The 67999-nt window shown below is 31.5% G+C and overlaps 7 protein-coding genes across 8 annotated transcripts; 5 read left to right on the top strand and 2 right to left on the bottom strand.

The window, feature by feature from the left end:
• The first annotated feature begins 7422 nt into the window (after positions 1–7422).
• On the top strand, positions 7423–11482 carry LOC11431306 (amino acid permease 6). Its single transcript, XM_003588402.4, has 7 exons — positions 7423–7819; positions 8150–8383; positions 8914–9007; positions 9743–9957; positions 10089–10234; positions 10365–10592; positions 10814–11482. Exons 1-7 carry the CDS (start codon positions 7744–7746, stop codon positions 11237–11239), a joined length of 1419 nt encoding a protein of 472 aa, XP_003588450.1. The 5' UTR covers positions 7423–7743; the 3' UTR covers positions 11240–11482.
• A 1221-nt stretch (positions 11483–12703) lies between these two features.
• Positions 12704–16995, top strand: LOC11429595 (RNA polymerase sigma factor sigC). The gene is made up of 7 exons (XM_003588401.4): positions 12704–12965; positions 13789–13952; positions 14194–14721; positions 14806–15036; positions 16018–16158; positions 16265–16447; positions 16572–16995. Exons 1-7 carry the CDS (start codon positions 12848–12850, stop codon positions 16854–16856), a joined length of 1650 nt encoding a protein of 549 aa, XP_003588449.1. The 5' UTR covers positions 12704–12847; the 3' UTR covers positions 16857–16995.
• Positions 16996–18121: 1126 nt separating this feature from the next.
• Positions 18122–21910, top strand: LOC11429594 (early nodulin-93). The gene is made up of 4 exons (XM_003588400.4): positions 18122–18463; positions 20039–20100; positions 20876–20951; positions 21497–21910. The coding sequence occupies exons 1-4, from the start codon at positions 18352–18354 to the stop codon at positions 21607–21609; spliced, it is 363 nt and encodes a 120-aa protein (XP_003588448.1). The 5' UTR covers positions 18122–18351; the 3' UTR covers positions 21610–21910.
• Positions 21911–33273: 11363 nt separating this feature from the next.
• Positions 33274–41916, top strand: LOC11434175 (tyrosine--tRNA ligase 2, cytoplasmic). The gene is given in 22 exon segments (XM_039831641.1): positions 33274–33457; positions 33545–33695; positions 34600–34889; positions 34987–35083; positions 35607–35712; positions 35790–35872; positions 36095–36240; positions 36413–36518; positions 37571–37630; positions 37743–37759; positions 38020–38112; positions 38198–38339; positions 38798–38888; positions 39165–39363; positions 39446–39479; positions 39482–39547; positions 40112–40217; positions 40304–40386; positions 40655–40800; positions 40953–41058; positions 41499–41558; positions 41665–41916. Coding segments are annotated over 22 exon segments (2262 nt in total). The 5' UTR covers positions 33274–33398; the 3' UTR covers positions 41686–41916.
• A 1743-nt stretch (positions 41917–43659) lies between these two features.
• Positions 43660–50137, bottom strand: LOC11432255 (endoribonuclease YBEY, chloroplastic). Of its 2 annotated transcripts, XM_013610226.3 has the most exons (13): positions 49651–50137; positions 49255–49367; positions 49116–49191; positions 48913–49008; positions 48190–48367; positions 47976–48044; positions 47791–47891; positions 47486–47578; positions 46278–46349; positions 45680–45799; positions 45546–45596; positions 44941–45129; positions 43660–44283 (listed from the first exon to the last, which is right to left on the bottom strand). In XM_013610226.3, exons 1-13 carry the CDS (start codon positions 49984–49986, stop codon positions 44116–44118), a joined length of 1662 nt encoding a protein of 553 aa, XP_013465680.1. In that variant the 5' UTR covers positions 49987–50137; the 3' UTR covers positions 43660–44115. The 2 variants fall into 2 exon arrangements, with proteins under 2 accessions (XP_013465680.1, XP_003588445.2); XM_003588397.4 differs by having other exon boundaries at positions 49116–49367; positions 49651–50136.
• Positions 50138–54730: 4593 nt separating this feature from the next.
• Positions 54731–59771, top strand: LOC11429772 (disease resistance protein RPV1). The gene is made up of 5 exons (XM_039831637.1): positions 54731–55306; positions 55552–56647; positions 56816–57891; positions 57994–58653; positions 59322–59771. The coding sequence occupies exons 1-3, from the start codon at positions 54804–54806 to the stop codon at positions 57140–57142; spliced, it is 1926 nt and encodes a 641-aa protein (XP_039687571.1). The 5' UTR covers positions 54731–54803; the 3' UTR covers positions 57143–57891; positions 57994–58653; positions 59322–59771.
• Positions 59772–64570: 4799 nt separating this feature from the next.
• LOC11433309 (amino acid permease 8) lies at positions 64571–67579 on the bottom strand. The gene is made up of 7 exons (XM_003588392.1): positions 67474–67579; positions 66718–66948; positions 66548–66641; positions 66076–66293; positions 65759–65892; positions 65086–65313; positions 64571–64981 (listed from the first exon to the last, which is right to left on the bottom strand). The coding sequence occupies exons 1-7, from the start codon at positions 67577–67579 to the stop codon at positions 64571–64573; spliced, it is 1422 nt and encodes a 473-aa protein (XP_003588440.1).
• Between the last annotated feature and the right edge of the window lie 420 nt (positions 67580–67999).

The following is a 67999-nucleotide window of genomic DNA, read 5'->3' as shown; positions in this document are numbered from 1 at the left end:
ATTAAATTAAATTTTATTCACTAAAATTTTATATTATATTTATTATCATTTAAGTGTTTCTACTTTATAAAGAAAATAACATTTACCTCAAAAACAAAAAAAATGTAGCATTAATAGAGTAATACTAATAACAGAAAATAAAGAAAATAACACTTACCTCAAAAAAATAAAAATAAAAAAGTAACACTAATAGAATAATAGTATCTTGTTCCGTAAAAAAAAAAAACGAAGGTATATATTTTTTCAACAAAAAAAAAAAGGCCAGCTGATATATATACAAAAATTGGAATAAAGGGATAGTAGTCTTTATTACGTAGCTTATTATAAAAATTATAATGGATAAAAATACAATTTAAATGAAATAATAAGGGTAAAATTGGAAGAAAAAGTGAGAAGCTATAAGCTATAAGCTCAAACGCTACTTGGAATAGCTTCTGAAAAATAGTTTATAAGCTCGTGAAATAAGCTATAAGCTCATGGTAAAAAAGTGTTACCAAACAGAACTTTTTTTGTCAAACAAGCTTATAAGCTATAAGCTAAAAGCTCTTTTTTTTTTTTTTCCCAAAGAGACCCTACATATTACATTTATATACTTTAGAAACTAATTAAATTAGAGAAGGTACGTACTTTAGAAAATAAATGGATGATTTATAGATAGTTATTTGAGTTATATAGAAAAGATATGAAAGGTATCTTAAGTTGATGGGTCACTATCTGAGCTGTCCCTATTTCCACCTACCATGCATGGAATTGAAAGGTTCGATAGATAGTCCAACTTCTTTATAAAAATTTGAAGACGTTGCCATCTTTGACGAATATATACTGTTACATGAGGCTACTCGAAGAAGGAGAGGACAAAAGAATTTAATTAAGAACCACAATATGGTTTTTTATATTGGTAATTAAATGCAAAGATGACAAGTTATAAGATATTCCATGCATGTGCTAAGATAAGGTAATTGTAGAAACTAGACAGAGTAGATAGTGATGGAAAAATGTATGTTGTCAACTTTGTATACTTTGGATACCATTGTTATTGATATATTTGCTCGTAATTTGTTTGGATTTCTTTTTTAAGATTTTGAATGGATAACTACATACGGTTAGAATAATATTATTGGCATACGTTAAGGAGTGTTTAAGAGTTAGTAAATTAAAAGTAGAAACTTTATCTTATACGATTCCTAACAAAAAATTAATACACAATTTCTAAAACAAAATTTCTATCTGTAATTCTTTAACGTGTGTTTTTAAAACACTTGTTAAGACTAGTAATTTCTATACTCACTTAGATTCATATTCCATGCATTAATAATGGTGTAACATAAGTTGATGAAATCAATTCATATATGTGCAATTGCGTATTTTTATTGCTGTAATGAATTCTAATCCCAATTAACGAGGTTAGAACAATTTAGTTAAGCCTGTTAATGGTTGTTTAGTTTTTTTTATTTTTAAATAATGGTTATTTAGTTGGTATTCTATTGTTGTTGAGAGTTTTATTAATAGTTACTCCCTCCGTTTCATAATACTTGTCCATTTTAGAGAATAATTTTGTTTCACAATACTTGTCACTTTCAAGTTTCAATGCAACATTAATTATTGTCTTGTCAATAATACCCTTGCATATTTATTGTAGAGAGAAAAAAAAATAAAATGAAATAATAAATGATTAAGGATATTATAGAAAACACACACATATTTTCATCAAAAATAACAAAATTTATTTGGTTTCTTGGTTAGTGCAATTTCTCCAAAATGAACATGTATTTTGAAACGGAGGGAGTAAATTTTTAAACAAACTAAAATGAAAGATATTAATTAGACCGTCAAGTTTTCTCCACCATAAGCAGGGCGGTTTCACCACCCGGCGATTTCGGGCGGTCGTCCGGGCTCGATCGATAATTTTTGTGCATTAGATCCAACCCAAAAGTCCATTAACACAGTTACAAAAAGAAAAATTTGGGCAATCTGAAAATTCTCATATGCAAATAGGTCTCGGAATTTTATTTAACACATTATTGACGGGTTCATCTCTCTTATTTTAACGGGTTAATTGTTCAAATTGACCCTGTAATATACATTATGTCTAAAAAATGACTCTGTAAAATACAAAACATATATTCTACCATTGTAACTTGTGAGTATACGCTTACGCGGATTTTTTTTCTTTCAATTTTGCATGTTCTGGTTAAAAAATCAAAATAAATGTAAACGACTTCGAAATGTTATGAAACTTTACGGATCATTTTTATGTATTTTTATAGATGTCTCTGCAAATAATGAGCTCAAAATTCGATTTATAGGTCGAGATTTCCGTTGTTTTGTTTTTTGAGCTTTTGACACTTTAAAAATTCATAATTAATTTTTCATTTTGTCAAAAATTTATATTTTATTTGTGTAAAGCCATATTTTAACGTTCTTAACTCGCCTCTAAAAAATCATGAAAAAATTCAATCTCTCGGTTGCTTTTTTGGACTTCGCATATATTACAAGGTTATAAATAATAAAAATCTCGAATTACAATACATGTTATTTAAAAAAATTCAAAAAAAAAATTATTTATAATTAATTGAAATTGAAATTTATTAATTGACAAAATGATAAACCTCTTTTATTTTTTTTTGAGGAAAAAAAATTCAAAAAAAAAATTATTTCGATTTATGACTGATTATATATTATGTCACATGTGAATTTGCGATACAATTTTTGCCCGGGCTCCATAAATTTCCTGGCTCCGCCACTGACCATAAGAAGTGTCCGAAAAAGACTTAGATAACATTAAACAATTACGACGCAACAACGGAAAACACACATGACCGGAAGAATTACATGTAAACAAACTATAAGAAACTGCTCTCAAACTGATAAGGGGATTTAACCACAAAAAATTGTAGTCGAAAACAAAAGAAACATATTTCACTTTCAATCACAAAAAGATCGAAGTTTAACTTTGTTAAATAAATGTTGTAGATTTTTCTCCTTAAGTTGAAAAATATGATGTTTCTTTTAGTTGCCACTAAAAAAACCATCTATCTGAGTCTTAAAAATTTATTTTAATACTTTGTTTGAAAGTTTCATATGGGAGAGTTTGAAAAAAGAAAAGAGAAAATAAAATTGTGAAAAAGAACGGTCAACGAGTGAGGTTTTTCTTCTTGAAAAAGAAAAATCTTACTCATAGACTATTCTTCTTTTATAATACTAATATTTCTAAAATAAAATAAAAAATGCATTAAAAAAAGATTTTCATAAACTCTTCAAATATAATATTCTCATTAAAATAAAAAATATATTAACCACAAACATTCAATTATTATTTCTACAAATATACTATCTCAAAAAATAAAGATTTTTCTGTCATTATCTCTACTCACCTCTCAACCTCTTCTTCCCTTATCCAAACTCCAAAACAGAGCTTAAAATTCTTTAACATTAATCACACTCACTTACTTTCAGATATGTAAAAATGGGCAGTTGAGATATACAGGTGAACTGATGTCTGACACATTTAAATAATTTGAAGAACATACAAACAAACAAATTTTATCCTTATTATTTATTTGAAGTCAAAATGTATACGGTATTCATTATTGTCGGAGGTGTGAACATATGCTATTATTGTTGCAACTTGCAAGATATACTATACTAAAGGAGAAAAAATTACACAACAAAATAAAAAATATATCATTTATGTTTTCTTACTCTATCTTTTTACATTACTCCTTTATTTCTAAAAATGTTGAATTACTGAAAACAAATTCCTTACCTGAAATGCTAAAATTGATGACCAATTTTTTTGGTTTAATTTTTTGTTAATATTCAACTATTTTTAGGTGTTTGAGTAAAGATTTTTACACGTAATATATTTCATGATAATTTTAACCTTTGTGTACAACTCTGCAAATATTTTTAAACACAACTCAATTTTGTGTCATTTAGTCAAATTTCATGCTCCACATTTCCTAAAAGAGTGTGTGCAACTTTATTAGTAAATGGAAAGAGAGATCCACCATATAAGGGAAAAGTGAAATATTAATAATGTGATAAAAATAGAAAAATTTAGATATGAAAAAAAGTTTGACAACTATTGCACTATGTTGCTTAAGTTGATATTAACCACATGCCATCACATCATAGCACACCTCAATTATTGAGAGAAAATTGAGTCCAAACAAATCATAGAGAGAAAGTGAGCAACAAAGGTCAACGTTTACGACTCTGTGCATGAAAATTTGAAGGTGTGACATATGCTAATGCTAATGATAGAATTAAAATAAGATAGTAACTTATAATTTAATTATAACAGAATTATTTTAGCTAGATTTTTGACCGTGCTCCGCTCAAGTTTATTGTAAAGGAATTGACATACGAATAATAAAATATAATATATAATAGGTAACAATGAAAAATAACACGTGATAATTCATAGTAGATAAAATAAAACACTTCATAAAATGTATGAAATCTGAAAATATTATAAAAGAAAATTCGGTAATCCTATCAATAATTCGGGTATATATAACCAAGTTTACATGGAAATTAGGGTAGCTGAAAAAAAAAGTATAAAATAGAAGACAATCATTAATATGCTCATAGTTTCTAGAACAAAAAAGTATAAAATAGAAGGCATCAAACGTGATCATTGATATGCTCATAGTTTATAGAACAAACGTGCATCATCAAATAAGTGTAGAAAATATTTTCTTCAAAAAAAAAAGGCAAGAGGATAGGAATGAAATTGGTGCGATGCATTTTTTTAGATGGAATTTGTTAGGTTAAATAATTGCAAACCTAATAAAGCAAATGAGCGGAAAAAAATTAGATTAAATTGCTGCAGACGTAACAAAATTAATAAATAAGGATCTCAAACTTTCTAATATTATTTTTTTCATCCCCTTTGACTTAGATCTCTTCTTATTCTTTTCTCACTCATTTTATATCATTATTTTTTTCTTCTCTTTTTTGGTTTAAAAAAAAGAAGAAAGAAGTAAAAAGAATGAAGAACTTTGAGAGGAGAGGACTTTGAGGGGCTTAATTTTCTTAATAATACAAAATCCTCTAATTTGGGAGAACTAAAAAATAGTATTGTTTAGGTAAATTTTCAAAATTTAATATATATTGTTATAATACTCACAAAATTAAAAGTGCATTAAGCATAAATATTCTTTTATCATTCACTAGAAAAATAATCTCAATTTTTTTTAAAGATTTTCTATTTTTTTCCCTTTAATCTCATTTTTCCATAGCCCTCCTCTCCATTCTTCTCCAAACTCCCAAACAAAGTCTTAAAGGAACCATCTTTCGCTACATGCATACTTTTCTATAGACAAGAGTTAGGAATTTATCTCCTAACCACATGTATAATGAATCCAATTATTTTGTCAAACGTACCACTAAGTTATTTAATTAACAATTATTTATATGTACTCATATATACCAGTACATTGCTAAAAGTCGTCTTGGATATTGAGAAATATGACATAAACATGTATTTATATGTGATGAATGCAACGAGCTAAACATCACGTACAAAATGTGAATCATCTTACCTCTTGGGTTAAGCCTCTCGCCGGCGTGACAAAGTGTAATGCTGATGCATCAATCTTTCATGATAATATACTTTGTTAGGGTATGAAATATGTTTTCGAAACTCTTTGGGGAAGTTCTTAATTGCTAAATCTGATTTCTTACTTCCTCCGCCTCTATTCTAGAAGTTGTACCCTTTGCCTTGTTAGAATCAATCAAAATGACAATTTTAAACGGAATACATGATGTCTTGTTTGAAACGGATAGTAATTAAAATCCTAGTTTATGTCCTTATTTCTTTTATTGTTCCTCGTAACGAGTTCAGTGACCTTGTATCACAATGTAGAGGTCTTTTGAATTGTAATTTCGGCATTGTAACGCGTATATTCGAAGACAAACTAATAGGGGTGCTAATAGTATAATTAGAACATACTTATCTCATCCTAACCCCATATTTGTCATGATGTACCATCTACTTTGTACTCTTTGATTATAAATGAAATGCATTAATCTTGCTTTGCTAAAAAAAAAGTGATAAATGCATTTTTCACCTTACATGCCAATTTTATATGATTAATTTATGCTCAACTCAAATTTTAATATGAAATTAAAGTTTATACATAATTTATTAAATTTCCTGCTATCAGGTCACCACTATCTAGCAACTCAGATTATGCTTACACACCTTAAGGTGAGAGAGTTTGCTAAGAAAAAAAATCTCATATTAGATGAGATTGAGTTGGTTTAGGCCGGATGCAATATTCATATTAATTACTTATTATATTATTTTAAAAAATTACTCATTCAATTAACAATCTTATTATTTAATTTGATCCATTTAATATAGAAAAAATACCCATTCAAGTAATGATTAAGAAAATGTAACAAAAAAAAAAGTAATAATTAAGAATACAAAATATATTACATCTCACTTTTTATTTTCAATTTTTAACCCTTTCTCTCTTTTCAATATTGTTTACCCTCATGGCTTAGATCTCTTCTTATTGTTTTCTCACTCAATTAATATCAATCTTATTTTTTTCTTCTCTTTGTCTTTTTTATGGCAAAGTTTTAATAATATCTAAAACTACAAAAAATTAATTTCGAGTTTGTCTAATGATAAAATAATAAAACTTAAAAATGAAGTTCAGGTTTACGCCCCGCTAATATAATCTACTAATGTGATTGGAGGAGATAAATGTTATTAGATTAACACTTAATCACTTATTCGAGTTTAAATTCAAGACCTCTAACTCTTTATCATTTAGTTCAAATCAATGAACTACCCAACATCATTTCTCTTAAATTCACTTTGTAAAAAGAAAGTACACAACTTTATGTAAGGGATGAATCTTTTAGGATATGATAGACACAAGTTAGGAAATGATCTCCTAATCACATGCATAGTGAATCTGATTCTCTGCCAAACGTGTCACATATTATTTTGTTTATTTGTCATGGTTTTTGTCCTTATGCTACTTGCACCTCTCCCCTAATTCTTAATGAGAGGAGAGGACCGCTGTCCATCACAAAATAAGGGAATCAAGTGAGGAAAGGCCATATTTGAATGTCTTAGTCAGAAAAGTATTTGTGGCACCTTGGTAAACCAATAGTCTCTACCCTACATAAAATATAATCTCTAAAATGAATGGTTTAAAACTAAAAATACAAAAAGTGTAGGGACACTTTGGTTCCATAACATAGACCAAAATGTGCCACTTTCGATGGTTCACATGCTTGTAAAAATATTCTACTTTATTTCAACTTTCAACCAAGTTCAATATTCTTTGAATTCTTTTTTTTTTTTTTATTCTTTTGAATTTTCAATATTATTCCTCTATAGTTCAATTTTTTTTCTTCTTCATAAAGTAACCCACTTGTATTGAAATAAATTCCTCACGTATGTTTGAATTACATGTGCCATACAACTAACCCTTGACTTCCCTTTCTCTCTAAATTATTCTCTATATAATAACCATTTTTCTTCATAGTTTTCCTATAATTCAAACATTTATGTTCCCTTCAACACTTCTACTATAGAGTTCAAAAAGCTCTATATAGGTAGATAACACCTTAAAGCAAAACACCAACTGAAAAATACACCAAACCACTTTCTTTTCTCCTCTTTTCCATTCTTTTTGCGTGGTTTGAAGGGCACACACTAACTATATCTCAAATAGAAACTGAGAAGGTAGTTGGTTTCACTAATAGAACATCATGCATATAGAAGCCCCAGAAAATTATGGCCCCGAAGACAAAAACTTCGACGACGATGGACGAGCCAAGAGAACTGGTATTCCATAAGTACCATGTTTATTACTACTGAGTTTGATGCGTAAATGATAACATGACATAGATAGATTCAAATACTATTATGAAACCATTTATTTTGAGTTCGCACTATAAAAATTATATTTGAGCTTTATCTCTAACTATAAATATGCATTTTTATATGCTGGTAATATTTTATTGTAAATTGATACTCTTTCAACTGGTTTTTTGACACTTTTTATGCTGATTTTTCCAGACTTTCAGTAATATATTCCATTTTAGCTTCTTCAAATTTTTTATTTTATTTTTATTGTACTAATTTTGCTATGGTTTTGATTTGATGAATTTGAAGGGACATGGTTAACTGCTAGTGCACATATTATAACGGCTGTGATTGGTTCTGGAGTTCTATCACTAGCATGGGCAATAGCACAAATGGGTTGGGTAGCTGGTCCTGCAGTTCTCTTTGCATTTTCTTTCATTACCTATTTCACTTCCACTCTTCTTGCTGATTGTTACCGTTCACCTGATCCTGTTCATGGCAAGAGAAACTACACTTACACTGAAGTTGTCAGAGCTAACCTAGGTACTAATTAAAAAACTTTACTATATAACCATTTTTATGTTGCATGTTAATGTTTAAGCGGTTTGAGGAAGTGTCTTACATGGTATACAGTGGATCGAAACTTGAAAATCGGTTAATGTTTTGAATAGAAAGTTTATGATATTACTCGTCCTCACAATTGATTAGTTGTGAGGACACAGTTGATTGTTATCGAAATTTTGAGCAATTTTTAAATATCAATCATAGACCAAATGTGATGAGACACTTAATCATACCCTAATCATTGTCTAATATTTATACTAGATGAATTCATAACAGCTTGTTTGATTACCAATGATTCTATAGACATCTTGTCTTTTAAAAAAATTGTAGAGACTTGAGACACTCTGTTGTTGAATCTTTTCATGTACCTGGTTTTATTAGTTAATTATTTCCAACACAAAAAATAATTATTTCTTACGTTCTTAACTAGTCTTAGAAATAATTCATTTTTTTTATTAAATTGATAAAAATAGCTCACCTTTAATTTTTCACATGATTTTCTTTGATAGGAGGCAGAAAATTTCAGCTATGTGGATTGGCTCAGTATATAAATCTTGTAGGTGTGACCATCGGCTACACAATAACTGCATCAATTAGTATGGTGTAAGTTTTCTCATCAACTTTTGACTAAGTATGTAGGGTAAATATATCTAAGGTTCTTGATGAAACACTTAATTATTTATAAATTGTAGATATTATATTTAAGTACAACAATATACTAAACGCATAGTAGTAAGTGTTCTGAATTCTCAAAAAAAAAAAAAAGTGAGAAAATAATTTATTTAATAAGAGGAAGAATATCAAGAGAATTTTATGTACCTTGTACTATCAATAGTTGAATAGGTAATGTTTTAGAGCATTTTTGGAATATTAGTTTGATAAAACCATAGTACACTATGATTTTGATGAAGCTATATAAAGTCTAACTTTTACAAAATAAAAATTGTAGTTTACCATAATTCTCGTCAATCCAAACATGCACTAAATAGACGTCAATAAATTCACCACTACTAAAAAATTGAATTATTGACAAAATTGAAAAATAGAAGAATTTGTTTTGAAAGGGACTTGTATCTAATGGGTTTTTCTATCATGTGCAAATTTGCACATGTTAAGAAGTTTAAAGTAGTAACTTTAACTTGGAACTTGTGTTTTTTATATTAAATATGTAGCTTTTAATCAATAATTGTTGGTTTTCAATCAAAAATTACTACTTTTAGTTACCTTAACATGTGCAATATTGCACATGTTAGACAAACCCGTATCTAATTTATATCCCCAATTAATTCAACTATTTTTAGAAGTGATGATCAATTTTTTGTTTTCATTATTTATCAGGGCTGTACAAAGATCAAACTGCTTTCACAAGCATGGACATCAAGACAAGTGCTATGTCTCAAATAACCCTTTCATGATCATTTTTGCTTGCATTCAAATTGTTCTTTGCCAGATACCCAATTTCCATGAGCTCTCTTGGCTCTCAATTGTTGCAGCAGTTATGTCTTTTGCTTACTCTTCCATTGGCCTTGGCCTTTCCGTAGCCAAAGTTGCAGGTAACAAATTGCATCACTTCAACTATATTTTTTTTTGGTACCATATAGTTAATTAATATCTTATATTAAAATGGTCATGGTCACATTATTAAATAATAATAATAATAATTCCTTTTTGTCAATGTTTGAAGGTGGGGGAAATCATGTGACAACATCCTTAACTGGTGTGCAAATTGGGGTAGATGTTACTGCAACAGAAAAGGTGTGGAGGATGTTCCAAGCTATTGGTGACATTGCATTTGCCTATGCATTTTCTAATGTGCTCATTGAGATCCAGGCAAGTAATTTATTTATTAATTAATATTTGGTTTAGATATACCATTTAAATCTTATAAATATGTCACTTTTTAATTTTAGTTTATATGAAAAATCATTTTTAATGAGGTCCTATATATGTACTATTGCAGGATACTTTGAAATCAAGCCCTCCAGAAAACAGAGTTATGAAGAGAGCAAGTTTAATTGGAATTTTGACAACAACATTATTTTATGTGCTATGTGGAACCTTAGGTTATGCTGCATTTGGAAATGATGCACCAGGAAATTTTCTCACAGGATTTGGCTTCTATGAGCCCTTTTGGCTAATAGACTTTGCCAATGTTTGCATTGCAGTTCACTTAATTGGTGCATACCAGGTAAATAAATTATAACTTAAAGACCTGAAATATTAATAATTTTAACCTAACTTTATTTAAATATTTATTAACAAAATAAATTGTTTAAAATAAAATCAAACTTCTTGTTCTAACTTATAAAATTTGTATCTGATTTACAAATTAGAACGTTGAGTTGTCTGATCTTGATCTGAACGTCTGACCTATATGAGTAAAGCTAATGTGTGATTTCCTATGGGCAGGTCTTTGTCCAACCCATATTTGGCTTTGTTGAGGGCCAAAGCAAACAAAAATGGCCAGACAGCAAATTTGTGAATGGAGAACATGCCATGAATATTCCACTATATGGAAGCTATAATGTGAATTACTTTAGAGTAATATGGAGGAGTTGTTATGTGATTATCACTGCTATCATTGCCATGTTATTCCCATTCTTCAATGATTTCTTGGGACTAATTGGTTCACTATCTTTCTATCCATTAACAGTTTACTTCCCTATAGAGATGTACATTAAGAAAACCAACATGCCAAAATATTCATTCACATGGACTTGGCTTAAGATATTAAGTTGGCTATGTTTGGTCATTTCTATTATCTCAGCTGCTGGATCAATTCAAGGACTTGCAACATCACTCAAGACATATAAACCCTTCAGAGGAGAACAATGATACTTTGTTAATTTTCTAGTGGAATGCTATTTTTTTTTCTTTGCCAATGTTTTTTCTTGTCTTAAATAAGTTACTTACTAGAAGTCCAATCCAAGTATATTGTACCATTATGATCAAGTGCTTATTGATAGTGGAAAAATTCAACACCTACAAGGAGTACAATATTAATGTAGTGAACAATAATCCCAAAAATGGTTGTAAATTAAACTATAACCTTTCTTATTCAGTAGAGGCTTCATTTAAGTTTGTATGTCCATCAAATTTTATTTCAGAAGTACCCTAAAAATTATAGTATTTTGTTAGTACTTTTTTTATTTAAACATCAAATATTTTGAAATATAATAGAGTACAAGGATACTCAAACCTATATAAGTAACCTAAAGAATATGAGCTAGATATTGATAAAGAAAAGATATAAGGAAACAAACAGCCCCAGAAAACTATTGCATTGCTACTATTTTGAAGGACAATCAAGAGATTAACAAATCATTCATATAAGAAACAATGACCCCCTTGACTGTGCCAGAAACCATTTCATGGTCAACACTATTATATTCTAAAAATGTCGATTCCCTAGTTTCATTCACCCTTAATGGAGGCCGAGTTAGAAGGGGGACTATTGAAGGCCATGATCCCCATGCTTTGATGTTGTTCAATATAATATAATTATATAATATAATATAATATAATATACTCTACTAAATACCAAGAAAAGAGAGAGAAAAAGATTAAAAAAAAAAACACTTACAAAGAAAATGTAGAATATACTATGAAGTATGAATGAATGAACCTTGGACGCGTTCATTCATTATACTCAAATGGTAAACTATATCAAAATTTATTTTTTTGGATCTTATCGAGTCATAAAACCTTAAATCTCATTTTTTTTTACTCTAATTATTCAAAACTTATAATAGGTTCTACGTCTCACCAAACATATTAATATTTTGTTTAATTTTGATTACACTCGTTCATCTTTTCACCTTTTTACTATAGAAATAACATCAACAAATGAATAAGAGAGTTGCTTCAATAGAGTACGGTGATTAAAATTTGTCAAACTCCAATGAAAACTTTTGCAAAAGACTCTCCTTTTTAATTACATGTCAAAATATAGCCAATAAAGTTGCTCTTAATGTAATAAAAATAAAATCATAAAATTGTTTATAAAGAAAACAAATGAGGTTGTGGGGGCAGCTGCCCCAATTTATTATAAGTGGATCCATCCATATTAACATTGTAATAGTTACACGTCCTCAAGAGTTGATAACTTTTATATTGAAAGTTAGCTTCTACTACTTTCTAGAACCAGAAAGAGTAGAAAAAAAATAAAAATAAAGAGAAGGGTGTATATAAAAAATAATGTGGTGCAAACAATATCCCCAAAATTAAAAACTAAATGTAATAGCCCAAGTATTGAGCCTTAAGTTTTATTTGAAAAATAAAAAGAAAAATGTAGAAAATATTTAGAACCATTGCAAGGGAGATGAAGAACTGGTGGTGGTTGTGACAACAGCAACATTTATCCTTAACTTTTTATGTAACAAAACAACACTAATTCCTTTCCTCAACTTTGCACAACACTTTCATGGAACATAGAATAAAATTATGGGTCTCTGTTTTGGTTTTAGACTAAACACAAAACTCAGATATAGTACTGTCCCTCTTCACCACTCTTCTCCTTTCTTCTCCAATTCACATATCTTCCTCTCTTCTTCATCTTCTGGTTAGTTCCTTTTCTTCCTTTTTCTATTATACTAATGTTAATTCTAATTCCTTCCATTTACTTAGAGTAATAATAGCTATTTTGATACTAAATTTAGAGATTGATTTTGATGCACCGTTGGTGTAAAACTTTTTACGCCAACAATCCTTTGTATGACAGTGTGAGTTTAATTAGTTTGCTTTGTCAGTGTAAAGTTATTATTCATTAATTGACGTGATTACATATTATTTGGATGGATGTGTAAAATAATTATACATTATCTTCATTAAATTCCAGATATATTTAGTGATCCAATCCAAATCCAACAATTATGATTGAATTAGTGTAGAAAATCTTTACACTCTCATTGCATTAAGTTCATAAGTTTATTATAATCTTGTCAAGTTCTGAATTATATTTATAATTTACATATTCAATTTCTATGTATGCTTCTTAGTTCCAATTGATCAAGAGTATCCAAGTTCAAACCCTTGCTAACAATCTTTGACCAGACTTTACTTACCTCCAAACTGAACTCCGGACCGATTCCCCCAAGAACCAAAATGTTAATACGAATATATATATATATATATATATATATATATATATATATATATATATATATATATATATATATATATATATATATATATATATATATATATATATATATATATATATATATATATATGCTTCTTAGCGTGTGTGTGTATAGGTGTCTTGGAATGTGATTTCCAGTTAGAAGAAGGATATCATAGTTTACATTTCATAGTTAGAAGAAGTATTGTGATGCTATTTCTTTTTCTTTTTTTCACTCTGAATTTTGGGTTTAAATGTGATGTAGCTGGAGGCAGGGAAACTTTATTCAACCCCGTGAGGTTGTCTTTGCTTTCAACAGTTTATGAGGAAGGAGAAACTTTGCAGAAAGATTTTCGAAAGACATTTGCATTTTCATCAGCATTGGAAGCACCGGAAAAAGATTTATTGCAAGGAGGAGAACTAACAAAGGTGTTCAACATAATCCTTTGCTTTGTATACAATCATGGTTTTAAATTGCAGACACGTCGCGATCTTTGCTATTGCAGAGAATCGCTGTCAAATGTGTCCTGATGCTGCAAAAATCACAGTGGCAGAGATATCAAAAACTTGATGTCGCAGTCACAGACCTTATTTTAGAAGATTGAATACAATTTGTTTTTATGTTGATAGCTAAAATTGGGGGAAAATCTTAAAAATGTTTGTTTTTCAGGTAAATAAAGGAAAGAGGTCGCTTAGCAGTGTGCATGAAATGATAGATAACTCGCATTTACCTTTTGAGGAGTCACATTTCGGTTTGTTAATGGAGAACCTTGGTGTTTTAGAAGAAACTTTTGCTGATTCTGAAGCATTGAGGTTGGAAAAGAATATTATATTGCAACTAGAAAAGCTTGGAGCTCTTGAGTTGTTCAATGTTTGTCTAACAACATCTTTCGGAACCTCATGCATATCGAACTGTACTCACAAAGTTCTTGAACAAGTTGAAGAGAATAAGAGAAACCACAAAGTAGATGACTATACAGGTAAAGTTATTGTCCATTCCAGCAAAAGAAAGGAAAATAGAAGAAGAAAGAGAGGATCCGTTTCCATAGCACCTTCCTCTCGGTCCTTGCCTTTAGACGATAATCAAGAAGATCCATTACGTTCTTCACCGGCTTCTTTTGTAAAAAGAGCATCAAATACTAAAAATAAAAGAGCGGTGATTGCTCAAAGGGAGGTGGAAATGTCAAAAGGTGTAAAGGTTAGTTTATCGTTAATAAAATATTGAGTTATTTGGTACCATGATTGTAAATTATGCAAAGATTAAAATTTTGCACTGCTCCAGGTTCTAGCAGAATTAGAGAAAATTAGAACAGCTATAGAAGAGGATACAAAGCAAGTGGTAAGCTTGAGTAGCTGGGCAGAAACATCTGGAGTTGATGAGAAGGTGCTACAACAGCAACTGTATCATGGCTATTATTGTAGAGATGAGTTGATACGGAGTACTCGTTCCTTAGTTCTATACTTTGCTAGAAAATACAGGGGTATGGGAATAGCTTTGGAAGATTTGCTTCAGGTATTTTCTAAGTGTCATTGTGCGTAGATTTTTTTGTTTGACATTTTTTATATATTATTGTGGAGGAGTTTCTGTCTGGCTTTTCATCTGTGTGTGCTCATTCATCATTCATTCTTGTAAATTATCACAAGAACCTGAGTTTTGTGATTAACAATGGATATTTTATGGACTTAACAATGAAAATTTTGTCAAAATAACTGTAAATCATTCAAGATATATGTTTGTGTATTAGATGGAAGGATATTAGGTTGATTGATCATATCAGTTCATAGATAGAGTTCATGACACAAGGTAAATTAAACTTTTACCTCCGTTAAGTTTTCATCTAAAAAATAAATTTCGGTGCACCTGCAAGTTTTGACCTGGAATTTCAGAAACAAGCACTACATATGCTTGTTTTCTGTGGATAAACTGCAAAAATAGAGAATGATTGGCGGGGAAAATACCACCAAAAAGAATACTTCTTGTATTTTGAGTGGGGAAGTTACACATGATTTTAAACTCTGTTCACTCAAGGTGATTTGAAATATTCAAGGGTGTATAATTGGGAAATATTTTTTGGAAACTCGGTATCCGGCAGTATATTTGCCTATATAGTCTACACGAAAGAGATTAACATGAAAAGCTAAGACATAGTCAAGGTTCTGGGCAAAAACATCATAATATCCCCTTTCACCCAAAACGACATGCAACAGTTGATGATGATGATGTTGGTAATTTTGTTGTCTGCATGACTTATGGCTTTAGGTTAACTTCACTTGTGCTTTACTTTATTGCTTTATCCTTTCGAAGACAGAGCATTTTGTAAATACTTAATAGCAGGAAAGGACAATTGAAAATTGTAGAGTGCTTCCATCATCAATGGTTTGATCAGTGTTTTCATGTTGACAATAAGTAGAAATGTAGCAATAAAATTTAACAATCTACATATACATGAATGCTCCTCAATAACCTATATGTTATTCTCTTCACATTTCATAGGTAGGATATATTGGTGTTCTCCAAGGAGCAGAGCGATTTGACAGTACAAAAGGATACCGATTCTCAACCTATGTGCAGTACTGGATAAGGAAATCAATGTCAAGAATGGTGGCGAAATATGCTCGAGGAATCACTGTTCCTGTATGTTCCTCTTCTGCTTAGGAGGTTGTTTCTTAGTACAAATTTAATACAAGAAAGACCATGAATTTGATCTTTGCGTTATTTTTCTGTTTGTTATTCTTTTTAGTGGTCGATGAACAAGGCAATAAGTCAGATCCAGAAAGCACGGAAGGTCTTGAAAAATACGACCATGAAATATCCCAATGATCTTGAAATTGCTAAGATGACAGGTCTTTCACTGGACAAAATCATGTCAGCTAGCCATTGTCTAAGAACAGTTTCTTCAATGTATCGTGGCATTGAATACATGGTAAGACTAATATTTTTCACACGTATGCCCCATTGTTACTTCTTGTGTCCATGCGGATGACATTTTCTTTCTTTTTTCCGTCAGTGTTTTTATGACCATGTATGTTGGTATATTAATTCTGCAGGGTCATATGCCCGATTTGTCGATAGAGAGTCCTGAAGAGACTGTCATGAAACAACACATTAAGAAAGATATACATGATATCCTCCAAAGCTTGGACTCAAGGGAAAGGCAAATAATAATCCTACGATTCGGCCTTAATGATGATCACCAACCCAAGTCTCTTGAATATATAGGGAAGATTTTCAAAGTTAGCAAAGAGTGGATAAGGAAAATAGAGAAAAAAGCTCTCACAAAATTAAGGAATGAAACAAACATCTCAAAGTTGAATTATTATTTGGATCTGTAGTTTATCATTGGTTTTTTTGATAAGCTTCAGTGACATCTATTTTCATCTGTATATGAGGATTATGAGGGATGTGTACAAACTCTTAGTCCAAAGTTTATTGAATGAACTGTGTATGAAATAAAGTTTTTTTTTTTTTTTTACAGTTTTCTAGTTTGAAAAACGTTATCAGTTGTTGCCAGTGCAACATTTCATAACACAGATATTTAAAAATAATATTATTTTATTTTATATATCTATCTCCAAATGAAAGATGGAAGAGAGTCTTACTTAACTCTACAATGTTGATGAATGATGATCCTCCTGTTTTGTTTTGGAGAAATGAGTCATTGTAATTTGAAGTTTGGTCGGAAGATAAATTAAATCTAGTTAATGATTGTTCTACTCAGGATTTAAACTTGGATTTTTTCGAATGGTTTTTCTTTAATTAATCATTTGCGAAATGTTTTTGTTTTCGAACTCGTAGGTTGTTTGTGTTCTTTGGCAAAGTAATCCAAATTCTTTTAAGATTTGTCCTATTATTTTATTGACTCTCAAATTACTTAATGTCATACTCAACAACAATGAAGTCTTGTTTGACTAAGTGGAATCGACTATCTTATGTCATACACATATGATGAATTTAGAGTAATAAACTCAGTGAACTTGTAACTTTTTACTCATTTCATCTATTTCTATGATGTCCAACTTATATGCCTATAAATCGGTGGAATTGTATGCTATATTGTACTGGTTGTCCTGCTTACCCTTATGAGAAAGAAAAAAAAAACGAAAAGGATTGTATAGTGAAAGATAAAATTTAAGTGTTGATCTGTTTGTTTATCAAGTGGGATTAAATTGTTTTTATTAAATTAAATTTAAAATACTTTTGTTTATTAAATTAAATACATGTATCATCTACCAATGAGATTCTCATACTATAAATGAGATTTGAACTCAAATCGTTGTGAGATTTGAGTTGAATCCTTACCAAATGAACCACCCTAATTTTAAGGTCTGCAATATATATGTTCCTAAATCTATTGATGAGATTCTCATATTATGAATGAGATTCGAACTCAAATCATTGTAAGATTTGAGTTGAATCCTTACCAAACGAACCAACTTATTTTTGAGGTCTGCAATATTTATGTTCCTAAATATATAGATATGAGTTTAAATAAAGTTTGTGAAGATATAAAAATATATTTTTCATGTGTAAAAAGTTTTACACTAAAATTAAACTTAAAAATATGATGGGCTTTAATTAATTGGAGAACACTGGTAATCATAGCCCAGCCCAATATCCTCACCGCATTTCCATGAAAATTGCTGCCAAACATGAACGAAGAAGAATAATACATTACAAGCTTGACCCTTCATCGATTGATTCCTTCAATCATTCATTTTCACACCAAATTCAATTTTGTTTTCTCCATCGTTGTCGGCTAATAGTAACAATTTTTAGTTCCTACAAATAAGATTCAAAATTCATCAACAACAACAACAAAAAGAAAAAATGGGTATTCCTTCAGAGCTTAGGGATGCTTGGGTTTCCAAAAGAAATTCTTTCATTATTGCTTCTCCTGATGAAGAGAGGAAGATTTTGAGGACCAAAAAATGTACTAATGGTATTTTACATTTTCATTCTCATTCTTTCTTACTTATTTCACAAGTTTTTTTTTTTTTTTTTTTTTTTTGTTTAATTAAAATGTTAATTATTATGTGGGTCATGCATTATGTTGGTCAATTTTGATTATAAATTTATTGGTTGATGATTATGGTTAGAGTTATTTACTGGTTGATGATATTTCATGTTCGGTTCCCGGTCCAAGAACCTACTAATCAATTAATCTAGGGGATCAACCCCACCCAGAGCAAAGCTCTATATGGACTAACCCACATAAGTTGGCAGATTGGAACTAAGACCGAGGAGCACGCTCTAAGGTCACAAGCCTAGACTAGGCCAACCCGTGTGGGTTTGTTGGTTGATGATTATTGCTCCACTTTTGCATGTTGTTGTTATTACAATGTGGGTCATTATAAATTTTTTGTTAGGATTTTGGTGATTAATTTATGAATTTTTGGTTATGTACCAGGGTTGAAAAAAATTTGAACTGCTGCATTTGGTTTGTGGATCACCAAATGATTTTTTGGGATATATTTCCGTATATTAGATAAATGTGTTATATTGAATTTAACAAAGGAAATGGCTTCTTGTTTAAAAAAAAAAAAAAGGAAATGACCTTCATTTCTTTAGTAGTAATTGTAAGGTTTTGCTTGCGATATGTTTGAATGTTGTAAATTTGTAATGTTGAGTGAAGTGAAATGGATGTTGATTGAAGGAATGGTGTGTCATGATTCTTTGGATATTTTTATTATGGAATGAAAGAAAAAAAACTGGATTATGGAATGGAATAAAATGGTTCTACCATTCAGAAGAAATGAGAAGGAGGAGGGAGAGAGGGAGGTATTGGTTGGAATGGACTATCAGATGCCTTTCATTTCCATATTATTTTAATTTTTAAACAATCCAAGCTGTTGAGGTCCCTCATCGAGTAGAGCTATGTCTAAAGTTGCCCATAGATTGGACAATCCTCCTCTCTTAAGCTAGCTTTGTAGTTGAATTAGGTCTAAAGTCCAAATTATAATATGGGGGTATTAGAGTCTATTATATGTATGTTATTGGTCACTTGTATTTCTTGAGCTAGCTTTTGGAGTTGTGTTGGGCCTAGAACCCAAATTCCCTTTTGTTCCTGTAGGAAAATAATTCTTGAATGGTGATATAGAACTATTATTTGTTTACTTTTCTGCTGATTGGCAAAATCAATGTTAACTTTATTGGACTAGCTTAAGGTAATGCATATTTTGTATGGACTATGTAGCACCAACACTTCAGATTGAAGGCATGTCCGTTGTCCAACACGATACTGACACTTGTGGTTACATTCAATTACTTTCATTTTCTCAAATTCTCGCTATGGTCGTGTCCGGTGTCCATGTTTGTGTCGGTGCTTCATAATTGGTCATACACCAAATAAATGCCGGTATCGCTGTCTCCTAGATTTTCATTTTTATCAATAGAGCAGGGCATATGTAAACCACATGTTATTTAACATTGTTATGATAACCTGTCAAAGGGTGCTAGATATCATGAGAAATATGAATTATATATCCTTACGCTTTAGCCTTTTCTTGAAATGCAGAAGGTGTGCGTGCTGGATTCAAGGCAGCTGCCGTTGCATGCGTTGTCAGTACTGTACCAACAGTAAGTTATTTTTCTTTCCGGAGACTTGCTAATAAAGATACTGTGCTATGTTTTTTTTTTAATTTCAAATAAATTTCATTTAAACAATGTTTATGTAGTTTCATGGATGCATCTTTCACATATAATAGAAATCCACGTATTTCTTCTGCTTGTTGGTGTCCACGTCTGCGTGAATTGGTGAAAGAATATCTTTCAGGGGATCTTTGATACATTGTTTTTTACGTGATGCAATTTTACACCACCAACAGGCATTAAGTAGCAATTATCTCTTGATACATGTTTTTTTTAGAGGTGGACAAATTTCCAACATGATGTTTGATAGAAAACAGAAAATTATAACTGTGAAATTGACCAATCATATTTTGTTCGTGACAAACAACATTTTCCTTAAGAGAATTGTGTCCTTTAGGCATTGAGAGGTGTAGATTCTTGAAGCTCTATAGTGTTGTAATCAAGGTTATTTTCCCTATTCTTTTGTAATAGGAGACCAAGTTCCTATCACTATTACCCGAACGTAGTACTCAAAATCGATCTTATAAGATTGAACATCCATGTGGTTAGTTTGAGTTGAAGAACAATTCACCTTTTGAAACCTCTTTTACTGTTACCAGCTTCTGAAACCCAATTAAAGTACGATTAGAAAATATGAAAAGTGTAACCCTCCGATGTTTGTGGATGATAATGGGTTATTGTTGAAAATAACACCGGGTCATTTTGTGCCCCTCCATTCATGAGTTTTAATTTTATTTGATGTTAAGGTCTTCAAATTTTGCAGTTGGCTGCTGTTCGCATGGTTCCTTGGGCAAAGGCAAACCTCAATTATACCGCTCAGGCACTTATCATATCTGCTGGTATGATCTCGACTTAAAATAACAACAATTTTTTTTAAGAGAGACATGCTATTATCTTTTGTATGAAGAAAAATAAATCTTTTCAATGGTAATTTCAGCATGGTTGTTTGTAAATTAGCTACGAAGCAAGAAACAATAGATCAGGATAACATTAACAAATTCGTATATTCATCATGCATATACTTTATGAAAAGGATTGCTTCCTTTTCTAAATTCATTGAAGTATGAATGTGGCTCATCTTTTGCAGTCGATCCACTCCAAATTAAATTCTTAACTTTTTATTTTCCCTTCAGTTTTCCTTGCTTTGTAAGGAGCAAACCATTTTTCGGGCTCCTATGCTTCCTTTGTTTCCGCTGCTTTCAGTTTTCTTCTTTGTTGTTTCTGTGTATATATGTATTGAAGTACCTTTTGTACTTGAACTTATATTTATATATGTTATTATTGACCGTTTTATTTTTTCAAAAAATAATAAATTCCATTCAGTTTGACTCTTTTTGCAAGTGTTTGAATGCATTATTTACACTGGTTGTTGGTTGGTGAACAGCATCGATTGCAGCATATTTCATCACTGCTGATAAAACTATCTTGGAATGTGCGAGAAAGAATGCGCAGCTTGAAAATTCTCTGAGACACCATCGTGACACAGTTTCATCTTAGACGCTGCTTTACTCGTTGCCGGTCTTGGTGAATGATTGCACTACTTGTAATATTCAACCTGTAGGCCTGTAGCTAAACTTTGCTTTCTGGGTCTGTATATGGATTTGAAAGTGTATATTCTTAAATAAAATAATATTTTCTTGTTGTGTAACAGTTATATTTGGAATTGCTACTCCAGTAATTAGTGGAGTGGCTTTATAAAGAGGATTTTGTGGAATTGATCTAGCTTGTTTTATTTACGGTTGATGTACCATTTGTTTAATTTTCTATCACATCTCAACTTTGGTGTTCTTGGTGGTTAGAGCTTGTTTGCCTGAGATTTGTTCTTTCTTTCATTTAAAATTTTAGCTTATTTTAAAGTTGATTGATTTGATTATCAAACGGATAGCTCCACCTAACGATTGTTATATCTTTGATTTTGAAAGAACAAATCAAACATAATTTTAACCATAATTTAAACTAATAATAAAAGAGCGTGAAAGAGACCAATTCTGCAAATCAAACATAATTTTAATGATAGTTTAAACAAATAAAATTTCAATGTTAATGTGATAATGAGGTGAAAACCAAATCAACAAATTTAAACAAAATATAGAAATTGGATATAATTAAAAGTAATCAAAATAATCAACTTCAAAGATAGGCTAAAAATCCTATACAATTTTTCATATAATAATCTACAAGGCTATTTGAAACTATAGAATGATACAGACTCACTTTAAACAATAAAAATCGATAATATTGATTATTGACCAATATACAAGGGCTGATAGCATTCCTTTTTGAAAAAATGATAGGTGTCACCCACAACCATTATCGGTATGCAATTCTTTTTTTTTTTTTTGGTAGATAGACGAAATGGCAAAGCCATTATAAACTCACACATACAAGTGAAGGTACTCGGGTTTGAACCCCGGTCATAGCATCCGGCCTAACAATTATCGGTATGCAATTCTATTTTATTGGTAATTACAACACATTATCTAAATTGGTTAAAGACTTTTATTTGTTGTTTACACTTTTTTAATTTCGTACCTTTTTATGTGTTACCTAATGAAAAACTATGGACTCGTCTTTCTTTCAATTTTAGTCTGGTAAGAAATATATTTCTTTACAAAAGCATATGGTAATTGTCAAACTATGACCGTACGGGCAAATAACAATGTCAAGTTTAGGTATCACAGATTTGTTATACTTGATATTTTAATAGATGACATGATATCTAAGCATATCTAAGCATAGAATGATTTTTTTTACTTAATTCACTTTTCATTTCTTATCGTATCAGAACTTTTAAAATAAAGTGATTGATTTAGAGTTTCTCTTCTCTTATCATTTCTTATCGTGTCAGAACTTTTAAAATAAAGTGATTGATTTAGAGTTTGTCTTCTCTTATCATTTCTTATCGTGTCAGAACTTTTAAAATAAAGTGATTGATTTAGAGTTTGTCATATTTGTAAGGAATGAAACAATAACCAATCACAATTTCTTATTGAGATAATCTTACATAGTCGGTAGAAATGCCATAATTTTATTTTAGTAAAAATGTTGAAATTGCTAGATATGAACCTCAGGCTTCTGCTGGAATGAAGGTTTTTTTTAATCAATTTGAAAAAATATGAATTTTAGAAGATCAAATAAACCATAACATTGGATCAAAGGTAACCAAATAAAATATAAATTTTTAAAGGGAAAATCTTGTTCGTACGATTGCACAACTATGAACAACAACAAATGCATGTTTACAGTTGGAAATGCTATAAGATTGTAATTTATTTTAATTTTTATTTATTTCAAAAATAGGATATCACTATCTGCACGATTCATGCGTTCAGTTGTGCTTTGTTTTGTCGCACCATATGACAATCCTCAATTTTAAACATTGTATCTTAACCCAAAACTTTAATACATTAGATATATAGTTCATCTTTTGAGTATTCAAGTGTTTGTAAACACGTCTATTTTATTTTACGTATTTGTGCAAAATAAGAGAAAAAAAAGAAAAATACAAGAAGATAAAAATAAATGAGAGATATCTTTTTTAATGATATAATTTATAGTTTGCTCATAAAATAATAGAACGTTAGATAATGTTACGCAATTATTTCTAAAAAATCAAGTATTTGATGGATAATAGATACATAATACATGAATGTAACAAGAATTAAAATTTACAATCACTTTGTGCATCTAACATCTATAACATCTATAATATTTATTCTTATATAACAAGCCTAGCTCATGAAATATGTATTGTATGCAAAATATATTGGTAGTTCCTGCATGTAGTTGGTACCATTGTTTGTGAATGAAATGTGTGACATCAAAGTCATGGAATCTATGAAAATGGGAGAAAATCAACTATGCATGATCTATATCTAATAGTCAAAATGATTTTTTTCTTAATTTAAAATAAATAATATATTAATTGCGTTTTTATCTTTTCTCTAATTAATCAAGCATGCATTTATTAAGGTTTGATAGATTTTTTTTTTTTTGTTGCTGGAAATCAGATTTATATGCATGTGGAAATCAAATTTATATGCATGTGTCGTTCTTTATTTTGACCGATTATACGTGTAATATATGATTTTTTTTTTGTCAAGTAGCCTACTCACTAGTATTTCACCTTTAAAGATGAATAAGTGAGAAATTTGAATTCGAACACCAATATCTACATATACTTCCTTTGTTCTTTGGTAGTATAATTACCGTATCTAGTTTGTGTATAGATTTTACTAAATTGTAGTTAACGTCTCTAGTATGTATATTTAATTTGACTTTTCATATTCTAAGACAAACAAGTAATATTAATTAGGGGTATATTTAGAAAAAATAATAATAAATGCACCTAATATTTTGTATAAGGGCTTATATTTAAAGACAATTTGTTTCAAAAAAGACTTATAATTAGGGACATAAAGAATACTCCCTGAGTCTTAAAATGTAAGAAAAAAACTCATTTTCTTTGTCTCAAAATGTAAGCAAAAAAGACAAAGTTTTATCCTATTTAATCTTTTTTTTTTTATTTTTAAAAAAACCATTTTTTCTAAGAAACACTTTTGTTTATTTTCGTGAAATTACATTTAATTTTCTCTTTCTTCCATTTTCTCCATAATCAATAGCCAATTAAAATAATTTTTACATCTTCCCATAAACTTATTCTAAAGAAAACACATCAAACTATACTTCAAGTTATTTTATGTTTTAGTTTTCTTAATAAATATGATTTGATTTTTTTTCTTACAATTTGGAACGGAGGAAGTACGCCTTCCTTACATATTATAAGCAAATTCAACATTTTTCACGTTTTAAGAAAAATGATCAATTACATTTATTCTCAACTAAATGCCGAAATTGCCCTTATAACAAACTCCAATACCTAAATTCCAATGGCAACAATATCCAATTTATCCTACTTGAACTGTTCAAAAGTTTCCACCTTTTCATGTTCTCTAGAGTAAATTAAATAAAGAGTGTATTTACCAACTAATATATTTTTGCATGGATCATGTTAACTTGTGCCCTTAAGGCAACATGTTAAGCATTAATTTCATTCCATTAATAGTAAGAATTTAATGAAAAAAAATTAGTATTAAACAACTTGAGTAATAAATTAACACAATTTCCAATACACAATTACTATTAGTGGAATTCTTAACATGTGCCCTAAGGGCACAAGTTAACATTTCCCTTTTTGTATATATAAGAGAAAATATTTAATAGAAACATAAAAGCATGCAATCTGAAGCTTTGTTAGGATATCTTTCAGTTAGACCTTCAATGGACCCAGTTTCTTAGAAGTAGAGTGTAAAGAAAGACAAGAAATTTTGGCTGCTTACCCATCCCTTCAGCAAGAACTTGATTTGATTACCATATTCCCCTCTCTCATAAAGAAAATAGAATCATTTGGGAAAAAAATCTCATGATAGTAACTTATCCTTCAATGCGACACCTCATTCTCAAAGCATCAACTAGGGCAAGACAATTTAGAATGCTGCTATACCTCCTTCCAAGCCTCTTTTTGTGTGGAGGTTATTGTTAAACAAGGTCCCAACATATCACAGATTTGTTATACTTGATATTTTAATAGATGACATGAGTTGTTTGCATGAGGTAATATTTTCGAGGACGAAAATTCTTTAAGTTGGGAGAGTTGTAACGCCCCAATTTTATTTAATAATTTTTAGTTGATTTAAAGTCCTTTATATGATTTATGTTGATTTTGTGGTGTGGGTATTTTATTAAATGAGTTATTTTACTATTTAATAGAATAAGTGGGAATTAGTAATTATTGGAGTTGTGGGGTTAATTAATAATTAATAGAATTAATTGGGGAGTTAAGAAAAAGGGAGAAGTCAGAGAGAAACTGTTTTTCACGTACATCAGTTTTGGGAGAAAACAAGAGAAAGCAAGAGAACCAAGGGAGAGCCAGGTGAAGAGAATCAGATTTGTAGAGCTTTGTTCATCTGAATTAAGGTAAGGGTGAGGCTAACTTGCAATGATTTTAGTTTATATAATTCTGATTCTGTTTGGCAAAAGTTATGAATAAATTTGGTGAATTGGGAATTGGGGGTTAGGTTTTGGGAGTATGATTCTTGAATTGAAAAGTGTAGAAACCATGGCAATTGTGTTAAGAATCGATGTTCAGGTTGTAGAATAAACATAGGTTGAGTTTCCTATCAAATTTGGGGTTTGGGTGGATGAAAAATTGGGTTTTTGGCTGAAAACTGGTCTGTTCCCGTAGAGTTGTTCGTCGCAACTCGCCACAGCGAGTAAACTTACTCGCCTCGCGATCTGCACAGTGACAGCATCACCTGTTTCGCGTTCTTGCGTCTTTTTCACACGTTTCTGTTTTGAATTGGCATTTGGTGTAAACATGAAAGTTGTAGATAATTTTGTTAGCTTTCCAATGGCTTTGGTTTGACTCGAAAATGATATTTGATTTAGGAGTTATGATGAAAATACTCCAAGGAGGTCTTAGCGAAATCTTATGAAAATTCAGCACAACCATTTCTAAATTAATCCAAAACTTATGGGATAATTCCAAGGCTCAAAACTAGAAGTACCATGAGTTCAATTAAGGTGTTTACGAGTATTTAATCCATGTTGTGAGTTGAACTTTGGGATAGCAATGAAAGTTGTATAGGATATTAAGGATGATGTGTGAAGCTGATTGTGATGAATTGAGGTTATTTTTAATATGATATAATTGCATACGCATTACTTGGATTATGTGGGAATGTTAGATAGTGTTGAATTGCAAAGATATTGTTATATCACGCTGTCTGTATACTGTTTGTGTTGTTGTTTATTGATTATAATTGTTAATGATCGTTGGTTTATACTTAACTGCATTCAATTAGAATGTACAATGTGTTGGTTCGAGTTGTAAGTGGCGAGTTGTCGTTTCTAAGTAACGGAGTCATAGGTTGTTGATGTTGACCAAGTTGGGGAGTGAGTGAGTTATTATGCACGATCGTTGCCTATGTTGTTGCTGTCGTAGTTGAGTTGTATGCTGATATACACAAGTTGAGTCCTTTCATGATTAGGAAACCGTTGAGGGCTCATGCCCTGGAATGCTTTGTCATTCAACTGTTGAGGGCTCATGCCCTGGAATGTTAATCATTCAACCGTTGAGGGCTTATGCCCTGGAATGTCTTGTCATTCAAATTGTTGGGGGCTTAAGCCCCGGAATGCTTAGTCATTCAACACGATAGAAATGGTGATACCTTGATGTTGTTGTTGTCGTTGTTGTTGATGGAGAATTTGTCGTAGTTGATGTCGTTGTCGATTGATTGTGTTGTTGTCGTTGTTGTAGATGGAGTTGTTGTAATTGTGGTTGTCGTTGAGTGAGTTATTGTTGTTGTTGTTGATTGAGTTGTTGTTGTCGTCGTTGGTTGATTTAGTAAGTGTTTTTAAGGATGAAGAAATATGAATATCATTGTTGAATATATGATGCTAATTATGTTATTTAATTAAGTTGATGATTTATATATCTACTTTATTGTTTGTGAATCTCACCCCTTCTGCTTGGAATTGTTGCCCTTCGTATGGGTAACTTGCAGGTATTAAAGCTTATTAGAAGTGGTGGCTCAAGTGTCTTAGAGCTCTGATACGTAACAGGATGGGAAATTGTTGTCGTGTTTTCATTCCTTATGTATCATTATGAAACTGTTGATGTTGAATTTAATCTTTACAGATATTTTGTTGAGGCTGTGTGCCAAGGTTTTATTGGAAGTTGTTTAACGTTGAAAAATACTTTCTGCAGCAATGAACTGATATTTTATCAAAGTTGATTTTAATAAATAGTACTTTATTCTATTTATGGATTTTTGAAAAGCAGTGTAGCATGCCCGTCAGCTGTTAAACTCTGATTTACTTTTATATTTATGTTGTTGGGAAAACGGGGTGTTACATATCAAAGTCTGGCCTGGCCTGGCCTATTCCCAACCCTACCCACCACTGATAGTTTATAATATATTAATTGATTTATTTGTTTTTAAAGCAAAGTGGGCCACGTTTTTTAATCCCAATTTGAGTTAATAATGGGGGTTCTGCATCTTTTTCTTAGTCTTCTCTACCATCCTCTTCATCTCCATCAATTTCTTCATCTTCATCCAATTTAAAATCTCCAAATAAGATTAATTGTTTTCTTATTATTTATTCTATTGAAGTGGCAGAAAACTAAACATGCAAACAGACAAGGATCCATTGTTAATTATGTAAAAAAAAAAACTGCAATTATTAGTGCTATCATTCCCAAATTTTTATCAAACACAAATGGCTGTTTAGTGTCATTAATGGCGGAATACAGGAGCAAAAAACAGATCAAGCTCAAAGACAGAAAATATATAATTTTTCTTCTCAATGCAATCTTCTCTCCAATATCAAATTAAGCTCAAATACATGAAAATGGTCTTATTGGTTTTATCATTAATAATGCATCGATCTACAACTTGAGAATATTGGTTTTAACTGTTGGAGAAGAGGGTAGAAGGAGGTGAAAAAAAGAAATTGGAAAGGAATAACTTTTTATGTTGGAGAAGTTAGTTCTTTATCTTCTGGAAAGAATAGATAAAAGTAAGGTGAAGTGAAGCGAAGCTATCAAACAGAGCATGTGCACTGGAAAAAACAAACAAGATTAAAATACAATTTTAGTTTTTTTTTTCCTTCTCAAACAGGTTTATAACTGACAGGTGTCATGGAAAAGGGAGCTTTCCCATGGTGGGAAAAAACTCCCCATTCCCATACTAAACGCCACCATGATGGAAATACTCCAAGTATGTCTTAGTGAAATCTTATGAAAATTTAGCACAACCATTTCTAAGTTAATCCAAAACTTATGGGATAATTGGGATAATTCCAAAGCTCAAAACTAGAAGTACTATGAGTTCAATTAATGTGTTTAAGAGTATTTAATCCATGTTGTGAGTTGAACCTTGGGATAGCAATGAAAGTTGTATAGGATATTAATGATGATCTGTGATGCTGATTATGATGAATTGAGGTTATTTTTAATATGATATAATTGTATACGAATTACTTGGATTATATGGAAATGTTAGACATTGTTGAATTGCATAAGATATTGTTATATCTCGCTGTTTGTATACTGTTTGTGTTGCTGTTAATTGAATATGATTGTTGCTGATTGCTAGTTTATGCTTAACTGCATTCCATTAGAATACACAAGGTGTAAGTTCGAGTTGTAGAAGTTGCAAGTTGTCGTTCTAAGTAACGGAGTCATAGGTTGTTGATGTTGACCAAGTTGGGGAGTAAGTCATAGTTATTATGCACAGTTGTTGTCGTTGTCGTAGTTGAGTTGTATGCTGATATACACAAAGTCGAGTTCATTACATAAACATAAAGTGGTGAGGGCTCATGCCCTGGAACGCCTTGTCGTTCAAATTGGTGATGGCTTATGCCCTGGAATGCCTTGTCATTCAATTTGTTGAGGGCTCATGCCCTGGAATGTTAATCATTCAACTGTTGAGGGCTTATGCCTTGGAATGCCTTGTCATTCAATCTGTTGAGGGCTCATGCCCTGGAATGATCATCATTCAAATTGTTGGGGGCTTATGCCCCGGAATGCTTAGTCATTCAACTCGTTGAAAATGGTACCACAAGCCTTTAGATGTTGTCGTCGTCGTCGTTGTTGTTGATTATGTCGTTGTAGTGATCGTTGATGGAGTTATTGTCATTGTTGTTGATTATGCCGTTGTAGTGGTCGTTGCTGGAGTTATTGTCGTTGTAGTTGATTGTGTCGTTGACGTAGTTGTCGATTGAGTTGTTGTTGTCGTCGTTGGTTGATTTAGTAAGTGTTATTAAAGTTGAAGAAGTATGAATATTAATGTTGAATATATGTTGTTAATTATATTATTTAATTAAGTTGTGAAATGCAGTTGATGATTATATATATATCTATTATTATTGTTTGTGAATCTCACCCCTTCTGCTTGGAAATGTTGCCCTTCGTATGGGTAACTTGCAGGTAATGAAGATTAGTAGGAGTGGTGGCTCAAGTGTCTTAGGGCTCTGATACGTAACGGGATGAGAAATTGTTGCTATGTTTATCATTCCTTTATGTATCAATTTTGGAACATGTTGTTGGAGCTTTTATTATCGTTGAGCAAATTATTGATGACTTTTTATGTTGAGGCCTTTGCGCCAGAATCTATTGGTGGTATTTATTATTAAATGATTGAAAAACATTCTGCTGCGAAGTAGTGATTTATCTATCAAAGTTGATTTTAATAAATAACATTCTTTTCTATTTGAGAAATTTTGAAAAGTAGCGTGACATTCCTGTTTGCGATGAACTCTGATTTATACTTGGTTATTTTTTATTTAAAAATTAGCTGTTGGGATAACGGGGTGTTACAACACGTATGCAAATCATCACAAAAGTGGGGCTATGGACTATTTTCAAAAACAAAAAATTTTGCAGAGACCAAAAACAATTTTTTTTTTATAGGGACTAAAAGCAAAACGAGGCATATTTGCAGGGACTAAAACCATTTTAGCCTTTTAAATATTAATTGCAACTTTGCTTCCATCTTAGAGGTGATCAAGATTGCCGAGCAACTTTGCACCAAACAAGATTAAAGGATAAGCTTATCAACCCTAGATTAGCTACTAATATGATTATCTCGAGGGGGCTTCTCTATCCGGTAACATTACTTTGGTAGCTTCCAACTCTTCTATCTCAAACTTTGTTATCCTAAAAAAGTTTGATTAGTGTAATTAATGTGTATGTGTTCGGCAACCTGTTTGAAGCAGCCAAACCTCCATTTCCTTTGCCAAACGTGGTTTCCAGAATATTTTTTTTGTTTGGGTGAATGAAAAGCGCTTCCAAAAAACTCAGTTTTGAGACCAAAACGCAGGTATAGCTAAAGCAGGAATTCCTAGCTTCTACATTAGAGAAAGCACAGGTACAACCTCAAATTTCTCAAGTGGCAGGTACTTTACCAAATTACCCATAAATTCAAGCCTTCAATTTCTCTTTCTCACAACCTTTCTTCCTTTCATTACTTCACATCACTTCAACCTTGTATTTTACCTTGAAACTCAATCAGACAGATCAGAATTTCAACCACACAGATCTGAATTTCCTTTTGCAAGTTGAAGGTCATTGCACAAATAAGCTTTCAGTTTATTTAATAAGGATGGTAGAAAGAATGGAATGAAATTATTGCGAGATAGAGGAAGAAATTGCAACTGTGTATTGAGAGATGAGAAAGTGTGTAGAAACCGTGAAGAAGTTTGTGGAGAAATGGAAGGGATATGCAGAGACTAGACTGAGAAAAAGAAGTGTGGTAGTTTTTTTCTTTTTTATTGGACGTAGTGCTTTTTTTTGTTGAAAAAAGAAAATCATTTTTTTCTTAGTTTTAAGTTGGGTTGGGTTGTAGTTATTTTTGTTATAAATGTGATTTTTTTATCACTACAGGTTAAAAAATACAGCTTTGGCAAATGTGATATAATTGTTTTTTTTTTTTTTTGATAAAATATAAGAAATTCTATGTTTAGGGGTGTTTGGTCATTTTACATTCAAAATCAATTTTGATTCAAACAACAACTCATAACAATCACTTTTAAACAAGTGTATCCAAACATAAACCAATTCATCTCAAACTCACTTTTAATCAAAATCAATTCTCGCCACCACCATACCAAACACACACTGTGTCTATTTTGTATGTTAATATTACTAAATTGTCATTTGTTTGTATTTGTATTAAATTTAACTTTTTATATTTTAAGATAAGTTAGTAGTATTAATTAGGAGTATATTTAGGAAAATAAATAAATAAATACACATAGTAATTTGAAAAAGAGATTTATACTTAGAGACAAATTTTTAGTCAAATGGTGCGTAGATGTCAGGACGGAGGGAGCAGTATAATATATATATATATATTTTTTTTTTGGAAGAAAGGGAGTAGTATAATATTGTTATGAGTTATGATTCATGTTGTAAACGGATGACTGAAGGATCACAACCTGCAAAACGATAAAATAAAACAAAAAACCTGCAAAACGTACGAGGCTAAAGACACAAAAAAAATACACAGACTCAATGACTCAGTCACTAAGTAATTTTGTAACAGTGAAAAAATAGTTTTGAAGAATGGATGGTTTGTAACTCTCTGCTATAATTCACGTATTGAAGCTTCTGTTCTTGTAAGATATACTATACTGGAAGATAAACACGTTTCTTTTTTCCACTAAAATATAAGTGGATGCTACTAATTAGGTAAGTGGAGATTGACCAAAATCTGTTGCCAAAATGATGGCAAGACTCTTGAATAATATTTCAATAACAAGTAAATAGGTAACTAATAATTTTGGTTGAATAATTTAAATAAGGGTCTTTCTTTCAAAAAAAAAATAATTTAAATAAGAGTTTTATTAACGAGTGTTCCGGACACTCTTTAAGCATGCTAAATAGAGTAATTATTCTTTCAAAATTTAAAAGTTTTTAATTTCCAATGCGCTGACTACACATACTTTTATAAAAGGTTACTATCTAAGGTCTTTAGCTAGTGTCCATGACACTAGTTAACATTTCTCTTTCAAAACTTGTAACTTACCTTGAGACAAAGCAGGAGGAAAAATTCATAGCAAGCGCAACGTGCAAACACCTTTTTATTTTAATAAATAATAATAATAATAAAGGGAATGTTAAGTTAAGAACGTTAAATAATAACTTTTCATTGAAGTTTGTGTAATCAGTGCATTGTAAATTGAAAACTTTGACATTTTAAAAGAATAATTACTTAATTTAGGATAAGAATGTCCGAGGCAATTGTTAACAAGACTTTAATAATAATAATACTCCCTCCGTCCCAAATTGTATGTCGCTTTGAAAAAAAATTTGTCCCAAATTATATGCCGCTTTACAATACCAATGAAATATTTATGTTACTTTTCCTATTATATCCTTAACTATTAATTACTATCTCTTCTTTCAATTATTCCATTTATCTTTTCCATACATTTATCTTTTCCATATCATTTATTAGGGATAATTTTGTAAAACAACTCATAATTTTTCTTCCCCATGCAATATTAATTACATTTCTTAATACGTGTGAAATGGTCAAAAAGTCTTACAATTTGGGACGGAGTAATAACTTTTGAAATAATATCAAATATACAACAATTCAATTCTTCATCGTTCCTTCCTCTGAAAAAAAAAATATACTAGTTACGTGGCTCAATCGCCGTTTAGCTTCTCTCCTCTTGCGTTCATACTTCCTCCTTCTCGCCTTCCTCCACCGTCAGCAATGGCCGGAGACGCAAAACCTCTTCAATCATTAGATTCAAACGCAGAAACAACTAATCCGTAAGTTTCTTTCTACTTCTTCACACTCTGTTTTCTACCAATACTTTCAGTTTCGTTTTTGATTTTCGAATTTGCATGTTGTGGCAGGTTGTTGAGTGTTGAAGAGAGGTTTGAGATTGTTGGGAGTATTGGTGAAGAATGTATTCAAGATGATGAACTCTTTAATCTCCTTGCTAATAAGAAAGATATTGTTTGTTACGACGGTTTTGAACCTTCTGGACGAATGCACATTGCTCAGGTAATTATTCTCAATAGTATAATTATTTATATATAATTAAATGTGTTTGAATGACTGTTACACCGACACTGGACATGACACTTACTCGTTGACACCAATAATAATTTGAAAAAAAAAAAAGAAGAAGACATAATTGAATATAATTACATGTGTCTGTGTCAGATATGCTAGTGTTTAATAAATGTGATTTTGGATTAACTCTTGATTTTGGAAAATTCTAAAAATGATTTTGTAAGAATATGTTTAGATTGACTTATTTCTGTTTATATTACTTATGGAACTGTTTGGGAGAGTACAACTTATAACATGACTATAAGTTGTTTTATGCTTATTTTCAAATGATTTATGGATAGTTTATAGCTTATATGATAACATTTTTTTTTTATCTTTTGCTACATAAGCACTTATATAATAGTGTTTATGCTTTAAGTGATTAATTAAGTTCTTTATGCCACAATTTGTGTAGAGGCATTTGTTTGGGTGAGTTTTCAACAAATACAATTTTGGATAACCTTGATTTTTTAAAATTGATTTGAAGGCAATTTTAAACAAATTTGACTTATGCACTTTGACTACAATTTGACTTTATTTTATCTTTTGCTACAAAAATAGCTTATACTTAAGCACTTATATGGTAGCGATTATGCTAAGCACTTAATTAAGTTGTTATCCAAACATCACCTAATTGTAGGATCTTCAACTTTAGTCAAACCAAGATTTGGAGGCAAAGTCAATTTTATAATCAATCATGTAATTTTATTTCACTACAATCACATTTGAAAAATAATTTTTGTTATTTAACCAAACATACATTTGGTTGATTATTTGATTTATGTGGTGAAGGAAATCTTTTGAAGGTGGAGTTTGTTAATGTAGTTACATTCTTCTACTTATGTGTTTATAGGGTATTTTGAAAGCAATTAATGTGAACAAGTTAACATCTGCGGGTTGTCGAGTTAAAATATGGGTTGCTGATTGGTTTGCTAAGTTGAACAATAAAATGGGAGGAGATTTAAACAAAATTAAGACGGTTGGCCAGTACTTCATTGAAATTTGGAAAGCCACTGGGATGGATTTCGAAGGAGGGAAAGTTGAATTTTTGTGGTCATCCAAAGAGATTAATGGTGGAGCTGATAAGTACTGGCCCTGTGTGTTAGATATAGCTCAGAATAACAGCCTTAAAAGGATCGTCAGGTTTCTTTTTTGCTAATAAATGCTTTCATATATGATACACTGAGTAATAGATTTGGACTTGAAATATTTTTTCTTTTTTGGTTCTTCTGAATTGTAGGTGTAGCCAAATAATGGGACGAAGTGAACAGGAAGATTTGACCGCTTCTCAAATATTCTATCCATGCATGCAGTGTGCTGACATATTTTTCCTCCAGGTGCAGTTTACCATTTTCCTATGTGATTTGAGGCCTACATTGACTACTTTAGCTTATATTACATACATTGTTAGCTTCACATTAAGATAAAATAATTCTAAAGTTACATAATGGCGCCCTTATAGGCTCACGAGGGATGTTGTTTGTTACTGTTAAGAACTGGAAAAACAAATGGATGCACAATGGTAGCAGTAAAAATGGCATTTGAAAATTACTCTATAGAAGTTCATAACCCTGTACTGTTCTTAGATTTTTCTGTCTTAGTTTCTTATGGATTACGTATGTAAAATAGCTAATACTGATTTACATTTCATATGTTTGAGTACCAAGATATTGTGTCCTTTATTGTTAATGGAGAGGAAAGTAGAGAGATTCCTTTTCATATTTTCATGTATTGGAACTGTATGTTACAATTTACTGATCTATTATAACAAATTCTGTTAATATTTCCTAGTCTCATCTATAGTTGCCAATATGCTTGAAAGATATTGGTCAATGCATAAACAATTTTATCTTATAATAGGCCGACATCTGCCAATTGGGAATGGATCAGCGAAAAGTAAATGTTCTTGCCAGAGAGTATTGTGATGTTATTAAGAGGAGGAACAAACCTATAATATTGTCACACCGTAAGTATTCTCCAGATTTCCTTTCAGCTAATGTATATTTGTGTTCCCTTTCTAAATGATTCTGGCGGGATTTTCAGACATGTTACCTGGTCTGCAACAAGGGCAAGAGAAGATGTCAAAAAGTAACCCATTATCATCCATTTACATGGAAGATGAGGAGGTACGTTGCTAATAAGGCTATTAAATTTGTCATCATTACAAAGAAAATATATATTTGTATTTTGTGAAAATTAAGAAGATTTAGCAGAATATTAGTATGGGGGAATGAAATTGTGATTTTATGTAAACATGTGGTTATTTGTTCCTTTTTGGTTGATATTTTTTGTAATTTTTCTTTTGAAATATTTAGTGACCGTTCAAATTTTGTATTTGGATTTCATAGGCTGAAGTGAATCTGAAAATAGAAAAGGCATATTGCCCACCAAAGATAGTTCAAGCAAACCCATGCTTAGAGTACATCCGTTATCTTATCTTTCCGTGGTTTAAGGAGTTCACTATGGAGTGTGGGGCGGATAATGGTGGGAATAAGTAAGTTTTGCTATTTCCCTGATTTAAACTTTTATCTTCCATTTATAATAATAGTAGTTTTAATTTCTTGAATAACTATTATTGCTTTAAGTCTGGCTTCTAGATCTTATTTTCTTTCTTTCTTGTGTTCAATTGATTGTTTGTTATATGTTCATGCTTCCCTTCAATATAGGACGTTCAAAAGCTTTGAAAAGTTGGTTGTTGACTACGAAAGCGGAGAGGTAAATCCAGAGGACCTCAAACCGGCTTTGTCAAAGTCATTGAATAAAATTCTAGAGGTAATGTTTTACTGATTATGTTGATGTATCTTTTTCTGTTCTCCTTACCTCTTAAGTCTTACAAGCAAAATCTGCACTGTACGTACTAGGTAGGCGATCTTTGTACTCAGGACTGAAACGATGAATGGTTTTGTTATGCATGTATTTCAAATATATCACATTTCATATTCTTTTAAATTATAATCATATTGGATAGTCTACTTGTAATATGCCTGGTTTGAAATTTAAATGTTGTGTTATTGGTTAATATATGATAGACCAAGACCCTTAATTAGTAGGGATTACCAGAGGAGAGCAAGGGGGAATGCAGAGGCTAATACACTCTGATGTGGATAATGACACGAGCTCTTATAAACACAAAACGAACTAACTACTGTTATGATAAGTTTGTTAAGTGAAAGACTAAAACGGCGAAGAGGAAGGTTAGCCTGTTAGGCGAGGAAAGGGATATGAGAGAATTAGAGGGAATTTGGGAGGGAGCTGGATTTTCGAATATTCAGGAAATTATTCATTCTTTACATAGGTCCCTATTATTGATTCTGCACACACCTTGGGCCAGAATTGAGAATTTGGTTTTCATTAATAAAAGTTCATTATTCTTGCGAATTTGAGACAAGTTCTATCATATATTTAAGTTGGTTTATCCATCATTACCTTCTCCAGTAAAGCACTATGTCTGCTTTATAGTGTATTCGTTTCCACTCCATCTTTCTGTATTTGTATCATTACATCTTTATTGGAGCTCAGGTGGTAAGTGGCTATATGCATCTGTTTCATTTATTGAGTATAACTGTAAAATGTATTTCTCCGTCAATTAAGTGAGAGGAATGATAGTTAGATTCCAGGCACTACCTTTATGCTTAGGTTTCTGTGGCAATATACCCTATTAGTGTTGATTGCATTTTTCAACTATTCACTGTGTGCTTGATCATAGAAAAAGTAGTGATGTTATATATCATATATTTTTGTGAACTCAGAAGTAAAAGCTTTCTTTCATTTCTTTATTTCCGTTATGTGACACAAGCTAAACTATTGTTTCTTGAACTATGTAGTCTATCAGGGAACACTTTCGAAAGGACAAGAATGCTAAAGAGCTACTAAAAGAAGTCAAGGTTATGCTTGTTTGGAATTAGGAAAATACATCAAACCAAACAATCATTTTGTTGTTGTATATATGTTTTGTCTTTGAATATACACCAACCTAAATTTGTTTTTGTTTTGCAGGCTTACAGAGTCACCAGGTAATGAGCTGATTCAGGCTAACTTTTTTATTTGCCATAATGCCATTTAATTTTAATTGTTATTAAATCCATTTTTTGACTTGTTTAATATACTAGAGGTTCTTTCAAGTATGAGAAATGTTGATAAATATTAGCGAGTATCAACTATTGTAGTATGCATCTTTGGGTGTAACTCTCTCATAGAGGAGAAGAAAGAAATAGCAATTGCAATGGTATTATGTTGAAATCATTAAGCCACTGACTCAATAGTTGTGGTCCAGGGAACCAATATCAATAGGGGAAGCAGCAGACGCAGAAGCTCTTGAAACATTGTCTATGGATGAATCGTCCAATTCAAATGCAACATCTCAGCAGTAAGTTTCTGCTACTGCACTGTTCTCAACTCCTGAGGTTTCAGTTTAAAATCAATTTCCGTGGTGCTATGTTTTTCTGTTGCAGGTCGTTGCAGAGGTTTGAGACTGTGAAGAGTGTTGGGGAAGAGTGCACTCAAGAGGACGAGCTCCTTAACATCCTTGCCAACAAGCCCGAGCCTGTTTGCTATGATGGTTTTGAACTTTCGGGGCGAATGGACATTGCTCAGGTCATTATTCTCAATATTAGATATATTAATATGTATAATGGTCCAAGTTTTTCTTTTGTAAATTGCTGACTACTGATAATATCTAGTATCTACTCATAGAATAAGGACAATCAAGTCTAGATAGAGGGTAAATAGTTTGCTTCTTTGACAACCATGATTTAATTATTTTTAAGTTGATTTGGTACTGAGTTTGAAGGGTGTGTTATGAATGTTTTTAATTCTAAAATTAAATTTGATAAGTGTTCCTCATCAACAAAAATATTGATAAGTGTACATTTTTCAACTTAATACAAAAGTTATGTTTCTAATCTAAAGTCAAACCGAGATTTGAATTCGAAATCAATATTTTTTTATAACTTAAAACTGTTTATTTTACTAAAATAATGTCAATAGCTCTGCTGAGCTGTAGGTAAGCTATCCTCTGATACATAGTTACATTCTTTTACTTGTATATATAGGGTATCATGAAAACAATTCATGCGAACAAGCTAGTATCTGCTGGTTGCCGGGTCAAAATAGTGATTGCTGATTGGTTTGCTAAACTTAATACTCCCTCCGTTTCATAATACTTGTCCATTTTAGAGAATAATTTTGTTTCAAAATACTTGTCACTTTCAAGTTTCAATGCAACATTAATTATTGACTTATCAATAATACCCTTGCATATTTATTGTAGAGAGAGAGAAAAGTAAAATGAAATAATAAATGATTAAGGGTATTATAGAAAACACACATATATTTTCATCAAAAATAACAAAATTTATTTGGTTTCTTGGTTAGTGCAATTTCTCCAAAATGGACATGTATTTTGAAACGGAGGGAGTAATAAACTGTGGGGAGATTTGAAGAAAACTGAGACGATTGGCCGCTACATGATTGAAGTTTGGAAAGCTATTGGGATGGATATGGAAGGAGGAAAAGTTGAGTTTTTGTGGTCCTCAAAAGAGATCGATGCCAGAGCTGACGAGTATTGGCCACTTGTGTTGGATATAGCTCAGAAATTTAGTGTTCAAAGGATTCTCAGGTGAAAATTATTTCCTATGTTCCACTGAATAATGGATTTGGACTTGCAATGTTGTTTCATGTTTGGTTCTTCCAAACTGTAGTTGTAGCGAGATAATGGGACGAAGTGAGAACATGAAGAATCCGCTGGTGCTTCTCAAATATTCTATCCATGCATGCAATGTGCTGACATTTTTTTCTTCCAGGTACGGTTCACTTTTTTCCTATATATCAATGCTTGCATTAATGAATAAATACATTGTCAGCTTGACATTTGAAAAAAATCGTCATGAACTCATAAAACAATGTCCATATAGGCCTAGGATGGTTGTGGTTAGTCTATAATTGAGAACTCTTAAATATATAAATGGATTTATCATGTATTAGGTTTTTATATTGGGCCGTACTCATCCTTATAAATCCGACTTTTATGATGAGGGGTGCCTCTCTTTATAAACTCTAGTCAGGTCTTATCTGTAATCTATGTGGGACTTGGTTTAGTTGCTCACAGCCCTGGACGTCTTAATCAATTGCATGTCACTCACTCTACAATTTCTCGTCTTAAACTTCAATTGTTTTGTTTCTGGATTTTTCCGCCCTAGTTTCTTATTGTTTCTACATGTAAACTAGCTGGAGTTGATTTTTATTTCTCATTGTTAAGTCTCTAGTTGTGTTGTTTATTATGGTCCTAGCCTCCTCTGTAGTTGGCAATTTGCTTGAAATATATTGGTGAGTAAGAGTAATGCATGAATCTTTTGATCTTAAAATAGGTCGACATTTGCCAAATGGGAATGGATTAACGAAAAGTGAATGTGCTTGCGAGAGATTATTGTGATATTATTAAGAGGAAGAACAAACCAGTTATTTTGTCACACAGTATGTATTCTTCTCCTGGTTTCCTTTTAGATAGTGTATATGCATATTGTATGTTGCTTACTAATTGATTCTGGGGTGATTTTCAGACATGTTACCTGGTCCACAGCAAGGGCAAGAGAAGATGTCAAAAAGTGACCCGTTATCATGCATTTTCATGGAAGATGAGGAGGTATGTTGCTAATAGGGCTATTTAATTTTTCATCATTATTAAAGTAAAGTTCAAATGTCATATCTAGTTGTATTATGTTTTGAATATGACGACAACTAAGAAAAGTTTTCTTTTGTAAAAAATTAAAAAATATAAGAGGGCAATTTGTGATCTTATGTAAGATTGTGGCTATTTGTTCATTCATGGTGAATAATTTTTTCAATTCTTTTCTTGTAATTTTATTTTAAATATTTTGTGACTGTTCAAACTTTGTATTTGGATATCACAGGCTGACGTGAATGTGAAAATAAAAAAGGCTTATTGCCCACCGAAGATTACAGAGGGAAACCCATGCTTGGACTACATTAAGCAACTTGTCTTACCATGGTTTAACGAGTTTACTGTGGAGCGTAGTGCTGATAATGGTGGGAATAAGTAAGTTTTCATATTTTCAGTGTTGAAACTTGATATATTTCATGATAGTATTAACTTTATGAATCATTATGGATGCCTTAAGTCTGTTTTCTAGCTTTTCTTTTCCTGTGTTAAATATTTTGTTTCTGTGTTTGTGCTTCCGATCATTCTAGGACTTTCAAAAGCTTTGAAGAGTTGGTTGCTGACTATGAAATCGGAGAGTTGCATCCAGCTGATCTCAAACCAGCTTTGTCGAAGTCATTAAATAAAATTCTAGAGGTAATGTTTTAGAGAAATGGTATTTATCTTTTTTGAAAATGCAAAATATATTAAAAACCAATATAGATGGTTAACACAATTTAAATATATGGTTAGTTATGTTTAGTGGATGGTTAATAAAAATAACAAGGTGTTGCAACTTATTAAATATCTACTCAACAAAATTAACCTCAATTTTGAACGGTATCACTGACAATTTTTAAGTATATATTTGAACACCTGAAAATCATGTACACTTACATAATTTGAATGGTTAGTTAACACACACACACTTCGACATTTCAAATTCTTATAATCGTATCAGTTAGTCGACTGTCATGAGTTGTTTTAAATTTCTATGTGGTGGTTAATTATTGTGAAATTAGGAGTAAAAGCTTTTTGTCATTTCTTTATTTCTGGTATATGGTACAAGCTAAATGATTGTTTCCTGGAACATGCAGCCTGTAAGGTTACACTTTAGAACAAACAAGGAAGCTAAAGAGCTACTCAAAAAAGTCAAGGTTGGGCTCGTTTGGAATTAGTAAAATACATCAAACAAACATTTTGATGTTGTATATATCTTTTCTCTCTGAATACACACTGACTGAATTTGTCTTTGGTTTGCAGGCTTACAAAATCACCAAGTAATGTGCTGATTAAAGACTTTAGGATTTTTTTTTTTTTGCCAAACAGGCATACAATTTTTCGGTGTTGCTAAATGCATTTTTTACTTGTAAAATATGGTGGATGTTCTCTGTGAGTTAAAAGAGATAAATGACTACTTCAAAACATCACATTAAGTTAAAGCATTGAAATTAAGTTTAAGAGACCATCTAAATAATTTTGCCTATTTTATATTTTGAATGAGTTGGATCGAAATATGAATTATGAATTTATGATTGAATATTATGACATAATTTGATCCATGTAACTGATACCCCTCTTACTGAGATAATGCATGGTTGTTGCATATTTTGGTTATGATTTTTTTTCAAGCCTCCCAAGATAAGGACTGAGCTTCTATAAACTCTAGATGCGTTGTGCAAGGGGCTTGACCTTGTTTATTTACATAAATTCCTTTCAATTTTAAGAGCAATGAAAATAAACTAAGAACCCTGGATGATTCCATGTATAAGTAATTGTTGACTAATTTTAATATTTTCCCTCTAATATCTTTGCAATACATTTGGTGAAGAATTAAACGTGCATTAATATGGAAGATGATTTTGTTGTATGTATAGGCGGATCCGACATTTAGTATATGTGGGGCTAAAATTTTGAAGAAACAATAATGCAAATTATATTAAAAATAAGAAGAGTTTTTTCTATCATGTTGAAATTTGCATATGTTAAAAAATTTAAAATGATAAGTTTGTCTTACAACTTGTGTATTTTAATAAACAATTGGTGTTTTTCAATGAAAAATTACTTCGTTTGCGCATACGGTGTAAATTTTAATAACTTTAAATATAAGTTCTTCTCATCCCTCATTCCTTATTTCTTATAATTATTTTTTAGTATCATTAACAAGTGACATCGCATTCGTTTTATTTAAAAAAGAAAAATTTCATGTGGAGCGCATCCGCCCCTAGTATAAAGTTATTTTTGATTTTGTTGATTTTGTTAGTAATTCAATTTTGACTGTAATGATATAGTCTGTTTTTAGTTCTTATACCTCGTATGCACATAAATTTTTAATTAAAAATGTATAGTATATAATAGTGACAAATAAATTGACGGAAGAAAAAAAAAAACCTTGAGTGTCTATCACTTCAATCTTAAATCGACAAATAAATAAGCATGATTGTTAAAATAAAGAATGCTAGGTATGCCATCCAACTTCAATATTTTAAAGTTCAAAATAAATAATTGCGATGCTTTTGCGGTGCAAAAAAAAATGATTTTGAAATTAATTTTATAAAATATCTTACTTGAACAACAAATTTTAGGGTAAAAATAGACTAGCTACAAATCTTAACTTCAAGTTTAAAACAATTTCGAAAACAGAATCAATTCTACTTGAAGCAACCAAAGACATGAAAAGTCAATTTTACACCTCTATAATCAATTTTCACAGCTCAAAATGTAGAACCAAACATGGGTTAAGATTGGAAACTTGCTCTATGATGTGCTTTAGTAGGCAACAAACTCAATTGGAACGAACAATATAATAAAAAATCTTCTAGAACAAATGTATTTTTTTGCTTGGCTCCTGCAACATTGAACAAAGATCGGACAGTTGCTCAATCACCCTTTTTCCTGTTCTCTTGGCACTACCTTTTGAGTTAGAGATATCCCACAGTCTAATGTTAACTTAAAATCGATCATTCAAACTACAATTTTATGCACCTGTCATGTTTCACCCCATTATGTTATAAAATGAAGTGATCAGCGAAGTCCCAGAAAAAATGATCAAATCGAAAACCTTTAAAATTTTCAACCTATATCTTTAACAAATAAAAATTTAGTGACATCTAATGACAATAATAACATGTGAAACACCTCAAAACTTCGAATGCTTTAACACATCGTGAGTTAAGGTCAATAGTATGTCCGTTAACCTTTGTTGGCAAAGGGTTTTTCACTTTCTGTTGTGAAAAATCTGAGGTAAATCAGTGTCTTAAAGTAAATAACAGTGATTTGTAAATATGTTTGACAGTCAACAAGTTATATACATATGGCTCAACAAACACGCTGTAAGAATTCATTCAGAACTTGACAGCTCTAGTTTTATGGCCGGTATCTTTTCAACAAAAATTGTAATGATCCCCACAAGGGTTATTATCTACCATGGCAAACGGATATAATCAAAAAATTTCACAGTAACAGCCTGAACTTTCTATCATGTTTCATATATTAAAAGGGGAAGCAAAGCTACCATGCCTTTAGACATGAAAACATTGCAACCTTAATGAATGAGTTACAGCCTATAATGACTAAAATAAATGTCATGATATGTTTTGTTCATCTTTACCTTTTTGTGAAAGAAAATGAATGGGAACCAAAAAAAATTAATCAGGGGTATCAACTTACACCCCAGTAGAAAGGGAATGCAATGATTGAGAAGCCTTCAGCTGCTCAGAATGCATATCGATAGATGGCGTCGGCTGCACCATCTTCATCGTTGCTTAAACCAATTACGTTTGCCACAGCTTTGGTCTTCTCTGATCCATTACTCAGTGCAATGCCTAAAGAAGCCAGCTCAAGCATCTCTACATCATTTTCGCCATCACCAATAGCCATTATCTGCATATCATAAATTTGGGGTAAAGAAATGTGAGATTAGAAGTCAGCACAGCCGGCTGCAATATTAAAGGCCTAAATAATCTTATTCAATGCAATACATGGTTTTTCTTTTTGCAGTTAGTCCATGAACACAATTGATGGATTTAATTCTGATAAAACATTAAATTTTTATTTTTATCCTTGTTCTAATTTAGTCCTTGAAATATTTGGTTCATGTTGAAGTAATACTTGTAAAATAAAATTGATGTCATATTTTAGGAACTAATATCAATATAGTCTAAGTGTTGGAAGAACTAATTCGATATAGAGCAAATATTACAAGGACTAGAACCAAAATAATGATGACAGAAAGCATATATTCCTATTTTTCAGAGATTAAAACCAATAAATAATGTGTTACACTTACATAAACCAAAAGGTTATTTAAGTCTATTAAAAGTGAAATATGATCACAAAATCATGTCATGGAAAACATGTGTTGAATCTAATGGTTTACATTATTGTAAGAAATGTCATCCAACTAGCTATATTATTAATGTATTATGCTAACTCAAATACGGTACCACTCTGTATGATACCAATCTTACTTTCACTTTCTGAGTTTGAGAGAAAAAGACAACAAAATAAATGTGTGAGGTAAATAGATATTTGTGGCACCTCATTAGCAGTAACTCCCAAGTGATCAAGCAGCACTTTTACTCCGTTCCCTTTACATGTTCCCAAGGGTACAATTTCCAGCATGTCCGGTACAGCTTGAACAACAGTGGCACGACCTTTTGTTGCATCTGACCAGTATGGACGTAATGTATCCGACACACTCTGGGCAGTGTCTAAGAAAATCATTTTCTGTAGAACCAAATGTAATTGTTAGCAAGATATCTAAGTGAAAAGTGACAATAATAAAAGTAAATTTAGTTAGATTTTTTACTGCAGTTGTCTTTGAGGACAGGATGCAGTCAATACAAACTTGTATGTGATATATATATATTTTTTGACAGATTGTATGTGATATATATGTTTTATTTTTTGAAAAAACTTGTATGTGATATTTATTGGATAAAATTAAACTATGAAGCAAAACAAACAAAGAAAAAAATATAATTCTAAGGTGAAATGTCAAACTACAAGGTTTCAAATTACATGTCATTCCCCCTTTCCTGGTATGGAAGAAGACCTTCAATAGAGAACAGTGAATAGCTGCTAATAATAATTGTAAATTATATACTATAATTGAGGTAACAAGAATATGTCCTAGTGAATACCTGTATGTCGGCAGATGCCAGAAGATCTTCAACAGAAGGGATGATCTCAGCCTGTAAAGTATTTTTCTCTAAAATAAAAAGCAAATAGCAAAATAGAATGTAAGCAATCATAAAGGATCCAAATAATGAGGTACCTTTGGTTCATGGTATATTGTATGGAGTGAATCAACAAGTGGATCATGAAAAAGGGTTAAGCAGCGGCCTTCACAAAATGCAATAAGTGGAACCTTACTCTCCAAAGAGTAAAGACATGCCTGCACATAGAAGAAACACAACTTTTATATACAGTTACAAGAAGAACATTCCTGCAAAAATTGACATTTCAGAATATATATACTTTAGGCATTTAACTTTGAAATTTGAAATACTCAATCTTTTTGTTATGTAGAAAACTGGGATACGAAATTGACATCCATAGATCCCAGCAAGTGAGCTCGATAATAAATGTTTTTTGTTTTTCTCATTAGGTAAAAGGAAAGCAAAATTGAAAAGTCTGTAGTCAATGAACATAATATGGCTATTGAGGGTGTGTCAGGGATTTGGTTTAGGACTAAAACAACAACACAACCATAATGTTTCATAAGCAATGGGGAAATAAAGTGATAAACAGTTAAAAAGCCACAGCTAACCTTTGCAATAAAGTCCAAAAGGACAAAGGAATACAGGACAAGTTGAACTCTAATGAATATTTGTTGTTACGAAAAACTGAAAAAGGAGGGTTAAAGAGATTACCTCTCTACAGACGTCCGGATCTAAGCTGCTCCTATATATTTCCCGACCTTGTCTACCATAAACAAGCAACCCCTGGATAGGGCATAGGGTAATAACAGCATCTTAAATAATAGAAACTGTGATAGTGGGAAAGTTGTAATCAAAAGTATCAGAAACTACATTTTGTTGGTCATTCAATTAAACAATACAATGCTAGACATGGCAATTTACTGAAAAGCAAACTATCAATTACATTTTGTTTTATACCTTTCCAAGAGATTAAGTTATCTCGAAAAAGATATATGGTACTTAAAAGCGGATGTCATAATCATTACTTGTAAGAGTCTTCACATTTACGTTATCAATATGCCACTGCTCAAAGCATTGTTCCCAAACAATCCAATCCTTTTCCTGCCAAACAAGGGCACACCTGCCTCTCAAAAGGCTTTCGAGTAGAGGAAAGAGATGTGCCTCCGGCTCCATCTGTCTCTATTCTGTTTCTAGCCCTACTCACGCCTCTGCTCTATCTGTGTCCGTTGTGATTGTTTTGTTGTTTTTCATCCTACATGTTCTCTGCAGTCGTGGCATCCTTCATTCATAGCCTTCAATTACTTTATTTCTAAACACTTTCTTGTTATTGACTAGTGAATTTAGCTTAAGAGTATGACTCTTTCATAGCCTTTAATAAACTTTTTTTAAACCGGAGTTCGAATCTTGTCTATGATCGCTCCTATTATATTTATATTTATTATTATTATGAATATGTCTTTAATTTCATTTACTTTTTATTTTAATATAGTAAAATTATTTAACAATTACAGTCTTTGGTATAGTGACCATCCCCCTACCCACTAACTGGTCAGCCACTATCTGGAATTGATAATTATGAACCAAGGTAAACAAAATTTCTCATAGTAAAAACCTACATCTTACTTATTCATCAGCATTTTAAGAAAATATCCAAACAAATATCCTTTATGGCCATAATTGTCATCAAACATCTTCACTGCGTACTGTTGAATTCTTCATAATTTTTGAAACACTGTTGTTTGACTATTTTTAATGAGAAATAGCACAATTATTTAAAATAATTTTGATGAATATTGAATAGCAGCTAAAGCATGCATGCTAAATTGTTGTAGACAAACAAATGCTTTCAAGTTCAACATATATGAACTGCCTTGTAGAATCAGAGGTGTCAACAGAAACATGAAAAGGCGCCAAATTACCTGTAAAAAAACCCCAGGAGAAAATTCTGAAACAATGCCATCTTTTCCAGCTAAATCCACCTTCTTAAAAATATCTATCACAGCTGGACGAGCCTAATTCACAATGTTCAAATTAATGATCAGAACATATTTTCAACCATATGAATATCCACATTTATATTAGAAAAATTGCTAAGAATAGCAGCAGTAACAACCAATAATTGACCAGTATTCTGACATTTTGTATCCACATTTGTATTAGCCAGTGTAAAATAAATAGCTTAAAACATGGTATTCTGACAAATCACGGGTCTACAACATCTTACTTTTCCAGTGGCTATCACAATTTTCACGCCCCTTGCTGAGGCCTCTCTCAAAGCCTTGGCAGTTGAAGTAGAAATTTGACTTTTGCTGTTCAGCAATGTTCCTTTATATAATACAGGATTCAATTAAAAACAAAAAAAAAAAGGATAATGGAAAATGTAAAGAGTATGTTTTGCAGAGATCTTACCATCCATATCACAGAAGATATAGCTGAACTTTGGTTTGTAAAATCGAAGACTGCCTTCTTTCTTCCTGTCTTTGACAATTCATCTATAAGATTATTTGCCCCCATATTTTTTTTGTGCAAATGGCGGTTACTTGAATGTGAGGGAAACACATAAAACCAAAATACCATACTGGTTCACAGATGTTGATGCGTGCTAGTAAAAAAATTAAATTACCATCTGAACTGTTTTGCTGAGAACTTGCATTTTCTTCAGCATCATATGCACTCTTTATTAGCCCTTTTCCTTTCCAACCAAGACTTTGCAAAAGGAGTTCCTCTTCTTTTTCCATTTCTACTTCAGCCTCTTCACTTAATTCATGATCAAATCCCAAAAGATGTAACAAGCCATGGACCTGAAGAAAAGATTAAAATGAGGTATAACATTATCAAGTGTCAACTTTTAGTTCGCACAGCATAATACTGTCTTGGAAGATAAATGACCAACATGCTCATCTCATTTTGTTTTTTTCAAACAACACATCCCCGCAAGTAGAAGAAAATGAAACACCAGTTTGCCTCAAGCTTCAACCAACAATTTATATCTACTCGATTGTGTTTTATACTTGAGCACTCAGTGCAATGATTCTTGCAGTGCAGACATTATCCATTATTTAGTATGTAAGTGCATTTGAAAGTTCTTGGCATCGTTACTTTAACTTTTAATTTCTCTCTTTTGAAATGGCTAGTGAACTCTGTTTCAAGATTTATAGTTAACAGCACATATTTCAAAAGATCTGTTTAAAGCACCAACTTTTGTTAATGAAAATAAAGAAAAAAACTGAATAAAGCTAAGCAATTGTATAACTCGTGTGAATTTAACCATGCCATTTGCAGAAGTGTAACACAATAAAGTTCAACTAAAGACAATAATAAATAGTCAGAATATTATAAAACCAACCATGAGGATACGGATCTCATCAAGAAGTGTGTGTCCTCTTTCCTCTGCTTGTCTTGCCGCTGTCTCAAGAGAAATTACAATATCACCCAACATAAGCTGCAAATAAAGGAATTCATCAAGCACTTGGCAATTGGCATTCCATCTAAGTTGTAAGTCTGTATACTTATGAATTATGATGATGAGGTGGAAAATGCAATTCTTACAATAGGAAGATTGAGTCCAGGTTCATGTTGTGACATTGAGAGAACATCGGTAGCGTGATCTTCATCTCTCCATTCCCTGTTAAGTTTTTGTATAAACTCATCATTACAAAGAAGCACGGATAACTCAACACTTTCAAACCTGCCAACATCATCTATAGCAGTATCTCTTGTTTTATACTCTGAACCTTTCAAACCATCAAATGCCAGTTTCATTGCCATTGGGACATTTAGACGAAGCATCTCTGCAATATTCTGCACACAGAAAAAACAAAGACCCAAAAAAGAATGAATAAAGTAGAACTTGAATATAAATATTTTGTTTCTTTAAAACGAAAAAACAGCATTATTTGAATGTAAATTAACAGTCAAACGAAAGGATCTAGCTTCTCTAAAGTAACTAATTCACATATAATCCATCCATTTATGAGAAAGAAAATAAAAAACTAGCAGAAACAATCACTGCTACTAATACTAATAGAGTGGGATTAATTAATTAATTAATGAATTGATGATGAAGTAGTAGAAAGTAACTAACCAAGATTTCAGGATCATCAGGCAAACTTTCTTCGATGCAAATAGGGACGGAGAGTTCTAACTCCTTCTTCCTCTTCGGCGCTCGGCTTCTGAATTTCCGATACTCTCTCTTTCCTCCTCCGCCGGCTGCACGGACTCCACGAAACGGTTGCGGCTGCTGAGCAAATAGCGCAAACAAGATACGGCGAGGAGGAGAGTTAGAGAAAGGAAAAACGGAAGAGTTGTTGAATGAGACGGAATAGGAGGAATGGGGTTGAGGGAGAGAGCACGTGATGGCACGTGACATGATGGAGTTGAAGGGAGGGTGGCGTAGAAGGTTAGAGAAACGAGGAAGCATGAAGAAGAAGGAGATTATTATATTATAGTTATGGCTAATCAATCCTTCAACAATGTTGCTTTCGTTTTTATCACCTTAGCGGGAGATGAGATGAGATGAGATGCAATGGAAATATATGTCAGAGACTAATGTTTTGTGGAGATTCGAACTACTCACAAATTTTAGGTAACTCATATGATATGATACTCGACTTTATTAACTGGAATACTCCTTTAAATTATAGTCGAGTTAACTCATGTAATATTAAACGTTTTTTAAATTTTAAAACATGAAATTAAATTTTCAAAATATAAAAAAAATTTGAAATTATTTTTATTATATAATTTTAAAAAAAATGTATTTTTTTTTTAAATTATAAAATCCGGAAATAACTTTTCGAAAAAAATGAAATAACTTTTTAAAAATTAAATTTTCGTAAGAATTATATAATTATTCATATTTCAAAATCAAAACATTATAAAATCGGAATTTTTTTTATGATTTTTTTATTTTGAAAAACAATTTTCAGAATTTTAAAAATGTTTTTTAAAATTTAATATTATGTGCCCGACTACGTGGCAAAACTTGCACAGTCAGCAACTGCCACTTGTGCATACCCATGCCATGCCACTTTAGCGTTTTGGTGGAGCCAGGGGACCTTTTTCAAACATTTTTTTTTGTAGGGATGTTTTTCAATATTTTTTTTTGCAGGGACAAAAACCAAAACTGACCCAAATTACAGGGACGAAGAACATATTTAAGCTTGAATTATATTTATTTTGCAGTTTAACTTCAAATTATTAATGTCTTCTTTCCCTACTAACCGGTTTGTTTGGATTGGTTTATTTTTAGTTTATGCAAATAAATAAACTTTAATATTAATTTATAAGTTTTCACTAACTAAAATTGTAACTTCATAAATTGTTATATTGACAAGCTTAAAATATAATACATAAAAGATTATTTATTTGCATAAGTTATTTTGTATAAATTCAATTCAAATGGACCCTATAGGTTAACACATTGAAAAAACTCACATACAATATTGATAGAGTGAAATCGTACAATCAAAATTAATTCAATTCTCGTTATCATTGTGATTATTTCTTTAATGAATTTATATGTACCTTTGACAATATTCTATAAGCATTGAGATATGTCTTAACCTTTTTTAAAGATGTCGTAACTCTTGTTAACACAAACGGATTCCAACTCACTTAGATATTTTGCATATAAATTTGATACGTAGACTTACCCAAGCTCACGTGGACAAGTATTAATCCAAAGTATTTAGCAGGATCCACAACGAATTCTCCATTAATATATAAGCTGTCAAATTCCACATGTTTAAGCAAAAAGATCATTTGGTAGAAATTGAAAAAAATTATTTTTCCTATAATAATAAGATAATTGAGATATACTGTGTTTCCTACAAATAATGATAAAGGCAACCACTAAGAAAATATAATTTTTAACCAATTTTATTAATGTAATTATTACATAGGAGATGAGTTTTTCTCAATACATATATAATGATTGATTTTAAAGATAATGGAAGTTCTCCATAGCTTTACGGCTTCATATATACTTGGCTGGTAGATGGCAGCAAGGGGGCCTAGGACATGTGATTGGTTGACATTCTATAGGTTCAGTTCGACAACAAGGTGGTAAAGCTTTAACATTGCCAACCATAGCACTTGCAATTACAACAACTAACATAAAAAACTTAAAGAACATCTTCAATGCAATTTCCATTGTAACCAAGTTGGGTTTGAAAAGAAAAGAATGAAGAGATGTTAAAAAAATATGTACTTATTTATAGGCAAATAATCATTCGTCTGAAATATTATAATTAAAATTATTTGAACATTATTAATGTTTTAACTATTTTAGGATATTATTTTTTTTATATGTTGACTGAATTTATATTTATTTTTTCAGGAATATTGACTGAATTCATATGTTCACACTGTTATTTTAGTATGCCTTTGAATACAGTATCATAAGCATTAAATTTATAATTATAAAATGTACTAATATCTTGAGTCTTTTTTCAAAATCTCTTAGGGCCTTAACTATGAAGCCTAAATACGTTGTGCGGGTGTGGTACGATATGATACGGGTACGGGGATACATGAAGTTTTTAAAATTTAAGATCTATCAACAAATTTTTTATATTAAAACTTATATTCATGTAAATTACTTGAAGAAAATAAACATGAATTACTCTTCATTATTATATTAATCTAAAAGTCATAATTTAAAAAAAATAATACATGTTATCAAAATAAAAAAAATGTAAATTTTTTGTATAAATCATATTATATTTTCATTCATATGTTAGGATATCAACATAAGTTTTTTTTTTTTGACAAAAGGATATCAACATAAGTATATCACTAAAAGAATTTAACCAAAATTTTGTCTAACGTTGATTAATTGAATATCTTCTCTCTCGTTACCTTCATCCACAAATAGTATAATTTTAAGTGATTCATAGAGAAAGAATTATACTGATGTATATCTAAAATTGAATCATATATATCTCCATCGAATTTTCACAACATTGTCTTACCTTTTATCCTTCATCTTTTCTAAGATGCGCATTTGTGAAATATCTTATAAGTATTCTTGTGTATCTATGAAGTATCTGATAAAATACTTTTTTAAAATTAAAATAATTAATTTTTATACTTCGTGGGTATGTATCCGTGAAGTATCGGTATCTGATACATATCTGATACGGTTAGGTCGCCGTGTATGAAGTATCGGAACTTCATAGGAAGTTAACACGTGGATACAACATTGTTCAAGGAGGACACATTTTCGAAGAGAGATTAATTAGAATAGACTAACGGTGTAAAATAAGTTTACACTATCAAACAATTAAAATCATCCAATTAAACACCTTTTCTTAAGTGTTAAAAAAAGAAACAATCAAATAAAATCTTTACAATAATGTCATATCTCCCATTTATTTCCCGTCTACAATTCTGATTTTGGCATTTATTCATCATTTCTTTACAATAAAATATTTTCTTCATATTTTATTGTAAAGAAATGATGAATTTTCTTCATCATCCAGAAGTCCTAGCTCAACTGGCAAAAATGCCGAAATTGTTAGGCCGGATGCCATGACCGGGGTTCGAACCCCGGTACCTCCACTTGTGTGTGAGTTTATAATGGCTTTGCCATTTCGTCTATCTACCAAAAAAAAAAAATATTTTCTTCATCGTAATTGAAAAAAAAAGTTTCTAGACATGTTGCTTTAAAAAAAGAATCATACTAAAACTAGGTCAAAATCAATTCATTTTATAGAATTTAAAGGCATGGCATGAACACGCAAAAGAAAGAAAGAAAGAAAGAAACGTGAAATCAAGGAATTTGATAACAAGGTAACTTCATTTCACTAATACTCCTCAATTTGAATATTTTACATGTGTTCAACTTTACAACGGCTCATACAATTAAATTAAAACAAATTCTTAAACCTATATGATGAATCCCTTATACAAAACTCTTTAGGCATGCCACCTTTTTTTACATATAAATACACATTCTGCAACTTCAAATTTTAGAGTTTCCCTTCACAAAGGTTCGCTAGCCTTGCAAAGACAATGTCGAATGACTATATATATTGGCATAATCATCCTTTGCAAAACAACTTTTGAATAACTCCTGAAATTGACATTCATTCTCACATCAGAAATTGAAAGAGTTTTAACTCCTGAAATCCAGATTGCTTGATTCGAGAGATTATCGACTATTTTTGTTTTATTAGTACAAGCTAAATTCAAAAGATGACCTGGTGTGAATACAATAAATGGCAATGCAGTTCAAATTCTTAATGGGATAATATGAAACCTCAATAATGTGATGGTATGTATGCATAAGAAAATCTTCATTTAGTTGAATTAAATCAGAAATCTAGTTTCCATTTGGTTAGCATTTTTAATTCTATTTCTCAAATCTTTAACGATTTGTGAACCATCTGGTGTAACATCCTTTAGGAGTACCTATATCTTGCTTGCTTATTTGGTTCCAATTATCTCTCAAATATCCATCTCTCAGCTTAACATTAAAGTGATTATCTTATTCCGACATTCCCCTACACCATATGCAATCTAACTCCTTAACATATCACGAATAACTCTACTCTTGGAAAGGTTCACCTTTGTTGGGAGGCGATTCAAAATCAATTGCCAAGAGAAGATTAGTACTTTTGATTGGGCACAAATTTCTCACACCTTGGATGGTAATTAACTCGCCGTTTCAACACAGAGGTTGGATCTAACTAAAGGAGTTGGGCTATCATAACATAGCGAACTAATATCTGAATTCTGACTATAAAAGGTGTCCACATTTAGTATCCAACATGACTAAAATAGAATTACTTTCGGCGATAGGGTTCCTATAAAACAACAACAAAAAAAAAGTCTTATGAAAATAGTTTATGATTAACTACCATTTACTTTTGATATGTATATTGTATCAATTATCACACCTTCAATATTGTTTCATAGAAAATAAACAACACCTATAAAATAATTATTCAACGTCGGCATCTACTTCCTGTCCCTACGCTTAGAGAGTGAGACAATTATTATATTAATGTGTGACAGAGAGTTGTTAAAATTGGTTTTTTTTTATTATATTTTAACAGACTCGACACAAGTCACACGGAGGCGAAAAGGTAACGAAGTTCATAGATTGCAATTTTTATATATACTGTTACATAGTTTTATATTACAGAGGCCAACAATAGTATACACCTACTCATCCATATTCTATATTCTCAAACAATCCTCCTATCTTCCATTAATTTCTTCTCAGTTCTCATGGCTATGCAATCACCTTCCTCTTCCTCTTCAATCTCATATGGATTTGCCTACCAGGTCTTCCTCAACTTCAGAGGCGGTGACACTCGTGAGGGTTTTATTGGCCATCTCTACAAGGCTCTTACTGACAAGGGAATCCACACCTTCATTGATGATCGTGAACTTCAAAGAGGGGATGAAATCAAACCATCACTCGACAATGCCATTGAAGAGTCTAGGATTTTTATTCCTGTGTTTTCTATCAACTATGCCTCTTCTTCATTTTGTTTGGACGAACTTGTCCACATCATTCACTGCTACAAGAAAAAGGGTCGTCTCATTTTGCCCGTCTTCTATGGCGTGGATCCTACTCACATACGACATCAAAGTGGGAGTTATGGTGAACATCTCACTAAGCACGAAGAGAGTTTCCAAAATAGCAAGAAAAACATGGAGCGGTTGCATCAATGGAAGTTGGCTCTGACCCAAGCTTCTAACTTGTCTGGCTACCATTCTAGTCGTGGGTACTGCTCTTTACTTAATTCTTGTTTTCCTTTTTTCATTTTATTTATTTAATTTCTATTCCTCGATAATACCATCTTAAACCATAAATGGCTAAAACCTTTTTTATTTACGTTTCTAAATAAGTATTAGTTGTTTATATGACGAAATAGTTAGAAACGTATAATATATTTTGAGTACATGCATGGATGTGATTGTGTGATGTTGTTACATACTATTACTAACTTGCATTATTTGACATGAATAGATATGAATACAAGTTTATTGGAGAGATAGTCAAATACATCTCCAACAAGATCAGTCGTGAGCCCTTACATGTTGCCAATTACCCTGTTGGATTATGGTCTCAAGTACAACAAGTGAAATTGCTTCTTGATAATGGATCTGATGATGGGGTCCATATGGTTGGAATTTATGGGATTGGAGGCTTGGGTAAATCAACCCTTGCAAGAGCAATCTATAATTTTATTGCTGATCAATTTGAAGGATTATGTTTTCTTCATGATGTGAGAGAAAATTCAGCTATAAGTAACTTGAAACATCTCCAAGAGAAGCTCCTTTTAAAAACAACTGGATTGGAAATTAAGTTAGACCATGTTAGTGAGGGCATTCCAATCATTAAGGAAAGGCTATGTAGAAAGAAGATTCTTTTGATTCTCGATGATGTTAACGATATAAAACAATTGCATGCTTTGGCTGGAGGACTTGATTGGTTCGGCTATGGAAGCAGAGTCGTCGTTACCACTCGAGACAAGCAATTACTAACCTGTCATGGGATAGAAAGTACGCATGAAGTAGAAGGGTTGTATGGGACCGAAGCTCTTGAATTGTTGAGTTGGATGGCTTTTAAAAATGATCCAGTTCCATCAATTTACAATGAGATTTTAATTCGTGCAGTTGCTTATGCTTCTGGCCTTCCGTTAGTTTTAGAAATTGTGGGTTCTAACTTGTTTGGAAAGAGCATAGAAGAATGGAAGGGTACATTAGATGGGTATGATAAGATTCCCAATAAAGAGATCCAAAAGATACTTAAAGTGAGCTATGATGGTTTGGAAGAAGAGGAGCAGAGTGTCTTTTTAGACATTGCTTGTTGCTTCAAAGGATATGAATGGGAAGATGCCAAACATATACTTCATTCTCATTATGGCCACTGCATAACACATCATCTAGGAGTGTTGGCTGAAAAATCTCTCATAGACCAATATTATAGTCATGTGACATTACATGACATGATAGAGGACATGGGTAAAGAAGTGGTCCGCCAAGAATCACCTAAAGAGCCTGGAGAACGAAGTAGGTTATGGTGTCAAGATGATATAGTTCATGTTTTAAATAAAAACACTGTGAGTAAGATTGATATCAATGATCAATTTGTTATTTAGTTTTAATACGACTTTGCTCTTTTTGGACAAAATATGACCATCTCATACTAGTATTTATTATTTACATGTAAGTTTATCTATATCTTATTTTTATTGTTGTTGATTCATGTTTTTTTGTTTTGTTAAAAGGGAACTAGTAAAGTTGAAATGATATATATGAATTTCCACTCGATGGAACCTGTAATAGACCAGAAAGGAAAGGCCTTCAAGAAGATGACAAATCTCAAAACACTTGTCATTGAAAATGGGCATTTTTCTAAAGGTCTGAAGTACCTTCGAAGCAGTTTGAAAGTATTGAAATGGAAAGGATTTACTTCGGAGTCATTATCATCTTGTTTTTCGAACAAGGCAAGTGAAATGATTTCATTTTCTATTTGTATATATTTAGAAACTCACAATGATTTTGTTTACGTCAACAAAAAAAATCACTATGAGAGTATAGTCTTTGATTTTTAGTTTATTTATTGTTTCTCCTTGTGTGTATGCAGAAGTTCCAGGATATGAATGTCTTGATATTAGACCATTGTGAATATTTAACCCATATATCTGATGTCTCAGGACTTCCTAATTTAAAAAAGCTCTCATTTAAAGATTGTAAGAATTTAATTACAATTCACAATTCAGTTGGGTACCTAATTAAACTTGAAATCTTAGATGCAATGGGTTGCAGAAAGCTAAAGAGTTTTCCACCCTTACAACTGCCCTCTCTTAAGGAAATGGAACTCTCTGGGTGTTGGAGTCTCAATAGCTTTCCAAAATTATTATGCAAGATGACAAATATAGAAAATATTTTGTTGTATGAAACTTCCATAAGAGAATTGCCATCTTCATTTCAAAATCTCAGTGGACTTTCTCGGTTATCACTAGAGGGACGTGGAATGCGGTTCCCAAAACATAATGGGAAAATGTATTCTATAGTGTTTTCCAATGTAAAAGCTCTTTCACTCGTAAATAACAATCTCTCAGATGAATGTCTCCCAATACTTCTCAAGTGGTGTGTTAATGTGATATATCTAAACTTAATGAAGAGCAAGTTCAAAACTCTTCCTGAGTGCCTTAGTGAATGTCACCATCTTGTTAAAATTAACGTGAGTTACTGCAAGTATCTTGAGGAAATTAGAGGGATTCCACCAAATCTTAAAGAGCTTTTTGCGTATGAATGCAACTCATTGAGTTCCTCAAGTAAAAGAATGTTATTGAGTCAGGTTTGTTGTTGTTTTTTATTGCACTAGTATTAGACATCTTTTATATATATATATATTTGATAATGTGTAATGTATATATTTGTATTTCATATAAACTAACAGAAACTACATGAAGCTCGATGCACTTATTTGTATTTCCCAAACGGAACAGAGGGGATACCAGATTGGTTTGAGCACCAAAGCAAGGGAAACACAATTTCTTTCTGGTTTCGTAAAAAGATCCCTTCTGTTACTTTTATTATTATTCTTCCGAAAGACAATTGGGTTGACCCAAAAGTCTATTTTTTTGTGAATGGATATGAAATTGAGATAGGTTGTTACCCCGAAATCTGTGGGCACTCGGGACATACATGTTTGTTTCATATGAAATTGGAAGAACATAATGAATTCTGTAGACAATACGAGTATAATATGGACAAAGGACTTTTGAAAAATGAATGGATCCATTTGGAATTTAAGTTTAAGATTAAATGGGATTTGAATCTTAGTGCGGATGAGAAGAATAAAATATTAAGAAGTGCACAAATGGGAATCCACGAGTTAATGGAGAAAAGCAACAGGGAGGAGGATAATGTTATATTCACCAATCCTTATATTAGTAAAGACAAAATCAAATGAATATCTCAATGCTTCATTATCATTATCAGAAAAGAAAATGAAACGAAAGAAATTTTCAATCCTTATAAATCTTCAAAGAAAGACTTGGGCTAGATTCAGAAAACAAAAGGAGCACCGGAGCTAGATTCTCTCAATTAATCGCAGGTTTGTGGTTTCCTTTTTAAACTTTATATTACTATCATTAATATAAACGTTGATTACATTTAAGTATTTGTGCAGTCTAAAATATTGTTTGAATATAATGTGGAGGATGTTTTGTAGCACAAACACTTCTCATAGATGGCGTGTCAGGTGCCCAACATATGTTTGTGTTCGACACTGACACGACACCAACACATGTGATTACATTTAAGTATGTTACTTTCTTAAATTAATATTGGTGACGACAAATCAATGTAAGTGTTGAGTTCGGTGTCTGTATCGGTGCTTCATAAGCAAGATGGTTTTTCATACTTGATTGATGGAAATTATCAGAGTTTGCAAGTGCTTTAGTTCAATTAGTAGACTGTCTTATTGTAAATTTTAGCCGTTTTAAGCTTATAAATTTTAGCCAATTTCCTACAGAATTTTTTTTGGAGTTATTGTAAAGATTAATAAAACTTAGGCTTGTTATGGTGGAATTGAACGGATCTTTTGAGTGAAATAGTTAATTAATAGCCTAAACAATGTAGTAATGGGTTTGAAGAAGTTTTTGAATATTGCTTTACATTTAGTTGATAAAGATAAATTTACTCTTAGTAAGTATACACGTTTCATGAACCTCAAAATTTGTGTTTGCTATTCACATCAGTGACCCTTTTTTCAATTTACAGAGTTGTGTATGCTTTGAAGATTTGAGATTAGGATTGTTGAGGAAGCTAGCTAGTAGAATGGATGCAATGGAATTTTGTGGTTCAATTGGAATGTTTATATGTCATCATATAAACATAAACATATATTATAGAGCATGCTGAAAACATTCATTACAAGAATTTTTAAAACTTGTGACACTCAGGTTCCGAGGGTTAGTGCTGAACCCCTCACACTCAAAACTTAAGGCAGGTCTTGCGACAGTTATTCGCAGCCCGGCTCCTTGGCTCTGTAAATATTGTCTTCGTTATCGCCACCATGTGAGCTAGTTTCTAGCAGCATGTAAAAGAGAAGAAGAATAGAAGATGAATGGAAGCAGCCTATGATGGAAGCAGTATGTGATCTATTTTCACTCACCTGTAACATTAAAATTTTAATAAATCATATTCCATGTCATGCTGTCTTTTTAGTAACTAATGTGTTTTGTTCTTTAAGGTCTTGTTTTTAATAACTGATATGCCTCGTCATGCTGTATTTTAGTAACTGATGTGCCATGTTTTCTTTCTTCCTTTCGGTGTGTATAAGGTCATTCGCTTACAAGTATCCTTATTGGAACAGAAGCCAAGGTGCTGACCATTTTCTACTTTCATGCCATGATTGGGTAGTGTCACGATCCAAACATAATAATCATGACCGGCGCACGGGCTTATGAATTTAGTCCGACAAGCCTAACAATCAAACTTGACAAATGACATTTCAGTAATCTTTAAATTACTAATTTTACTTCAAAATAATATTTACAGAAATTTGGACAGAGTATCGTCTGTATTTTCAACGTTTCCAAGATCTGAATCCTGTCCATAAACCTGTTTCCTTCAACCAGAAACTCAAAAAGACATTTTTACATACTTGTACAACTCAAAATAAGACATTCTAGACTTCAAATAGCTGCAGATACACTAACTAGAATATATACGTAAGCAAAAGAGTCGTCCATCAAGGTGGCCTACCAAAAAATGTGACACTGCTGAACCTTGAGTCTACTAGCAGCTTTCTACTCAGCTGTGTGGGAATCTGAAAAAAATAGAAAACGAAAGAGTAAGCCACAAGGACTTAGTGAGGAGACAACAACCACCACCGACTAGAAGGGAAACATATATGGGCACGAGTAATTAAGTTTCTCGAATCTAATGTTCATTTACAAAATTCTATTAATCCAAAATCAAATAAGAATATTTCTGAATCCAATGTCGCCGACATAAAAAATATGTTGCTCTTAGCTTGTTTAACCAAACTGTCATAAAATGAACTAAATTATTAGGGGAATTTTTATGACACCTTTTAAACTATGAGTTTATCCTTATGATATAAGAAAACTCCATTTAGTGAAAATAATCAAAATTGATGGTTCGAGAACTAACTCCATCTCATTGATAGCTCTTTCCTACTAGGAGTGGCCTTAGTTGTAGCTCCATCTAACAGATAGCTCTTTTCTCTCGACTCAAAACAAAATATAAAACATTTTCAATTAGGGAGTTTTCTCTTAGTGTGACCTCTTTCCTCCGTTTGTCCAGCTAGCTGCTGTCTCAAGAGAAACTAGAATACTACCCAACATAAGCTGCAATCAAAGGAAATCATCAATTGGCATTCCATGTAAGTTGTGAGTTTTTATGCTTATGATGATGATGATGAGGTAGAAAATGCAATTCTTACAATACGAGGTTTGTGCCCAGGTACATAACTTGACATAGTGACAACATCGGTAGGGTGATTTTTACGTCTCCAATCCCTGTTGGCTTTTCGTATATGCTCATCACTACAAAGAAGCACACAGTAAAAACCAAAGGCTCAAAAAATAATGAATAATGTAGAACTCTGATATAATATTCTGTTTCTTTAAAAAAAATAGCAGTTGATAATTTAATACATCCATGATAATCATCAATTTAGTCCTTCACTCCCTCAAGTATTACTCTTACTCCTATTTAATTCCCAGACTAATAAACAGTTCTTAAACTATATGAAATCAATCTCTTTAATCCTTGGTATCTCTAGACAGATTTCATATAGTTTTGCGACTAACTTGATGAATTTTATATAGTTTATGGAAATTATTAGTATATTAACATTTGATTTTTCTCATAAACTAGCTGATATTTCTTTAAGACTTTGTTTGGGAGTTCGGAGGGAGGAGAAAGGAGGACTTTTGGAGGTAGGAGATATATTGGACAAATATTTCACATTTTTGGAAAACAATTTTTTAGAGAATGATAAACTTATGATTAATATATTTTTAATTTTAAGAATTTTATAACAACATGGATTGAATTTAAAAAATTCAGATAAATCCGCGATTAAATTCAGAATAAATTCAGAATTTTAAGAATGATGGGAGGGAAGGGGAGGGAAGAGATTTTAATTAAATATGTGTTTGGTTCATAAGGGGAGGGGAGAGATTTTAAAACCAAATTACTTTTTTATCCTCTAACCTTAAAACAATATCATGATTTTTATATTATTCACTTCATAAAAATTTAAACATGAAAACTCAGCAACCAAAAACTCTATAAATAATCAAACACAAAAGTTCTAACAAAATATTAGGTATTCATAAATATTAGAGCACTTCTAAAATAATCTAGTACAATATAAAAAAATTTATAAAAAATTTATTGTTAGAAATTATTTTTAAAATATATTTATAAAAAAATCTTCTACAAATTTTATTAATTATGTTTTAATATATAATACAACTAAAAACTATAAAATAAATATATCTAAATAAAAAAAAATAAAAGCAACGTTAGTCAAAAAAGTGAATTCACGTAAAAAAAAAAATTAGAAGACAAGATTATGCAGTTCTCATTAAAAAAAAAAATTGACATTGCCATGTTACAAAAAAGATGGTAATAAGCAATATGTTGAAAACACTTAAATTTTTAATAAGGACGGTTTAGTCATTTAAAAATAAACATGAGGATAATTATGTCAATGTAATTAAAATTGCATTAACTCATCTCTCTTTCCCTCCCCTCCCCTCCAAAAAACTCCAATTTGAGGGGGAACAATAAATGAGCTTATGAGGGATTTTGCTCCCTTTCCTCTCCCTCCCCTTCTAAAAATTGAAACAAACACAAAATTTTTAAAATATTCCCTCCCTTCCCCTCCGCCATATATTTTAGTCCCTTCCGATGAATTAATTATGGGACCAAAAGCTATACCAACAAATCAGAGCTACTTAGGACTTGGATGAGCCTTAAACATTCCGATAGATTAACACATTGGACAAAGAGCAACTTCTCACTTATATTCCTCAACATCTTTTATTCTATCTGATGTCAGACTTCTAACTCACACTTGAGTTTAACACATCAACACTTATAGTTATAGTTGGGGGTCAGTTTGATTTGCAAAAGATAGGTACGCAATGTGAAACAATACAAATAACAAACTTTTATGATATTTAACAACTTTTAAAAATCAAACACTCTGCTAAAGAAGTTGCCTCGTCCAGTCCCTTTATATTATCATCACTTTATATTATCATCACCTTATCAAATCCTCCTAATAAATACTTTGGTTACTATACTATTACTATTAATGGTGTGAAATAAGTTATAGAACTATGAAGTCGAAACTAACCGTGATTTGAGGATCATGGAGGAATTTTTTGGGCAATTCTTTATCGATGCAAATGGGAACAGAGAGTTTTAACTCCTTCGGCTCCTTCATTGGCAATGAGCATCTCAATTTCCGATACACCCTCCGACTTCCCAAAACGATTGCGGCAGTTGCTTGCGATCAAAATGAACGGTGCAGTTGTTGTTGAATACGGAATAGAAACGAAGTTGAGAGATGCAAGTGATGGCACGTGGCATGGTGGAGTTAAAGAGAGTGTGGCGAAGGAGAAGGTAAGAGAAATGGGGAAGCATGTTGATGACAGTGACCTCAGCGTAGCGAAGGAAGGAGGCTATGGCTATCTATTCTTCAATGTTAGCTCTAGATTCTCTCTACATAGGGCGAGATGGAAGATGCAGTAGTATTTCTCTCGTATTTATCCTTGAACTTTTACCTAAACAACTATCGTTCAATGTTGCTTTGGATTATAATTGGTTAATGGGAGATTGTAGTAGTAATATCTCTTTTAGGATTAAGTAAGAAAGTGGTGCATAAAATTAAAGTTGAAAATAGGCCGGATCGATGGTCGAGTCTACAATAGACCTAGATCTGACCAAACTTGACTTAACTACATATGTGACTCAAGATGTAAATGGATATTCATGAAGAAAGATAATATGATATTCATGTCCACTCTATTGGACAAATACGATATTTGTATCTACTCTATTTATGCATGTGTTAGGCGGACTATCACATATTTTAAAGCATCCACAATATCTATAGATATAATGAATTAATTATATTTTTTTAGAAAAAAGTTATAATCATCTAAAATTTAACAAAAATGTCCATCAATTTTTTTAAATAACTAAGTCCATCATATTTGTTTTCATCTTTTTACCAAACCATAATACATAATACATTTCTATTTTTTTTGTTTTTGTTGAGGAAATACATTTTTAAACTAATGTAATCGGTTTCACTTGATATTTCTTTTTCTATTGATAACAAAATCAACCGATTTAATCTTTGTTGAAACTATTAATTTTAGATAACATCTTGTTAAGTTTGGTAGAATATAAAGCCTTTTTAAAAAGACTTTTTTTTTATTTTTTTTTTAATTTTTTTATCAATAGTTAAATATGTGGCCTTTTTATCAAGTTCTCTTAATCTCTTTTTTTTAGCCTTACTTTGGATCGGCCCTGGCGTTAATTAGCTTTATAATCTCAAGTTACAAAATTCAAATTCCCTCTCGAGAATAAAACGGTCATCAATGTCACTTTAAATAATAACTATTATTGTTGTCAATTATGGTTTTCTGTACTAACTACCAAACAAGTCATAGATCATTTCCATGTTGCTTGATGCGAGAGATGTCAATAACTATCATTTTGTTGGTACAAGCTGAATTCAAAAGATGACCTAGTATGAATACAAATGAATAGTGAAACAGTTCAATCTCAATATTGCTATGATGTGTATGCATATGAATGGCAAGATGGATGAAAATCAGAAGACTGGGGAGTGCAAGAATAAGAAGATAAAACAAATAAATGCAAAATTTCCTTCATCTTTACAATGCAATAATCTACCATTAAACATTCCAACTTGAGAGCTTCTACATGCTAAAAGCTTACCTAAAAAACCTAAGCTACATTTTATACTTAAATGGCTTGTATTTATGAAATGCTTCACTGAACCCATGAATGGCTGCAGTTGCTGTAGCTATTGATATTACCATAAAAATAAAGTTCAAAGTTTGGAGTCCAAGCCATTTGATACTTAGTCTCCTAATCTTTTGTTTGGTTATAAACATTTGAATTGGAAAAAATATTGTTAATGGCCAATACCCCATAGCTCCAAGAAGTGCAAGCATTTCATTGAAAAAGGGCATTGCCATAGCCAGAATAGTCACTATTGTGACAAATATGGTTCTCCAAATTAGCCTAAATAAGTTCAAGTTGCAAATGCCTATTGAGTATTCTCGGCTTATAAAACTTGATTTCGGCCACCTTTGACCAACCAACGATTCAACCACGCCGAAAATAGGTTGGACAATGACCTGCATATGCACAATTTCTTCATGATCAATGATTACTTCTAATATTCAAATAAATCATAAGATGTGAATGATAATAAGAAGAATTCAAAAGTTTAGTGTGAAACCTGATATGCTCCAACCAAATGCACAACAAGGAAGACATTGGCTAAATCAACAAGCCAAAAAGGCTCTTTAAAGCCAGACCCCATAAGGATGCTTCCTGGAGTGTTGGAACCAAATGCAGCATAGCCAGAACAGGCACATAAGAGGAAGATAATTGTCATTGCTGATAATCCTACTTTGTTTGCCATCTTCATCACTTTATTTTCTGGTGGTGATGACTTTAATGAATCCTATTTTTCACAGCACACATATGATTATATATTTCAATTAAATGAAAGAGAATGCAATTCTGGTTGCAGTAAATACAAAAAACTTCTGTTTGCTAATAACTTCTTTTTCTTGTAGAATTTTGGTCTCTTATCTCACTCTTTGGGTCATACTGAATATTAGATACTGAATATTCATGTCAACAAATATATGCCTAATGAACGTCGCCACGTAAAAAAAGTGTTGTCACGGCACATAGAATAAGCCACATCATCAAAAAACGACAAAAATAAGATGAATGATAAAAATTTGGAAAAAAACTAAATTGGAGAATTAATAAACTGTTTTTAAAATAGAGGACTAAAAATTCTTTTTTTCTTTTTTTATAAGTGCTATAATAAAAATTTGAAAACTACTGATATGGACCATAAAAAGACCTTAACTACTATAGTTTGGTTCATTTCATACCTGAATATCTATAGCAATTTGAGAATAGCTGCTAGCAAGTGCAGTGTTTCCCAATGCAATGAGTATATTCCACACTTTGTCTTCTGAACTTTGCTCACTGTTTCCTCCAATTAAAGAGGTACTCTTTCCCTTCCCTGTTTCAATTTATTCATTCACTTTATAAAGAATACATAAATATCAATTTATTTAGTAACAGTTTGATTTTATAATCTCAAAAATAGTTCAAATCTAATGTGAATGTATTATTAGTGTCCAATACCAAAAATAGTAATAATAAAAAATAATTTAGAAATGACTAAGAAGAGGGGAAAATTAACCTTGGATGACGGTAGCAAGAGAAAGTCCAATACCAATAAATGCATAACCAAAAGATGTTGCTGCTGCTATGATTGAGAGCCATGATAACTTGTGAAAATTGGGGATTTGAGACAAGAAGATTTCAATAATTCCCAAACCAATCATATAGGGATTATTAGAAAATTGGCATGGAGCTTCAATTCCCTTTTTGTGGAAGCAATTAATTTTTTGTATTGACCTAAAATATGAAACATTTTGTAATTAATCAAGTTAAAATATATAATGCAAATTTCATGACAAATTTTTTAAAACTCAAGTATTAATTCTCGTGTAACTGAGATTAATTTGAAATGCTGACATCTCTCTTAATATAAGTTTTTTCAAATGTACGGGTCAAGAATCGAAACCCTGATGGTTAAGATATTCAAATATGTGCTATTTGTGTTACACCATATTCGTCATGACAATTTAATATACGATAAAAGAACTTACACCACGCCTACAGATGTTGTAATTGTGTATCCAATTGCAGCTCCACTAAGCAAAGCATATTGGACAATTCCGCATATCAAATGCATTTTACCACCTAAAAAGAAATGTAAATATATTTATGCACCATAATTAAAATTGATCTTGTATGACATGATATATAAATTTTGTACCTAAGATGGTTTTAACAGCTTCCATGTAAGTATTCCTCTTGCCAGTGACAGGGTCTGGTGTTCTGTAACAATCTGCTAGAAGATTGGATGTGTAGAGTGTGACAGTACCTACGATTATTATATATGATATACCAAGGATCCATCCCATTTGAGCCATCACCCATGGCAATGTCAGCACACCAGCACCAATCACTGCCGTTATGATATGCGCGGCTGCGGTCCATAATGTCCCTGTGGTTTAAAAGGAAACCAGGATTGAGTTGAGTGTATAGATGAACTTGCACAATATTATCTTGTAAACAACATGTATTTAAGCTGTTAAAGAAAATATTGCGCTGGAGGGAAAAGCCATAAGTTGCATAGCCTCAAAGGTATTAGTCTTCCAATTTCAAAGGGCAGTTCCCTCAATTTCTATCTTCTCTCACAAAATATTTGCAGCAAATTGTTTAACCTAATTCTAAAACGTGCAAGAGGCATTAGTAGGAGAGATACTCAAAAACAAAACACGGTAAGTGTGTACGCTTTCCAAAATTTATTAACATAATTAAGTGACTCATAAAGGAAAAGAATTCCAAATCCAGAGGGTGCATATTTAAAATCAAGAAGAATTTAAGGAATTCATGGTGCTATTGAGAAAATTTATATACGTAGATACCGGTGCGCGTGTGTTCGACACCGACACACATCTTATTTTAGGAGTGTATGTGCTATAATTCACCATGCAGAAAATTTTGAGAAAGAAAAAGAGCTATAGACCTGTTCGTTTGGGTTTGCCATCATCATCTAAAAGAGCACCGTCATTTGCAACTACTGCTATATCCACCTCCTTCTTCCTTTCATTTTGCACCTCATTCATCTCCATACTCTTCAAAGCTGAATTCACAATAAACAAACTTGGCTTTCAGATCTAAGATATATGAGTATGTAACAAATAAAACCACGTGTTTTTTTTTTGGTACATAAAACCACGTGTTTTAGTTTGAGTAGAATAAAAATTTCAAAATAATCAACAGAAATAAGGAATTTAAGGCATTGAATTATGACACATCATACCAAATTTCTAGCACCATTTGACATTGTCCATCTTAATTAGTTAAAAGAAACGCTAAAAAAAAAAGTGCTTTAGCAAAGTACTTCCTTCTCTAAAAAAAAAAAGTACTTCCTCCTTAACCAAACTATTCAACTCAATTGAGGTTAATGTGTTTTGTTTAAAGACAAATCACAAGAATTTGAGTTTGAAATCATAATTATAATAATCTCTAGTTAGACTTTACTTATCTCT

Source organism: Medicago truncatula, chromosome 1 (genome assembly GCF_003473485.1).
Source record: "Medicago truncatula cultivar Jemalong A17 chromosome 1, MtrunA17r5.0-ANR, whole genome shotgun sequence".
NCBI classification, from domain to species: domain Eukaryota; kingdom Viridiplantae; phylum Streptophyta; class Magnoliopsida; order Fabales; family Fabaceae; genus Medicago; species Medicago truncatula.
The sequence above is the reverse complement of the archived record's forward strand: the minus strand, read 5'-3'. Positions and strand labels throughout refer to the sequence as shown.

Bases quoted from the DNA above. Each gene is read 5' to 3' on its own strand.
- LOC11431306 (XM_003588402.4), top strand. From the start codon at position 7,744: ATGCATATAGAAGCCCCAGAAAATTATGGCCCCGAAGACAAAAACTTC. The intron at 7,820-8,149 runs GTATTCCATAAG...ATGAATTTGAAG, and splicing joins TGGACGAGCCAAGAGAACTG to GGACATGGTTAACTGCTAGT. The intron at 9,958-10,088 runs GTAACAAATTGC...CAATGTTTGAAG, and splicing joins TTCCGTAGCCAAAGTTGCAG to GTGGGGGAAATCATGTGACA.
- LOC11433309 (XM_003588392.1), bottom strand. From the start codon at position 67,579: ATGGAGATGAATGAGGTGCAAAATGAAAGGAAGAAGGAGGTGGATATA. The intron at 66,294-66,547 runs GTAAGTTCTTTT...TTCATATTTTAG, and splicing joins ACAACATCTGTAGGCGTGGT to GTCAATACAAAAAATTAATT. The intron at 65,314-65,758 runs GTATGAAATGAA...TGTGAAAAATAG, and splicing joins AAATTGCTATAGATATTCAG to GATTCATTAAAGTCATCACC.
- LOC11429595 (XM_003588401.4), top strand. From the start codon at position 12,848: ATGGGTCTCTGTTTTGGTTTTAGACTAAACACAAAACTCAGATATAGT. The intron at 13,953-14,193 runs GTGTTCAACATA...TTTGTTTTTCAG, and splicing joins AAGGAGGAGAACTAACAAAG to GTAAATAAAGGAAAGAGGTC. The intron at 16,159-16,264 runs GTATGTTCCTCT...TATTCTTTTTAG, and splicing joins CTCGAGGAATCACTGTTCCT to TGGTCGATGAACAAGGCAAT.
- LOC11429772 (XM_039831637.1), top strand. From the start codon at position 54,804: ATGGCTATGCAATCACCTTCCTCTTCCTCTTCAATCTCATATGGATTT. The intron at 55,307-55,551 runs GTACTGCTCTTT...TGACATGAATAG, and splicing joins GGCTACCATTCTAGTCGTGG to ATATGAATACAAGTTTATTG. The intron at 56,648-56,815 runs GTGAGTAAGATT...TTTTGTTAAAAG, and splicing joins ATGTTTTAAATAAAAACACT to GGAACTAGTAAAGTTGAAAT.
- LOC11429594 (XM_003588400.4), top strand. From the start codon at position 18,352: ATGGGTATTCCTTCAGAGCTTAGGGATGCTTGGGTTTCCAAAAGAAAT. The intron at 18,464-20,038 runs GTATTTTACATT...CTTGAAATGCAG, and splicing joins GACCAAAAAATGTACTAATG to AAGGTGTGCGTGCTGGATTC. The intron at 20,101-20,875 runs GTAAGTTATTTT...CAAATTTTGCAG, and splicing joins TTGTCAGTACTGTACCAACA to TTGGCTGCTGTTCGCATGGT.
- LOC11432255 (XM_003588397.4), bottom strand. From the start codon at position 49,986: ATGCTTCCTCGTTTCTCTAACCTTCTACGCCACCCTCCCTTCAACTCC. The intron at 49,009-49,115 runs GTAAGAATTGCA...CTTTATTTGCAG, and splicing joins CTGGACTCAATCTTCCTATT to CTTATGTTGGGTGATATTGT. The intron at 48,045-48,189 runs GTAATTTAATTT...GAATTGTCAAAG, and splicing joins TCAGCAAAACAGTTCAGATG to ACAGGAAGAAAGAAGGCAGT.